At 39.6% G+C, this 72089-nt stretch overlaps 1 protein-coding gene across 2 annotated transcripts; it reads right to left on the bottom strand.

The window, feature by feature from the left end:
* Positions 1–46919: 46919 nt before the first annotated feature.
* Positions 46920–61003, bottom strand: LOC124789959 (peflin). Of its 2 annotated transcripts, none has more exons than XM_047257491.1 (5): positions 60843–61003; positions 60312–60690; positions 50039–50182; positions 47601–47735; positions 46920–47513 (listed from the first exon to the last, which is right to left on the bottom strand). In XM_047257491.1, exons 1-5 carry the CDS (start codon positions 60852–60854, stop codon positions 47422–47424), a joined length of 762 nt encoding a protein of 253 aa, XP_047113447.1. In that variant the 5' UTR covers positions 60855–61003; the 3' UTR covers positions 46920–47421. The 2 variants fall into 2 exon arrangements, with proteins under 2 accessions (XP_047113447.1, XP_047113446.1); XM_047257490.1 differs by having other exon boundaries at positions 60312–60693; positions 60843–61001.
* Between the last annotated feature and the right edge of the window lie 11086 nt (positions 61004–72089).

Genomic DNA, 72089 nt, shown 5'->3' with positions numbered 1-72089 from the left:
TTCCACACAAAGACAGCCCAAACCATTATGGAGTCACCACCAAAATTACACATTACCTTGTTGACAACTTGGGGCTATGGCTTCGTGAGGTCTGTACTATACTTGAACCCTACCATCAGCTCCTACCAACTAAAATTGGGACTCATCTGACCAGGCCATGGTTGTCCAGTCATCTAGGGTCCAAACGATACAGTCGTGAGTCCAGGAGAGGTGCTGCAGGCAATGTTTGCGCTGTTAGCACACGCACTTACGTCCGTCATCTGCTGCCATAGTCCATTAACGCCAAATTTCGCCACACAGTCCTAACAGATATAGTCATCATACGGTGCCGTGTTGCTTGTCTGTTGACACAGACAACTCTCCGTAAATGCTGCTGCTCTCGGTCGTGAAAGCCATCAGCTACTGCGTTGTTCATAGGGAGAGGTAATGCCTCAAATTTGATAATTTTAGCATGCACCTGACACTGTGAATCTCGTAATATTGATTTCCCTAACGATTTCTGAAATGGAATGTCCCATGCGTCCAGCTCCAACTACCATTCCGCTTTCATAGCCTGTTAATTCCCATTGTGCGGCCATAACCATGTCGGAAACCTTTTCACATAAATCATGCGAGTAAATACAAATGACAGCTCCGCCAATGCACTGTCGTTTTGTACTTTGTGTACGCGATTCTGCCACCATCTGTATATGTGCATATCGCTGTCCCATGACTCCTCACCTGTGTGTACATTTCTTTGTTTATCAACAAATATTTCTTGTTTGATTAAAGTTTTTCCGTATTTAGCGACCTTCTCTCCTTTCCTTACTGACTTATTTGCTGTTCAAAGATATTTACTCTATATTTAACGACTACTCTTGCTTCAGTTTTACAATTTCCTTCACATTCTTTTAGTGCACAATTTACCTGTGTACAGGAACTCTTCACCTTCTTTCATATTTTGACGATCTTTTTTATTTCTTCAGTGGTTTTTTCGTGTTCAGTGGCTTTTTTGCCATACTTATGAAAAAGCATCACATCTTTTTTTAAAAGAGAGATGGGGCCCCTCCATGCCCGCACCAACGTGGTGACCAAACCAAAAGTTCTACTGTCACCTCCGTAAACATGTTAGTTGTCTAGTAAGTGGATCACAGGATGCTGGGCTGTGATGTTGTCCGTGCGTCTGGGTAAGGCTACGCGTTAACACGGTCCATCAGGTGATAGATAGTGGACGAAACGCGAGTGAGGGTAGCGATTTGAAGAGCAGAGGGAAAAAAGCATCACATCTGAGATATCTAACTTCTGTTGCTCCATTTCATTATTGGATTACAAATAAAAGCATTGTAAGGCACACAAACATATTGTAATACTGATTATGTACCATGGCTTTTGATATGTATGCACAAAAATGACGGACCATTGAAACTGCAATCACAACTAATGCATATACTGTCTGTTCGGATTTTCCCACTGTAATAAATGGCATTCACGGGTGACATGTTGGATAATGTTGTGAAAACTGCACAGTATTTCAGCAAGTCAGCTGCTTATCATCTTCAGGTGCTTACTGATGCACTGCTGCAGTTACTAGTCAATATATGTGCTGGCTCACTAGAAAAGTGCTAGCGCCAAAATGGTGGGGCTATAATGTCATCGTAGATGAATCATAGATCACAGCGACACCCAATTGAGTCTTCATGGATGGGGAAATGGAATCCACACACTTAAACTAGGTGCCATCACTCTGCCAACTCATATGAACTGAGCAGCAATGTCGACGTACACTATGATACGCCTATGACGACTTTATAATCTGACCACTTTCTAGCGAGCCAGCGCCTGTCTTGGCAAACTGCTTCACCAACACACCAGTAAGCACCTGAAGATGATGAGCAGCTGTCTCATTGAAATATTGTCCAGCTTTCACAACACTATCCGATGCAATACCCATGAGCCTGTGAAGCAATACATATACTGCCTGTCATAAGTGGTATGTGAATACAGCACAGTGTGTTACCATTGCATCACCCCACTCAGCAAAACGACAAATCCCATTTTCTTTCCCGATTCGAGCTTGTGCTCCCTCTCTAATGACCTTGATGCTGGCAGAATGTTAAACCATAATCTTCTTACCTTCTTCCTTGTATTAGTTCAGTAGGAATTCAAATGGGATGTGGATGTGAGTAATTTATCAAAGGAAGTCTCTAAGGATGCTTTAGCTGGGGGATTATAAAATCTGAAATAAATATGCAAATAGGACTGTAGGCATACTGTACAGTTCCATCCACTACTTTCCTATAGAATCATTTTCTGCGTTAATGCTATTCAGGTCATAGATATATTTACAGTTTTAAAAAAATGCAGTGGAAGTAATTTGTGACCTAAGAAAAGTAGTTTTGTAAACCTCACTTTACTGAGTTTGGTGGCCTGAATGTTCCACACTTGTTTATTAATGAAACTTTCTTAGTCACTAGACTACCCCATGAAAACTGAGAAAAGTAATAAAGAACAAGGATATGCACAATTACTGTAAATAGGAGTACCAGGTTTGTCTAGAGGATGTAGTTGACAGGGATGAGTCATGGGCAGCTTAAATACAGTTGAAACCTTTATTACCAAGGATTCGTGCCCATGTCAATTGGGCACTGAATAATTGGTGTCAAACTCACAGACTGATGAGAGGAAGAGACATAGCTAGTAGTCACTACATCCAGGTCAACACAGCAGTTAAGTGAACTTGCTGTGCCTTGCCAAATAGTATGGTCAATTTTCCCCACCTTCTGAGACTCTTTTCAATCACATGTCATGCACACTCTGCATGAGGGTGGATGCAGTGGGTCATGTTATGGCTACAAGCACCACTGCAGCCAAGTGGGGTCAGGTGGATTGTGGAGAGAGAGTGTTGCAGCAATCGGAATTTGCAATACTTCCCAGAAGCTACCGCTGTGCCCGTGGTCAGCGCATGTGGTGCATCATTGGCACCAGCACATGGCACGGCCAAGGCTGACACCTTCGGCTGTGCTTGGAGATGGGCAGCAAGGAAGTCGGGGGGCTGTACAGTATACGAGCAGAAGAGATGACAGCATCAGTGGCTTGAGTGACTCGAAGCAGCAAGTCTTATAGCACAACCAAGTCTGAGGAGCCTCAAGAAATGGCATGTCCAGACAGTTGCCAGACAAAAATACAGGCAGTGTGTGCAGAGCTGCCTTATGAACAACTTAGTGGAGCGATTGCTGTCCTCCTCCTGTAAAAACACACTGCACTTCCAGAGGAGGTAAAGGAACAGCTTCTGTTGCTCTGTTGGTCATAGGAGCACCACCTAAGTGCTTCTGCAACTGATCGTGGTGGTCTGGTGACTGACATAGTGCACCATGTTGTGTGTGAATGTGCTTTGAGTGTAGCCACTTGTAAAACAAATTCCTGAATGGAAATCTGCAAGTATTCAGTAATGGCCTGTTTGTATTTATAGTAAGTGGAAGGGTGTTGTGATACAGTGCGAGCGTAGTTGTGTCAATACATGCAGAGGTCATGATGAAGCAAATTAAACACAAGTTGACTGTTTTTCACTATAAGCACAAATAAGTCATTTATTCAATGATTTTAAGAGTGGATTGTGTACTGAATTCTTGTTGCTGAACCATTGGTTCACCCTCGCGCAGTAAGATTTTGTTTTACAAGAAATACGCTTGAAATTGCAAATATGATCGGACTCCAGCTGCACAATGTATTGGCGACAATGAAATTCTGTGCCAAAGCAGGACTCAAACCTGGATTTCTCGCTTTATGTGAGCTGGCACCTTAACCACCTTGGCCATCCAAGTACATCGTTAGGACTGATCTGAATTTCTGTGTTACCATGTGTATACGTCTTGTACTCACACACTTGTTGTGCCGGCTGAAGTGGCCGCGCGGTTCTGGCGCTGCAGTCTGGAACCGCGAGACCGCTACGGTCGCAGGTTCGAATCCTGCCTCGGGCATGGATGTGTGTGATGTCCTTAGGTTAGTTAGGTTTAAGTAGTTCTAAGTTCTAGGGGACTGATGACCACAGATGTTAAGTCCCATAGTACTCAGAGCCATTTGAACACTTGTTGTGATTCCTGCCCAGGGAGACACTTATGATTATTGTTGCGGCTTTGTCTTGGCATGAAATACTGTATTGCAATGCCTGTGTTTTTATGATGTACTCTGCAATGTCCTCCAGACATACATGCCAAATAGTGAACTTCCTTCAGTATGCAATGACACACTCCGAGCTAAGTGTCAATTATGCAACTTGTAATTGACTACAGGTGTCCTGTAAACATATCATGTGTTCTTGGTTGTCCTTAGAAAATATTGTAATATCATTTGAGTACACAATATATTGCTTCAGTTTCAGGCCTTGTAGTACCCCTTCTAATACAAATAGGAGGCACAATTTTGAATTCAAATAGCATTCAGCGGTGTTGGTAATGACCAGATGGAACTGTAAATGTGTCTTGGGCCAATCTTTTGATGCTATCTCCAACTGCTGGGAACCACTTCGCAAATCCATGGCTGCAACATAATGGCATTGTCCGAGGTTATCTAAAGTTTCTGTGATGTTTGGCTTTAGGTACTCGTCCTTGACTGTAGTTGATTTAAATATTGATAGTCATAATATGATCTATCCCATCCTGGAGCTGTTGATTTATAAATTCCTTAATCACTGATTGAGGTGATTCGGGACTTGGTATGACTTCCTGCACACTGGTTGTTCATTTTTGGAGTGTTCTGTATGCTCCATTATTGGTGTAGCTGGTGAAGCTACATGAGAGTTAAAAATGCTGCATTTTCCTCTAACAATTTTCCCATCTCCTCCCTATCAGTTCCTTACAAATGTATCACTTTTTTACACAGTGTGGTTAAATCAGCAGGCTGACCTGGCTTAGAGCATTTTATACTGAAATCCCTATCCAAATCATCTTCCTCCAACATTTCTAGGTTGGCAACTCAGTTACTCTTCCACTGAACTAAAATTATTTGTGCTTACAGGCATTACTAGGCTTCCATCAACATCTTGCAGATATGACGAGTATGAAAAACAAAACACTCTGCCTTTCCAGTACCTCATATACTGCCAAAGGTTCAACTACACATGTAGTATTTACTAGAAAATCTGCTTCTCAGTCTACCCAGACTATCATCCCCATACATTTTGATATTCTATCCTGCAAGTCGATTCTGAGGGACTGTGTACACAGTTTAGGTGGCTTGCCCGACATCGGGAATGAGTCTTGCAGTATTTTTTTCCAGTAGCAAAACCCAAACACAACGATGTCCCATCCAGCGCTACTATGCGCCATTCCATATCGACTTCGGCGTGATGTTTACTCAGCAAATCCAGTCCGAGTACGACCTAGTATACGGTACTAATTTGAGGAAGTACTTCCACACAAGACCAGAAGTCTTTCCCTTCCACTCAGTTCATCAATAATGGACCAAGAAAATGAATACTACCCCTACCTATTACAAAGTCTTCAATGAGTTGGGCTCAAAATCATACATCAACCAGACCCTGACTTCCTTTGTATACCTACAATCACATATCGAGTGAAACCTTCCTCGTACATGGCCGTTGAAACAATAACCTGGCAATGATTCCACATGCAGGTAACCCGCGTTAACATTTTCTGGGAACAAGGCAGTGGCCACACTATTCCATTTTCTGTTTAATGCTGGAGTATGGACTCTAGCCAGTGACCCCTTCCTGTGCCTGGGGAAACATGTGCTGACACACCCATTCTGAGCGCCAGTTTGCTTACACCTCCCACACTGAGGTTTTCTACAATTTTGTCGAATGTGGCTACACTGACCACAGTGATAGAACATGATCTCTGCATTAAAAACAACCCTCTTTTCCCTTGCACTCTGTGAGTTAACGAGCATTGCGCTCTCATTTAAGCATATGGCCAAAAAGTCAGCCTTCAGGAATCGACATTTCATATAGAAGCACATCATTAAAATGACACATGGTGTAAATATCGACTCTGTAACTTTATTTGTTTAAAAGATATAGTAAATTTAAATTATCAGTATTTTCAGTTAAGCATCAGATCATCATTTTCTCCACACAAAAAACATTGAATGATGACAGCATGACACCTTATTGAATCACTAGGTAATAGAATATTTGTTGTAAAGTTTAGTGCATAATAGTTACTTTTGTTCTTTATTTATTTATCAGAAAGCACATTGGTGCAAGGCTACTGGCCGTGGCATTCAAAGTTAAGAAAAGAAATTATATTGGTTTTATGTAAAAGAATTTAACGTCTATTATGTAATGGATAATATTGATACTTTATTTAGAATGTGAAAGCGGTCAAGCTTTGATTATTTAAATGTGTTAAAATGTAATTAATGAAGAATAAGCAGTAGCCAATCAGATGGACAGCTTCAGGAAAGGGAACTGCGCTAGTCAGTTGAGCAAAGATGTTCGGCGCATGGGAAATGGGGCCAGAGACTGGCAGAGAGGGTCAGTGCGACTGGAGACAGCAAAGAGTACAGTTCGGATGCAGACGCGAAAGCGGACAGTCGTTCTTTAGGCAGCTGGGAAATGAAATGACTTAGAAAACTTCGAGTTGTGTGGTATCGCAAGACTTCGTCTCTGAGCAGTGAGCAGCCGCACGCCTGGTGTGAACTAACTTTTCGCATTCGTGATGAGATTGTGAATGATTAAACTGTGTCAAATGGATATGCACTCTAGTGTAACAGTAACGCTAAGTACGACCACTTTTGCTATTAGTTTGCTTTCTGAATAAACATTATTCCAACCAAATCGCAACTGTGTGGCCTACATCATGTATGGGTCGTTAATTTAGTTCCCAGTATTATTATTACTGTTATTATATGTTATGTTAACTTTGTATTTTGCAAAATTGCCATCAGCCAGACAATTTAACCAAAGGGTCACAAGTGTCAATTTAGGGTGTGTAATGCAACACATGTGGGTCAACACCTAGACGAGTTTGAGCCAATACATTTCAACAAAGAGGAACCACATGTGAGCTCGAATATCTTTGGGGTGTTAGCTCACAACTGGGGGCTCATCTGGTATAGGAATTTGGAAAGTGTTAATTAAGGGATAAGAATCTTGCAAAAGTGTTGGACCAGGATTGGATTTGGAAAGTGTTAGATGCGGAATATGAACTCTGGAAATTTTTAGAATTGGATCTGAATTCTGCAAAGTTTTACCAAAAGTTACCTGAACTTCGCAGAACCTCTCGCAAAAGTTAAATGTGAGATCGGTTCACGACTGAATTTCAGGTTTCTTTAATGGTTGTGAAATTACAGTTGTAATTCTCACAGTTAACGACATTCTGTAATCTAGGTCCCAAGTCTGTGGCAGTTTAGGCCGTTAGTGTGGGGGTCTCTCAGCTACGGATTTTGCAACAGCAGTGTGCACCAAGTTTTAGAGTGGTTAGGAGTGATAAAAAAGTAACACAGAAGAAGAGGCAACATCGAAAGCACTTGGTTCCAGCCAGCAGCAGCATCTTCAATGGCAGTTGCAATACCACAGCAAGGCCTATGAGATCTTCAGCATCAGTTTCAACTGCAACATCGGCAGCAATACCATGGTAGAAGGATCCACCACGACAAAGCTGATAGCAAGATCTACATCTACATCTACATCCATACTCCACAAGCCACCTGACGGTGTGTGGCGGAGGGTACCTTGAGTACCTCTATCGGTTCGCTCTTCTATTCCAGTCTCGTATTGTTCGTGGAAAGAAGGATTGTCGGTATACCTCTGTGTGGGCTCTAATCTCTCTGATTTTATCTTCATGGTCTCTTCGCGAGATATACGTAGGAGGGAGCAATATACTGCTTGACTCTTCGGTGAAGGTATGTTCTCGAAACTTTGACAAAAGCCCGTACCGAGCTACTGAGCGTCTCTCCTGCAGAGTCTTCCACTGGAGTTTATCTATCACCTCCGTAACGCTTTCGCGATTACTAAACGATCCTGTAACGAAGCGCGCTGATCTCCGTTGGATCTTCTCTATATCTTCTATCAACCCTAATGCGTACACCCAGTTAATTTATGGTATTAACTGCTTCCAGTTGCTGACCTGCTATTTTGTAACTAAATGATAAAGGATCTATCTTTCTGTGTATTCACAGCACATTACACTTGTCTACATTGAGATTCAATTGCCATTCCCTGCACCATGCGTCAATTCGCTGCAGATCCTCCTGCATTCTAATATGTTATCGCCACGAGTCGGTTCTCTGTTTAACTGCTCAAGGTAGTTTTCAGATAAAGCACTTAAAAAAATTTCACTGGATTCTTTGTCCCTGCCACCCGTTATGGACGTCTGAGTCTCCCAGTCTATATCCGGCAAATTAAAATCTCCACCCAGAACTATAACATGGTGGGGAAATCTACTCGAAATATTTTCCAAATTATTCTTCAGGTGCTCAGCCACAACAGCTGTTGAGCCAGGGGGCCTATGGAGACATCCAATTACCATGTCTGAGCCTGCTTTAACCATGACCTTCACCCAAATCATTTCACATTTCGGATCTACGTCAATTTCCTTCGATACTATTGCACTTCTTATCGCTATAAACACGCCTCCCCCTTACTGTCCAGCCTGTCTCTGCGGTATACATTCCAATCTGAGTTTAGGATTTCATTACTGTTTACGTCTGGTTTCAGCCAACTTTCTGTCCCTAGTACTATATGAGCGTTGTGACCGTTTATTAATGAGAGCAGTTCTGGGACCTTTCTGTAGACGCTCCTGCAGTTTACTATTAGCACATTAATATTGTTATTCCCTGTTGCATTTTGCCTACTCCTACCTTGCTGCGTCTCAGGAGGCATCTTGTCGGGCCTAGGGAGGGGATTCTCTAACCTAAAAAACCCCCATGTGCACTCCACACGTACTCCGCTACCCTTGTAGCCGCTTCCGGCGTGTAGTGCACGCCTGACCTATTCAGGGGGACCCTACATTTCTCCACCCGATAGCGGAGGTCAAGAAATTTGCACCCCAGATCTCCGCAGAATCGTCTGAGCCTTTGGTTTAAGCCTTCCACTCGGCTCCAAACCAGAGGACCGTGATCGGTTCTGGGAACGATACTACAAATAGTTAGCTCTGATTTCACCCCGCGAGCGAGGCTTTCCGCCTTCACCAATTCCGCCAACCGCCTGTACAAACTGAGGATGACCTCTGAACCCAGACGGCAGGAGTCATTGGTGCAGACATGAGCAACAATTTGCAGTCGGGTGCACCCAGTGCTCTCTATCGCCGCCGGTAGGGCCTCCTCCACATCTCGGATGAGACACCCCGGCAAGCAGACAGAGTGAACACTGGCCTTCTTCCCCGACCTTCCCGCTATTTCCCTAAGGGGCTCCATCACCCGCCTAACGTTGGAGCTCCCAATAACTAATAAACCCCTCCCCCCATGTGCCTGCTCGGACCTTGCTGAAGGAGCAGCCACATGTCCACTCACAGGCAGAGCGGGCGATGCCACACGGCCAGCCTCCACATTGAACCTCCGCCTCGTGCGCCGCGAACGCCGCTGAACCCGCCACTCCCCTTGGGGAGAGGGTGGCCCAACCGCACCCAGTACACGCGAAGATGTCTCGACAGCAGGGACAGTGGGTGAAGCATGTAACACCTGGGGTGTACCTTGCGACGCACCAGACTCCCCACTGCTGCTACACTCTGAGGCAGCAGCTTGAAGACGGCTGATCGCGGCCATCAACACACTCAGCTGTTCGCGAACAGTGGCCAGCTCCTCCTGCGTCCGTACACAGCAGTCACACATCCTATCCATCCTAAGGAATCAATTTACTGAAGAGAGTTAATCAACCTTTAACTAGACTGCTAATTCACTAATGGCGGCTGTTTATTCACTAAACTGTGGTTGCTAGCCACTTCTTGTAGAAAACAATGAAAATAGCACTACCTGTCTCTGGACTGTATTGAAAACAAACACTAGCACTACTGGCACTATGGTTGACTAAAGGGACTCTCTCTGACTGTATTCAAAACAAACACGAAATCTATGGAACTATTAATAGCACTCAACAATTAAAGCTTCCTAAAAGCAAATACACACGGAAGAAGTGACAAGTAAGAAAAATACAGTTAATACTTAAATTAAGGTAGCTCGCTGCACAGCAGATGTGAAGCAGACGGCAGTTACGACGACACTGATAATGTATGATTCTGTAGTTCAATCACCAATAATAGATGTCGGTAATATTAAGCAGTCAGCCAGTTTGTGTGGGTCCAAAAATACCAGCGAGCCGCTTAGCCCGAAGTCGGAACAGGAGAGAGTGATTGGCGGTGAATTTCAAAATGACTCTGAGCACTATGAGACTCAACTGCTAAGGTCATTAGTCCCCTAGAACTTAGAACTAGTTAAACCTAACTAACCTAAGGACATCACAAACATCCATGCCCGAGGCAGGATTCGAACCTGCGACCGTAGCGGTCTTGCGGTTCCAGACTGCAGCGCCTTTAACCGCACGGCCACTTCGGCCAGCAGGCGGTGAATTTAATAGGGCAAATAGTCTGAAATCAGGCAATGGAGATGAATTTGAGGGAGACATGATGTCACAATTAATGCAGATGATAAGAGGATTGGGATCCAAAACTGATTTTGTTAAAACCGATATGGGTTATGCAAATTTAAAAATTGATTCGGTTCAATCTGAAACAGCTTTGGGTGTGAAAGACAAAGTAGGTAAAATTGCTAGTGGAATCGAGGAATTGATATACGGAAAATTAAAAACTATTCAGGATGTAATGGGCAAAATTTCTGATGAATTTGGGATACTTGGCTTCAAGGTAGATCAAGCAGAGAAAAATTTCAGCGATAAGGTGGAGAAGTTGCAGGCACATCTGGGAGGCAACATAAGAAATTGTATGAGTAGGCAAGATGCTCTAATGGCTGAGACGACAGAGGCTATTAGCAACTTATCTATTCGAAGGGGAAAAAGAAGTAGATGAAATAAAGGAACAAGTAGAATCTGGCATTAAAATTGAAAATAGTGAAGTTAAAAAAGAAATCAATGAAATAAAAAGCGAATTGAATTCTTTAGCTGCACATCAAACCTCTACATTGGTCAGTGTTCCTTGGATGAACTCAGGATCGATCAAATGTTTTGGAGACGACGGGATGTATCACCCAGTAAATTTTCTAGCAGCACGCAGGGATGGTTTCGTAAGGGGAAGTCCGACGAGACGAAGATAAAATTCGTGAAAAGACATTTGGAATGTGAGCTGCTGTCGTGGGAAAAATATACACAGTGATGCCTTCACAACCTACGAAATATTTGAAAGCAGTTCCCTGAACAAGTTCTGGAGCGAAGCGAAGCAAACACGACTCCAAAATGAGTTTCTGAACAGGCCAACATTTAAATACGGGAACGGGCCAATCCGAGAATTTTGTTAGCGTGAACTTGCGAGATTAATGCATGGAAATGTCTATTGGGATTGCTTACTGAAATTACGACGTTGAAAAGACAGTTACCGGAAAATTTGCAGCGGGATCTAGTGCACAGTCCTAGCAACTCAACAGACGAATTTTTGGACTTGTAGAAAAATCAGAACGGGCGGTGACATTTAAACCGCCAAGTAAGCAGACAAATAGTTTCAGAGTGAAAATTATAACTACAGTCCGAGTAATTACTATAAAAGATATCCGGGAAGTTATCAACGGTACGCAAACATCAGTTTTGATAATGCAAACGGTAACAGGAACACATCCAATGATAAATTTCAAAAGTGTAAAGGGAACGGATACTTTCATGACAAGGACCGACACCAAGAATGTAGATTGAGGGACCAGCACCTGGCGAAATGAACCAACGTAATGGGAGATCAGGAAACTAAGTTTCGCCGCAACTCAGGTCTGGAGATGGCAAAATAAACCGGCGATGAATAGGACGCGAGTAAATCGGCAGAAAGGCGTCAGAATATTGAAATGAAATTAAAATTAGTAAGAGGTGAGAATCAAATAGGTAGATTTTCAAATCAGATCGTATGTAAAATGCATTATCCTAAGATAATGAAAGGTAACGATAAAGGTGATGACGACGATTTAGGGCTAAGTGATTTGTTTTATGAATGTGAGACGAAAGAGTGTGTGAATGTCAATACAATGAAAAATTCTATGAGCCAAAAGAAGGCTGAGATGGAGCTGAATTTGGTGGAGTTAGATGGTATAGAAAATTCTAAAGAGATGCTAACCAGCGGTAACGAATATAGTGATGATGTTTCAGGTGATATTGTGATGGCGAAAGTTGTTAAGGAGGTTAATAAGGGTGGCGTAGCACCAGTCTCGTCAGCTGTTGATGAATTTGTGTGTGTATTGGCACATATTGGTGAATTATTTTTGAAGGAAGGTAGTAATGATGTTTTATGTGCTGAAGTTACGAAAGTTGAAGCTGCTGGTATTGATGCTTCAGAGGAAGGAATCTGTGCATATCTTTCTACTAATGAAGGTGAATCCGAAAGTCTGGATTGATCTGTGGATCTTGAATGTTTCTTTGAGAATGAATGAAGATCTGAATTTGATGCGCGTTCTGAAATTAATGTGGCACAGGAGCATGTAGGAGAGGAAAAGGTATTATGTTCAGGTTTAAATCAAAATGCAGCAGAATTTAATGGTACTATTGACTCTGAAATCACACGACGCTGTAGCTACAATTTATGTGATGTAACGGCAGAGGATGGTGACACTATGACAGTTCTTATATTGGTGATTTGTCGACTAAGATAAATGAGGTTTTATGTAGCGAGTGGTGGTGGTTGTTGGGATGTTTAAGGGGGACTAAACAGCTAAGGTCATCAGTCCCCCATTCCAAAAACAGGCGAGACATAAATGCACGAAGCAAGTAAAACCCCAAGGGGAAGGAGACACCCCCCCAGGCCATAAAAGAACACAAATGCGGTAACGAACACTAAAGACACGAAGAGTACAGATGAACACCAGACAAAAGGAAACAGAAGAAAAGAAGATGGCTGGTGACTGGTTGACTGACCACGACAACAAAAAAGGGAAAGAGTCAACCAACCGACTACACACTAAAATCTGCAACCAAATATGAGAGACTCGAGGACAAGAGACACACAAAGGGAAAGGAGCAGGACCTCCCTAAATGGAACCATAAAAAGGACTACCACGGATAAAATTTAAAATGTAGCAAGTTGTATGATGTATCAGCTGTTGTTGAAAGTGCTGTTTGTGAAGGTGTTTTTAATGACATGAAAGTAAAAAGTAATGCTTTATTACATGATAATGATGTTGTAGCTACTAATGTTTATAGTTTTAAGGGGGAATACAGGTAGTTTGATTCTAATAAAGAAGGTGATATTTGGACAGAATGGTATCTTAAGGAGGAATGTGATTTTACTGTAACTGATTGGCACTGGTACAGTAGAACATTGTGATTGCCTCAATTGTAGACTTGAAAAAAGTGTAAGATATCGAGAGCTCTGGAAGGGAGAAAAAAAATGAAAGTGGGGCGAAAGAAGCATTTAATGAATTATTTTGGGACGAGTACAAAATTGAGGGGTAATTAGCGATGTTTTATTTCAGGATTTATTGTAGCTTGTTTGTTGTTTCATCGCATAAGGTTTTTTTTTTTTTTTGTACAAGACCTGTACAATTATAAACAGATAGTTTAGATGCACATTTGGGTGCGAGGAGGTTGGAGAACTCGATTATTTGGTGAATGGTATCAAGTTAAAAACCAATGCACAGTATGTGTATACATTAGGTTTTTGGAGGTATATAAGGGATTTATTTACGTTTATGTATGTCTTAGGCTTAAGTTTTTAGATGATTTTATGTTTGTTGTAATTTCCAAATTATAAGTTATGGTCACGCCAATTTGGGTGCATGGAGGTTGGAGAAATTTGTAAAATGAAAATTAATAACGCTTACCTAGGAAGACAGATGCATGTTTATCTACTTATCTAAAAATATTTTGGTGGAATAATTTATTGCGTATGGAGTATCGATTTGTGTACGCAGCTTCACTGCACGGAATTAAATGAGGAGTGAGGTTTGGTCATATTTGTTGTTAGTTTTGAGTCCAAGGGAGTTATTTTCATTAAAAGAAAAAATTAATTTGCCGATGAGGTCGATTGGGAATTTGTCACGAGATGCATGTCTCTAATGGGACTTGAATAACGTGTTATAATCAGTGAAGAATTACGAGCATCTTGCAAACGCTGTAAATCAATTGTTTTCTGTTTAATTTAGATCTGTTTGTATAGATTCCAATGGGGGAAACTTTCAGTGCAGATCCTAAGTGGTTTCAGAAGGTGTTTGTCTTCTGGTATCTACATTCGATTCGAGTTTCAACAAATTTGTTCCCGAAAAACATTGGTGATGGAATACAGAGCCATACAGAATTTCGGCGGGGTACTGGGCTCCGAATCTGTGGAGCGCCACAGGAGATATCGTTGTGACAAAAAGGTTCTGTGAAAGTGAGCTCATTGGCACTGATATTTCTGCGGCATTTCAACAGACAGTCGATTTTGATAAACATATAGTTTTATTTGGCATTTTATTAATATGCCGCAATTCATAATTTCTTTAAATTTAAAGCATGCTGCATCAGCACCACTGCAAATAATTACACTGTTGATCAGGCGCTTATGATATTTATGTTGTTGTATTATGAATTTGTATCTTGTAAATTTGGGTGCTACTTCATTACATGTGGGGCATGCCACCAAGTTATGGAGTGGAGGTGTGAGAGTTAACGAGCATTGCGCTCTCTTTTAAACATGTGGCCGAAAGAGCCAGCCTACAGGAATTGTGAAACAAATCCTGTCATCCAGGACGCGTGCCTCAAAGGGTGCAGATTCACCACGAGATGGGGAAACTCACAGGTGTCCACTGTCTACTGAGGTATAAGCACTGTAGAGTGCAAGTGAGACAGATGAGAACCTACGTAATAGGAAAACGCAGTAGAAGACATTAGTGGCCAAGGAGACGTAGCAGTGTTAAATATGGCAGACCTAAGATCGGCCATAAAGGCAAACATCTATGAAAACCATTTAATTCTGTAGTTATTCTGGGAACTAAGCCACAGTTAATTTATTCCACCATCCTTCATAAATTTTCATGGTGATCCCAATAAAACCTAAATATTGATCATATTTTTAATAGTTTAGGGTTTATTGTTAAAGCGAAATTCACAAGTTTTGTAACAACGACATGAATGCTAAAATCTGAACGCTTTGGTCGATCTTAATGAGAGACATTACATATAGAAGCGCATAATTAAAATGTCAAATGGTGTACATATTGACTCTGTAACTTTATTTGTTTAACAGATACAGTAAATTTAAATTATCAGTATTTTCAGTTCAGCACCAGATCATCATTTCCTCCACACAAAACACATTGAACGGTGACAGCACGACACCTTATTGAATCATTAGGTAATAGACTATTTGTTATAAAATTTAGTGTGTAATAGTTACTTTTGTTCTTTATTTATTTATCAAAAAGCACACTGGTGCAAGGCTACTGGCCGTGACATTCAAAGTTAAGAAAGAAATTGTATTGGTTTTATGTAAAAGAATTTAACATTTATTATGTAATGGATATTATTGTTACTTTATTTAGAACGTGAAAGTGGTCAAGCTTTGGTTATTTAAATGTGTTAAGATGTAAGTAATGAAGAATAAGCTGTAGCCAATAAGATGGATGGCTTCAGGAAAGGGAACTGCTCTAGTCAGTTGAGCAAAGATGTTCGGCACCTGGGAAATGTGGCCACAGACAGGCAGAGAGGGTCAGTTCACCTGGAGACACCAAAGGGTACAGTTCGGATGCAAACGCGAAAGCGAACGGTCGGTCTTTAGGCAGCTAGGAAATGAAACGATTTAGAAAAATTCGCGTTTTGTGGTATCTCAACACTTAGTCTCTGGGTAGTGAGCAGCCGCGCACCTGGTGTGAACTCTAACTTTTCGCATAGTTAATGAGGTGCGGTATCGAACTTGTAATTTGTGGTGAGATTGTGAATGGTCGAACTGTGTCAAGTGGATATGCGCTCGAGTGTAAAAGTAACTCTAAATACAACCACATTCCCTGTTAGTTTGCTTTCTGAATAAACATTATTTTAACCAAATTGCAACTGTGTGGCTTACATCATTTATGGATCGTTAATTTAGTTCCCGGTATTATTATTACTGTTATTATATGTTATGTTAATTATGTATTTCACAAACTTGCAATCATCCAGACAACCAAAGTGTCACAAGTGTCTAATTTAGGGTGTGTAATGCAACACATGCGATTCAACCCCCAGATGAGTTTGAGCCAAGACATTTCGACGAAGAGGAACTGCATGCGAGCCCGAACATCTTTGAGATGTTAGCTCGCATCTCGTCACTACATCTATTTCTGCTAAAGCTGTTGCAGACACCCCGCTTCATTTAATGAGTCTGGAAATTCTACTGACACTTAAGAGGAAATTTTAGCTGACAAACCCCACAAGAATATGTCTAGCACCCTCTGCTGTGTGTGTTTAAGAATGGCTTTGTTGGTTCTGTCATAATCCGTTAGCTCATATGCATTAAAATTCAACTTTCTAATTCAGCCAACAAAAATTTCCACAGCCTCTCCTTGCTTTGAGTTATATTTTGAGCTATTCACAATAATACCTACAGCTATTTTCATCTTATACCATTCCAGCAGTCCTTCCTGTAGGCCCTGGAAAGAATGATCCTTTCACAGTTTCTCATGGCACATAATGTTTGCCCTAGCAGCCCCAGTCAACTATAACCAAGCCATATTTAATAACTGTTCATTACTTCATCCCTTCAACTTTTTAGCAGTAAGTAAGTTATCAACAAAAATCGGCACACCCTCTCCAGACTTGCCTGAAGCAGCACTTATTCAATGACAGGGTGTTGGTCTCTAGGACAGGTAGGTATGTACTATGAGGTGACTGTGCCCTCCTCCCCACCCCACCCCCAGCCTTCCTAGTCACTCAAGCAAATCCACGTTATCAGCTTGCATTTGAGCAATCTGATTCAACACAGGACACTTTTCAGTTGCTTGAATGTGAGCCTGCCCACGTGGAGGGGCTTTCAGCCTGACTGGTAACATGTCAGCCATGTAAGGCACATATTCACAGACTGACCTTACTTGCTGGTAACAAAACAATCTGAGCTGTCACAAGTCCAGAGATAGAACTGGCAAAGCACAGGAAGATGAGTAACAGAAAAACAAAAAATCCTTTACTAACAAAAAAGTAACAGTGGGACTGGCTTTCCAACTGTAGGCAGAAACAACTGGAGAGGGTTGGGGGTGGAAAAATGCCATTAAACTCATTTATACAACTGCACAGGATACGTCTGCAGACTTGGGTTCACAATGCTAGTCCTTTAGTGAAATACTGTGAGTCCACACTCCAATTTTATATTGTGTAAATTATAACCGTTGCCAAAGTTGTGAGAGTTTGTTGCTACTATAGTTTTTTAATGAACTGCAGGACAGGTGTACTTCAAATTTTCAAAGAATGCCTTTCAAATGCTATATTTTCTAAATTACAATTTCTTCAACCTGATGTACTAAGCACAGATGTAAAAAATGATATATAGCAAAACCTGTAATATATTTTATTGCTATTATTATTAAAATTATGGGTACCCCTCTGATACTGAAAGTGTGTGCGACATGTTATATTTGTGATCAAAGGGAAAGATACAGCAACAGTGACCCACCCCGGACCTGAACCCTGGATCTGTTGTTACATTCAATTGTCATTCATCAACTGTACGAACATTCACTCTGTATGCAGTCTTCCATAACAACAGTGCAGTCAATGCACGAAACACAGCTGTCTTAAAGTATTCCTACAGCTTCCTTATTTTCATTAGTTCTCTTGACTCTTATCACCTCTCTGCAGAAGAAACAAAGCGACGTTTCAGACCACAGGTGACGGAGCTAATTATTGACAATGTAAGTATAGCTGACTGTACCCTAAGCTCTTAACCACTCACATATTGCTTCTCCCAGCTAACAAACAATTTCACTTGGTATGCACATTAAGCTAAGACCTGTATCCCTTTCATTTCTTACAATCATTTCCATAAGCGCCGGCTGAAGTGGCCGTGCGGTTAAAGGCGCTGCAGTCTGGAACCGCAAGACCGCTACGGTCGCAAGTTCGAATCCTGCCTCGGGCATGGATGTTTGTGATGTCCTTAGGTTAGTTAGGTTTAACTAGTTCTAAGTTCTAGGGGACTAATGACCTCAGCCATTGAGTCCCATAGTGCTCAGAGCCATTTGAACCATTTCCATAAGCAAATTCATTTAACACATGTCAAACAATTTTTGTCTGGTCTAAATGTAGTTTCTCTCTTACTGTCTCATTTATACTCCTTTCTCTTCTTGTTCTGTGCCAACACTTCTGCATTTACCAGCAATGGGCAAGAGTCAAATGGGAAATGTTTACTTCTATGTGCATTACAGAAATAAAAAATATGTTCTGAAAACAAAGCAAATAAACTGAGTGTGCTTAAATTGCCCTGCTGGTTGAAAGCAATTAGCATCACTTGATTACAGTCAAAAAGCATGAAATGCACCCCAATTCCAGGGCAGTAATTAGGAGTTAAGTACTGACTGATTTAAATTAAAACTAGTGTGATCATTCTTTACTTCTCTTTTTATCACTATCTTAATTTCACCCATGTATTACATACATTCTAAATGATCTGTCTGCAAGTTTTTTGACTTTTTTGTTACATTTTCTTCGCCACCGCCGCCGCCGCCGCCGCCGCCGCCGCCGCCGCCGCCGCCGCCGCCACCACCACCACCACCGGTTTTCATAAACCATAAAAATTAGCAATCTATGATAAAAGTTCCAAATGGAGAATTTATGTTGAAACTTAGACCATATTTAAAAGGCACAAAACTAACAGATCAGTTGATCGTAGGAATAACATACATGTTTATACACCCACTGCAAATGCATTTTTGATGAGTGATGGGTGACACTTATGAAGCCTTCTGCTGACAGTACTCAGTGTTATCCTTCAGCTGCCTGCATTACTGGTAGCCAGTAGTTCTGATCCTTTTATTTCAAGTGTGTAAAATCATATGTCATTGCTTGAAGCATGTTTTAAATGGTGATATATACCACGTGGCTATTTCTGCCTGAACTTAACATGTCTACCACCTGTCATTGCATTTCTTCTTTGTATCAAGTATTTGACAATACTATACATCCTATTACAATAGCCATTTGTTGCAGTCTGCCAGATCTCCTTTTGCCTGTGTATTTAAAATATTATTTTTCCTTTCCAGGGTAATCTTTCACTGTCTTTCCATTCCAGATGCTTATTCCACTTCAAACAATTTTGGTCTGGTCTAAATCTAGTTTCTCTCTTACTGTTTCATTTATACACCTTTCTGTTCTTGTACAGACTTTCACTGTGCTGAGGAGTCTCATTTATTAACTCTGTATTTGGTTTGTGAATAATTTCATTTCACAAGAAACAATTTCAAAATAAATGACATGTCAAAAATCCTATCATCACAAATGAACTTTGCCTTCCTGATTACGATTAGGAAACTGCTCTCATCACCAGACAAAACACTGCTCTGCAATTTAAAAAAATGAAAATGTGACTGCTCAGAATGCTTTATCACCAACCGGCTATCATAACTGTCTACTCCCAAATGCGCAGTATTCAGCATTGTGCAAATTATGTGAATAGATTGCAATGGCTAGCAGGTGGCAGAACTGAGCAGCACTACTGTGTTTTCATATCAACTACTAAAGGACGATGTGCTCAGAAGCATTATCTGTTCACTATATACAAATAAATGCTGTAAATGAGCTACTTATTATAGCACCTTATATTTATCTATCATTGCTACCACTGCTTTGCCATACTTACGTAAGCGCATGAGGAAAAAAGAATCCAAAGGCAAGAACAAAACGATTATAGGTAAGTGGACCTTATTTCATAATAATATACATTAGTTTAAATCTTACAAGAAAAAGATGTCTGTAATCTGTATAATTTACAGATTGAGTGCCTAATTAAGTAAATTAACTGTGTTTCTTAGGTAACAGTGCAAAATCTGATGAGAGTTTTTGTATCTATTGTTGTGATAGTAATGTCTTATCAAACATAAAATTCATTATAGAACAAATGAACCATCGACCTTGCCACTGGCGGGGTGGCTTGCGTGCCTAGAGATACAGATAGCTGTACCGTAGGTGCAACCACAACGGAGGGGTCTCTGTTGAGAGGCCAGACAATCGTGTGGTTCCTGAGAGTGGCAGCAGCCTTTTCAGTAGTTGCAGGGGCAACAGTCTGGATGATTGACTGATTTGCCCTTGTAACACTAACCAAAACGGCCTTGCTGTGCTGGTACTGCGAACGGCTGAAAGCAAGGGGAAACTACAGCCATAATTTTTCTGGGGGCATGCAGCTTTACTGTATGGTTAAATGATGATGGCGTCCTCTTGGGTAAAATATTCCAGAAGTAAAATAGTCCCCCATTTGGATCTCCGGGCGGGGACTACTCAGGAGGGCGCTGTTATCATGAGAAAGAAAACTGGTGTTCTACGGATCGGAGCGTGGAATGTCAGATCCCTTAATCAGACAGGTAGGTTAGAAAATTTAAAAAGGGAAATGGATAGGTTAAAATTAGATATAGTGGGAATTAGTGACATTCCATGGCAGGAGGAGCAGGACTTCTGGTCAGGTGAATACAGGGTTGTAAATACAAAATCAAATAGGGGTAATGCAGGAGTAGGTTTAATAATGAACAGGAAAATAGGAATGCGGGTAAGCTACTACGAACAGCATAATGAATGCATTATTGTGGCTAAGATAGATACCAAGCCCACGTCTACACAGTAGTACAAGTTTATATTCCAACTAGCTCCGCAGATGACGAAGAGATTGATGAAATGTATGATGAGATAAAAGAAATTATTCAGATAGTGAAGGGAGACGAAAATTTAATAGTCATGAGTGACTGGAATTCGATAGTAGGAAAAGGGAGATAAGCAAATGTAGCAGGTGAATATGGATTGGGGGGAAGAAATGAAAGAGGAAGCCACATGGTAGAATTTTGCACAGAGCATAACTTGATCACTGCTAACACTTGGTTCAAGAATCGAAAAGAAGGTTGTATACATGGAAGAAGCCTGGAGATACTGGAAGGTTTCAGATAGATTATATAATGGTAAGACGGAGATTCAGGAACCAGGTTTTAAATTGTAAGACTTTTCCAGGGGCAGATGTGGACTCTGACCACAATCCATTGGTTATGAATTGTAGATTCAAACTGAAGAAACTGCAAGAAGGTAGGAAATTGAGGAGATGGACCTGGACAAACTGAAAGAACCAGAGGTTGTAGACAGCTTCAAGTAGAGCATTAGGGAACAATTGACAAGAATGGGAGAAAGAAATACAGTAGAAGAAGAATGGGTAGCTTTGAGGAATGAAATAGTGAAGGCAGCAGAGCATCAAGTAGGTAGAAAGATGAGGGCTAGTAGAAATTCTTGGGTAACAGAAGAGATATTGAATTTAATTGATGAAAGGAGAAAACATAAAAATGCAGTAAATGAAGCAGGCAAAAAGGAGTACAAACGTCTCAAAAATGAGATCGACAGAAAGTGCAAAATGGCTAAGCAGGGATGGCTAGAGGACAAATATAAGGATGTACAGGCCTATCTCACTAGGGGTAAGATAGATACTGCCTACAGGAAAATTAAAGAGACCTTTGGAGAAAAGAGAACCACTTGCATGAATATCAAGAGCTCAGATGGAAACCCAATTCTAAGCAAAGAAGGGACAGCAGAAAGGTGGAAGGAGTACATACAAGGTCTATACAAGGGTGATGTTCTTAAGGACAATATTATAGAAATGGAAGAGAATGTAGATGAAGATGATATGGGAGCTATGATACTGCATGAAGAGTTTGACAGAGCACTGAAAGACCTAAGTCGAAACAAGGCCCTGGGAGTAGGCAACATTCCATTGGAACTACTGACAGCCTTGGGAGAGCCAGTCCTGACAAATCTCTACCATCTGGTGAGCAGTTTAATAAGCCACTGCTGCAAAATACTAACACGAATTCTTTACAGGCAAAAGGAAAAACTGGTAGAAGCTGACCTCGGGGAAGATCAGTTTGGATTCCGTGGAAATGTTGGAACACGTGAGACAATACTGACCCTACGACTTATCTTAGAAAATAGATTAAGGAAAGGCAAACCTAAGTTTCTAGCATTTGTAGACTTAGAGAAAGCTTTTGACAATGTTGACTGGAATACTCTCTTTGAAATTCTGAAAGTGGCAGGGATAAAATACAGGGAGCAAAAGGCTATTTACAATTTGTACAGAACCCAGATGGCAGTTATAAGAGTCGAGGAGCATGAAAGGAAAGCAGTGGTTGGGAAGGGAGCAAGAAAGGGTTGTAACCTCTCCCCGATGTTATTCAATCTGTATATTGAGCAAGCAGTAAAGGAAACAAAAGAAAAATTTGAAGTAGGAATTAAAATCCATGGAGAAGAAATAAAAACTTTGAGGTTTGCTGATGACACTGTAATTGTGTCAGAGACAGCAAAGGACCTGGAAGAGCAGCTGAACAGAATGGACATGGTCTTGAAAGAAGGATATAAGATGAACATCAACAAAAGCAAAATGAGAATAATGGAATGTAGTCAAATTAAATCGGGTGATGCTGCCGGAATTAGATTAGGAAATGAGACGCTTAGAGTAGTAAATGTGTATTGCTATTTGGGGAGCAAAATAACTGATGATGGCCGAAGTAGAGAGGATATAAAATGTAGACTGGCAATGGCAAGGAAAGCGTTTCTGAAGAAGAGAAATGTGTTAACATCGAGTATAGATTTAAGTGTCAGGATATTGTTTCTGAAAGTATTTGTATGGAGTGTAGCCATGTATGGAAGTGAAACATGGACAATAAATAGTTTAGACAAGAAGAGAATAGGAGCTTTTGAAATGTGGTGCTACAGAAGAATGCTGAACATTAGATGGGTAGATCACATAACTAATGGCGAAGTATTGAATAGAATTGGAGAGAAGAGAAATTTGTGGCACAACTTGACTAGAAGAACAGATCAGTTGGTAGGGCATATTCTGAGGCATCAAGGGATCACCAATTTAGTATTGGAGGGCAGCGTGGAGGGTAAAAATTGCAGAGCGAGACCAAGAGATGAATACACTAAGTAGATTCAGAAGGATGTAGGTTGCAGTAGGTACTGGGAGATGAAGAATGCTGCACAGGATAGAGTAGCATGGAGAGCTGCATCAAACCAGTCTCTGGATTGAAGACCACAACAACAGAGCAAATGTACAGGCGTGTAAGAGTTGGAGTTTGCATCATCATCATCATCATCATCATCATCATCATCATCATCATCAATATTTATTTTAATTATGTAGATAAAGTTAGCCCGTGTAAATATAAAGGAAGTGCAGTGAAATTACAGAAACAAAAGAGCTTAAGTGTACTTATTTACATACAATGAAAAATACACTTACAGAAGATGCTGAAAGAGATCCCTTGTAGCAGCACCTATATACAGCTCTGCACGTCTAACAATATTGAGATAAACCTGGCGTAAAGTTTGGATACTGACGGCAGCAACTTCAAGGCTGCTGAAGTCTTTCGATTCCTAGGTTGTGGAAGTATTTGTTTCATAGACTGCTTTTCAACTGTCCCCACAGGAAAAAAATCACATGATGTTAGATCTGGCAAACATCATGGGCATTAATGTTTGTTGACAGTTCATTCCTCAGTGAAGACACCATGGATTCGTTCCATGTGAAATATGCTCACTATTTTTATTTACTTAAATTTGGCATATTTCGTGACAGTACCTTTTCTGTGAAATGGTTACAAGATGATACTTGTCTTGGCTTCAGTTGTCTAGTGGAAGTATGATTCCACAATGCAGTTTCGTCGGCTGCAGAAATGACCTGGTTCAATACGTTTGCCTCATTTTTGGTGCTTCAAATACCATTTCTTCGAATGTGGTTTCTTCTTAAAGTTTATATTAAAAGAAAAGTAACATAATTCATTTTTTCCTGTTCACTACAAATATTTATGACGGCGACCTGCACATTGTTTTACCGTCAACACACACCAAGAGTTAACTGCCGAGATATTACAGTCAAAGACGACTCCAGCGTCAAAGACATTTTGCACAACACACAAGCTTCCACTTGTAATCAGTCTCTTTGATATTCTTCGTCACATCTACTAATAGTAATCAATATGCTGTCACTCTCAAAAATATAAGTAAATTAGCATATAATAAGGCAAATTACAATAAAAAAATTCTGACAAAAATATAAGAAAACATTTACAATTTGGTATCAACAAATCCGGTAGAAAATAACACATCTCCCAGCTCCATTACACATGAATACATTAGATGTGTGACATTTTGCCCCATCTTGCTGGAAGAAGCAGTATTGCTTTCATATTCAGTGAGCTGCATACAAAATTACCAAAAATTTCCACATATGCAACCATGTTGAGGGTAGTATCAAAAAATGTTGGTCCTGTGATGCACATTCCTGTTACACTGCACCAGATACTGGTGTTTTCAACATGGAGTGGTTGGTGACACGCAATATTAGGGTTCTCTGTTGCCCAGTACCTTGTGTTCTGTGAATTCACATGACAAGAAAGATGAAACATTGCTTCATCACTCAGAATGTAATGGAAAGGATCTAACAAACCATCGCCGATGTCATATAACAGCCAAGTGCAGTAATCTACACATTTCCAATTATCATCCTCCTGTAATTGCTGCACCACTGTAACACAATATGGCTTCATATTAAGACTTTTCAATATCTGCTGGCATCTTCTCCTATCTACATGAGCCTGTTGGGCCAATTTACAAGAAGACTTCTTCAAGGTTTGAATAATTCTTCAGCAGATGTCTGCAGTAACTTCTGGTGAGCAAACTGAATGAATTCTTGTTGTTTTACATTTTGTCCAGATCTATAGATGCGCCAATTTTTATAGACTCTGTATTGCTCTCTTTGCTGGTAGAACTCTATCCAGTAGCAAATTTCCTTAGTCGAACCTTCTTTCACATAAGCTTCCACAATTTCAATTGTTTCTTCTATCAAGAAAGTCATTTTGCAGACCACAAAAAGGAACAGACCACAAAAAGCAACATCTAACTTCACTGACAACGTAAACTGAAATACTTACAGAAGAATGTTACCAATTGATTATTGCATAAAACTGTCCATTGTTGTTCATAAGTCGAAATATTGCATTCGCATTCACAGGGGAGGTAGGCTACTTTTAACTACACCAACCCATTTATAATCTATTTTACACAAAAAATTCAGTAATATTCTTCAAATAATTAATTATGTGTTTCACAGTGTGGGCCAGTGAAAAGTTAGTATCTACATGTGATGAACAAGATACCATGGCTGCATAAAATGAAGTTCGTTGCATCTTGGACATTATTAAACATTTTTATGGAGTCTGTAGAAGCATCAGACACAATACGCAGAGTGAAGTGTAGTGCTGACACTATAACATGACAGTCAGCCATAAGCGTAAACAAACAAGAACTTAGATGGCTTGAGGGAAGAGGAGTGGGGGCCTGCAGGGAGAAAAGCCCCACCTCCTCCTCACAGGGCTGGCAGTCTACATCCATGTCCTACACACATTATCATATTGGTGGTCTATTCCTTCTGGTGTCATGAGAGTCTTTAGGTACCCATGATGGATCAGGATTAGTCTCTTCACTCACTTCAAAATAAAAAATGAAAACAATGAGCTACACTCATCCCAAAGTAAAGCAGAGTACACAAAGTATTGTCCCATGGCTACAATGCACTTGCTTAGTGAGGTTGGCAGTGTCAAAAACTAGGTGGGTCAGAGCTGATCTCTATCAGTCTCTTATGGGACCATAGTTCAAAACACCATCCATTTAAAACTGCCAAGTTAAAAGTGTCCACATAATAACTAATTTTCAACCAAACAAATAAAACACCTGAGAAAAAGTAATTTAAACAATGCAAAATCCAGCACTAGCATATGGGATCTGAGAGTAACTAAAATAAGGGCTTTATTAACAAATGACACACGTATGTAACAGAATGAGAAGAATTTAAAATTTACGTAAGAAATGCAGGTGTTAATAAGACAATCTTACAAAAGTTTTCAAGACATTAAGAAAAAAGTAATAGAAACCAAAATATAGAAAATTAACTGCAGAAACAAATACAAGTATAGGATTTATGTTTATGGAAAAATATCTGATGGTTTGTATTTTGGTTCACATTAGAAGCGGGCAGAGATTAAGCAAACTGAAGAAGAGGCAAAAGACAGGCAATCTCTGAGGACTCAAATTTAGTGTCGAAGAAACTGGTGTAGGCATGCATATTCAAATACAGAGATATGTAAACAGGCAGAACACGGCGCTGCAATCGGCAACACCTGTATAACGCAAGTGTCTGGTGCAGTAGTTGGATCGGTTACTGCTGCTACAATGACAGGTTATCAAGATTTATACGAGTTTGAATGTGGTGTTATAGTTGGTGCACGAGTGATGGGACACAGTATCTCTGAGGTAGCTATGACGCGGGGATTTTCCCGTACGACCATTTCACAAGTGTACCGTGAATATTAGGTATCCAGTAGAACATAAAATCTCCCACTTCGCTGCAGCTGGAAAAAGATCCTGCAAGAACAGGACCAACAATGACTGTGTCAGAAGTGCAACCCACAAATTGATGCAGACTTCAGTGCTGGGCCATCAGCATGTGTCAGCGTGTGAACCATTCAATGAAACATCATCAGTATGGGCTTTTGGAGATGAAGACCCAATCTCGTGCCCTTGATGACAACACGACACAGAGGTTTACGCCTCGCATGAGCTCATTGGACTGTTGGTCACTGGAAACATGTTGCCTGGTCGCACGAGTCTCATTTCAAATTGTATCAAGTTCACTGATGTGTATGGGTGTGGTGACAATCTCATGACTCCGTGGACCCTGCACATCAGCAGGGGACTGTTCAATCTGGTGGAGGCTCTGTAATGGCATGGGGCATGTGAGCTGAAGTGATATGGGACCCATGATATGTTTTATATAACTGACAAGTGACACATATGTAAACATCCTGTAAGATCACCTGCATGCATTCATGTCCACTGTGCATTCCGACAGACTTGGGCAATTCCAGAAGGTCAATGCCCCAGGAACACTTCTGAGTTTAAACATTTCCGCAGGCCATGACTCCCCAAACGTGAACATATTGAGCATATTTGGGATGCCTTGCAAAGTACTGCTCAAGGGATCTCCACCCCTTTTACTCTTACGGATTTATGGACAGCCCTGCAGGATTCATGGTGTCAATTCCCTCTAGCACTACTTCAGACATTAGTTGAGTCCATGCCACATCGTGTTGTGGCACTTCTACATGTTCTTGGGGGGGCCCTACACGATATGAGGCAGATGTACCTGTTTCTTTGGCTCTTCAATGTAATATTGACACAGGTGCTAAGAAAACTTGTTCCATTACTATTGAGGTTTGACACAAGAGTGTAGCTCTTCGGCCACACTTTTCAATACCTACATTGATGAAATTGTTGGATGATGGAGAACCAATGTCAACTGGAGTATTAAAAGAGGATGATATAACTGGATAAACACCATAATGTTTGGTGACAAGCAAATAGCTGTAGAAGCATGTCAGGTCAATTTGCAAAGGGTCTGGAACAGATAAGCAAGTTCAGTATTTCTGAAAGAATTAATATTATCAATAATAAAGGAAAAGCCCTGCGAGTTACAAAATAGTTCTAAATAATCACGTTTTAGAGCATGATTCACAACTAAATCTCTTAGATCAGGGTGTAAGTAACAGATTGAAAATGACAAACAGAACAAGTATCATATGGTGGGTGAAATTACACACAACACTAGGCAACAAAATACAGGAAGAAACAAAAATATCATTAAGACACAAAGAAATCACAGACAGAATGGGTAGAATGATCACTGATTTTTATCAATGGAGAAAGTTGAAAATTTGGGCCAGAGCGGAATTCGAACCTGGATGTCCTGCTTACTAAGCAGATGCTCTGACCACTAAACCATATGGACACAGTGGTCATCACAGCTGCACAGACTACTCTAGCATGTCTCCCATCAGTACCAACTATTAATATAAACACACACACACACACACAAACACAAACACACACACACACACACACACACACACACACACACACACACACATATATATATATATATATAAAAACAAAGATGATGTGACTTACCGAACGAAAGTGCTGGCAGGTCGATAGACACACAAACAAACACAAACATACAAACAAAATTCTAGCTTTCGCAACAAACGGTTGCTTCGTCAGGAAAGAGGGAAGGAGAGGGAAAGACGAAAGGAAGAGGGTTTTAAGGGAGACGGTAAGGAGTCATTCCAATCCCGGGAGCGGAAAGACATACCTTAGGGGGAAAAAAGGACGGGTATACACTCGCACACACACACATATCCATCCACAAATATACAGACACAAGCAGATGTGTGTGTATATATATATATATATATATGTCTGCTTGTGTGTGTGTGTGTGTGTGTGTGTGTGTGTGTGTGTGTGTGTGTGGGGGCGCGCGCGAGTGTATACCCGTCCTTTTTTCCCCCCTAAGGTATGTCTTTCCGCTCCCGGGATTGGAATGACTCCTTACCCTCTCCCTTAAAACCCACTTCCTTTCGTCTTTCCCTCTCCTTCCCTCTTTCCTGACGAAGCAACCGTTTGTTGCGAAAGCTAGAATTTTGTGTGTATGTTTGTGTGTCTATCAACCTGCCCGCGCTTTCGTTCGGTAAGTCACATCATCTTTGTTTTTAGATATATTTTTCCCATGTGGAATGTTTCCCTCTATTTTTTATATATATATATATATATATATATATATATATATATATATATATATATATATATATATATATATATATATATATATATATATATATATATATATATATATATATATCATTTTTGTAACCTAAGCGCTACACCTGTTTCGAAAAACACTCAAGACTTTTCATAGCAAAAACAGCACTTTCATTTGTCTCAACAATGTTATCAAGCAATTGCTTACATATCAACAACGTAGGAATACCCAAGTGGCAACTGGCGCTGCACACCAGCATCACTTTTATTCCAACTCTCTTCTATGAACTTTCCCCATTGTTGAACTGGCCTGGCAGGATATTCATTTAATTTAGGATCTCACTCTATAGCATGCTTCTTGTAAATATATGTAGGAATATTGCTTTTCTCTTAAGCAATTGTTTAGTGGCACACAACATTCAACCAGTAAGTTCTCAAAATTGAAGTGGTATATACAAGACATGATTCTGTGGCAGCTTTTCAAAATGATCTACATATGTGGAAGGAGAAAAGATAGTTACAACATGCACATGTACCTGGATCGTGATATCATCCAGTCCTCAGATGTGACCGATCTATAAAATCAACGAATGGTAAGTGTGTGAAAAGCTGTAGGAAGTAGGATGACATTGTTTAAATGCAAAATAGAAAAAGTGATCAGGACAGCGATTTTTTTCCCCGTTAACAATATTTCTGTGAATAACAGAAATTGACAGTGTAATGGCATGGCAGAGCTGACAGTCAGTGAAGTTGGAATAGTTAGCAAGATGGAAGACAACTGAGAAGTACAAGTAACAAGTAAATGGAAACATTTTAATAAACTCTGAGTTTGCTGGATGGGAAAGTGACTTAGGCATAGGAAATGACAGCGTAATTAGTGAATATTTGACAATGACACTCATGACTCATAGTGAACCAACAATGCATAACAATGGTAATCAACTTCTAATGCAAAATGGGCTATTAATTATGGTAACCATGGCTTGGGCCAGAAATTTGAAAATTGTCATCACTGATTGATTTAAAGTCATTGTGAATTAAGATATTTAATTGCAACAAGTGAGAAAAATGTCAGAGATTCAATCATGGAAATTCTTAAGAATAATAACAAAGAATTTTAAAAAGAATTTAGCAGAAATCCCAAAAATCTGATAGGGTTCCAGGAATAAAAAAGGAATTTGTATAACATCAAGTCTGTTGCGAATGAATAATGACAAATTTGTGAATGTAGAGCATGAAAAAAGGCACTGAAATCTTAAAAACAAATGTTTGGGCTTCATGAGGTATCTTCCAATTATCTTAAAATTTTCCTTTTACGACTTTTTAAAAAGAAGCATAAAATGGCTTTTGCTGGATTGCAGCAAGTGTCAAAGCGGATAATCCACATAGGATTTGATGCATGCTTCAATCCAGCACACAGCCATTTCATGTTTTTTAAAAATCTTGTAGAAGGAAAATTTTAAGATTATCTGAAGATATGCTTTAAGTCAAAAAGTGTTGTTAGTAAAATAATAAATTGCATCAAAGACTGTTTTTAATTCAAATATTCTATGTATAGTTCCTGTAACACAGTCTAATGGAGTGGAAGATATGTTATTTGAAGTAAGTTATAGCAGTGAATTAGTCAAATCCATACATCCTCTGAGAAAACTGTAACTATCAGTTTTAAAAGGGACAAACAGAAAATGCATAAAGAAACTGCTGCAATGTTTGAAGCTCAACAGAAGTAACTTATTGTTACCATCATCAGAATTGTGAGTGATATGTAACTATACAAGTATGCATCAATTTCAGTCATTCCAGCAAACGAGCTAGAAACACCCAGTCGCTTTCATGAAACAGTTTAGACATCAATTTCCTATATACTGGGATGAACAGTAGGAAATGAATTAGTGTGTTGGCTTTAAGCAAGGAGAAACATATGCCTGGGGAAGCAGAGCAGTTGATTAATAAAAGAGCTGTGAACGACTGGAAGACGTGTTCCTGAAAAGGTACTGGTTGCAGAACAAACAGTGATTGGTGAAACTGACTCTCTTGAGACTCACCAATTACCCATCTTGAGATGGAATGATGAAGGAATTTATCAAAAAAGTATTTGGAGAAGAATGATGGACTTTTTGGTTCAAAGTTTCAGCATTGCTGCACTGTGTAAGACAAAAGCAATGGCAGGAAAGGAGAGCCGAAGGAAGGAAGGAGGCAGACCAGAGAACGGTGGTCTTGAATAGAGAAACATTGGGCAAAGCATTTCTGTAACTGTGAGACACACAGGAACACTGGTTATTAGGGACAGTATATGTGTCATAATTTTTATGACTGCCTGATGCACACTGTTTATGATAATGACATGAATGATGAAGAAGCAAGAGATTCAGATGATCAACTTGCACAGTAAGGATATCAGCAAGATGATCATCACAAATTTATGAATAGTAGGAAGAGCTCATCGATCCAACTGCCAGAAGCGAATAATTATGGGAAATGCACATAAGTACACCAAGAATAGGAAAACTGAAATAAATTTCTAATGGGACACATTTGGGAACGAACACTGTAAATGCATCAGTACCAATAATGACCATACAACTCAAAGACCAGGGGGATGCAAGGCAAGATGTATTACCTGAAAACAAAATCATACATAGTGAAATGCTAATGTCTATATGAGAGACATAAACATGCAAATTAAAGATAGTCGAATCAACATGGCCAAAAATGCCTGCTACAATCACCAAGGTCGTTTCGACTACACAGTAGTAGTTTCGCTGCCAAGCCCTTGCACATCCTCCTTACAGCCTCAATACCTCCTAATGTGATTTCCAGATTTTTGGTGCCATTTTTTTGCTTCCATAGGTAATCGTAAACATTTTTCCATGAAGGCGTTAACTGTCTTGTCTTTCAATGGGATAAATGTATTACCAATTATGGTTGTTATTTTTGAAATAATAAAGAGTTTACAAACAGTTTACTTACTTTTTTCCATGTGTCTCATTTTCATTTAACTACACCTTAGGGGAAGAAGTGAAAAATTGATGCACATACAGATATGAAATCAATGCGTGTGAGGTGGGAGAGAAAAAACTGTCATACATAATAAGGAAAGAATAGAAGATAATCATGGTCCACTAGTGAAGGTAACACACTCAATCTAAATTAGCAGAAGGTGGAACAGCTTATTGGATTATATGAGGTGCAAATTGACACAAGTTTTGAAAACAAATCAGTCTGTGTTCTCCAAGAAAATCAGCAAAATGTGCGGGTGCACATGAAAATTCCACATAAGAGAACATGAATTATTTCATACAAAGCTGTACTCAATATCAACAGGAAATAGAGCAGCTGTATAAGCAACAATTCAAAGAATGCTGAAAGAAGACATAATTGAGAGACCAGATAGGGGTACTATAGCTATAATCCATTACATGTAGTGCCGAAAAAGAATGACACTGTACTGATTGTCATCTATGCTTTACAAATAAAATTATTGTACCACAACATGATCAGCCTGAGAATAATGAACTATTGCAACATTTCAACAGTGTGCTACTTAACTAGTCTGGACTTAACAATCAGCTACTGGCTCCTGGAACTTGATCCTAGCAGTCACAAATACATGGGATTTATCTTTAGCAGCTGGTGCTACCAATTTAAAATGGTACCATATGGATTAAATGTGTCAGCTTTGGCATTTATACATGAATTAGATCAAATACTGGGAATAATAGTATTAAGAGAGCTGATGAATTATACTGACAATTTCTTTGTGTTGCTAGTGATGTGGAAAGAAAATTTTTCCATCACAGAAGACATCTTACAAACATTCAGAAATGCAGAAGTGACACTGACCTTAGATAAATCAGAGCTTGCAAACAAAGATTTTAGGGCATACAATATCATCAACAGAAATAGAACTGGATCCATCGAAGTTGTCTGCTGTAAACAAATAAGTCCTTCATCTTTATGCAAGAAACTAAAAGCTTTTCCTAGGCTATGTAGTATTACAGAAAATTCTTGGAAGACCATAGCTTAACATATCCAGCTTTGACGAATTATTATGAAAGGATACCTTATGGCTGTGGAAAAAGGAACAAGAAGGGGCTTCTCAAAGAATTAAACACACGCTGTGTAGAGCTCCCGTACTGCTGCATCCAGATTTAAAGAAAGATGACATCATGGAAAGAACAGATGAGGATGCTGAAGAGACTAGTGAGATATGAACAAATTTGCAGAAGATCAGTTATCTGAAACTCTTTGTATTATACAGGTTGCAAGAGACTACCAGTATTCAGTTGCAGTGAGTTGCATTGTAATAGACAGTGTGCTACAGCTGCAGTGATAGTGTCAGTGTTATTTTGCATATTGCACATTTATAAGGGGCATTACTTTTTGGATAGTGTACACGAATGACTGTGCCAAGAGAAACTGCACTCATGAGAAATATTAGTTACTATGTCACAGACTAGGCAAAGACCAGAGAATTTTTTATATTCTATGAGCATGATATGGTGCTACTATGACATACGTTCTGACGCAGGCATTTTAATTTCTTCACACTACATCAAAGTGTGGCGCAGTTACAAGCTGTGGTGGTATCTGATACATTTCGCTGCCAGGTGCTTGGAGGGAAATGAGTCTGCAACATTTTGCAAGCAATAAAAAGTACAAGAAATCTTTGCAAACTTGGTCATCTGGTCCCCCTAATGCCCTTTAATTTGAAGTTCCCATAGCTTACCTCAGCATCCCTGGCATTGAAAAATTTACTTTTGAAGTGATAGTAAGAAGAATTACTACCAAAAACAAAGTGCACAGCAAAATATTTGTTATTTTTTTAAGTGAAGCAACAGGTGTCTTTAACAGTAAGTCTAACAAAACTAAAAACAAACCCACACTGATATGATACTGTATCATGTGTGTAATATTTATTTCTCTTTCAACACATTTCTTGCCAGCAGCCTCGCCATACAGGGCCACAATGCTTGTCAATGTACTTGTGTCTCATGTCAGAGGACCCAAGTGCCACCACACACAGAAGTGGGGAAAGTTACAAACATTTCTACGTGTATCCAAACATCATAGAAATGATTGAGGCCCCCATTTCACAACGCTGCAGTACAATTTATAAATATTTTACCATACAAATGGATGAAACAAAATAGGCCAAATGCACAAGCATACAACAAAAATTTCAGGATCAATAACCCCCAACAGTCAAGAAAACCATGACATTACATCCCTGAAAGGCAGTCAAAGTTGGATAGTACAAGGGTATTTTTTAAAGTAATAACCGATTTGTAATGGAGTAGCAGGTACTTTATTTAAGAACATATTGTATCACAAAACGCAATACGCACATTTTTTCACTTTTCAACGTAGTCACCATGAACATTGTGAACATGTTTGGATCGCAGCATTAAAAACCTCTGCTGCCTGACTGTTAAACCAATTAGTAACAGTTTCTTTCAACATGTCATCATTTTCCAAATGCTTTCCACCAAGAAATTTCTTCAGTTTTGAAAACAGATGAAAGTCTGATGGTGCTAAGTCAGGGTTCTATGGTGGATGATCCAGTAATTCCCAATGAAACTTGTCCAGCTGCGTCTGTTCTTGCTGCACTGTGAGGTCGAGCATTGTTGTGAAGCTAAATGATGCCACAAGAGAGCAGTCCCTGCCAGTAATTTTGAGTGGCACACCTAACCTTTAATAATGTTTCACAGTACCTCCCAGCATTCATTATCATTCCTCTTGGCAAAAAGCTTAACACGAGAATGCAATTCTGGACCCAAAAAACCATGGCCATGATTTTCCATGTTGAAGGTTATTGTTTGAATTTGTGTGTTTTTGTCAGAGAGGTTGAATGACGCCACTCACTGGATTGAAGTTCATTCTCTGGAATGTAGTGTGCAATCCATGTTTCAGCACTGGTCACAATGTGACTCAAGAACTCATCACCACCCTTGTGATAGCACTCCAAAACGGACAAAGAATGTGCCATTTTCTTTGTTTTGTGTTGCTCTGTCAACATTTTTGGCTCCCATCTCATGCACGTTCTTCTGTAGTGACGTGTGTCAGTGTGAAAAACTGCAGATCTTGAAACTTGTGGAAATTTCTGATGCAGGTCTTGAACAGTGAAGTGCCTATTTTGGCAAACTGCCTGATCAACTTCTTGTATCAAGTTTTCACTCATAAGAACAGGATGTCCAGATCGTTCATCATGAATATTTGTCCTTAATTCATTAAACAACCTACACCATTTATGGATATTTCCATTATTCATTACACCGGCACCATAAACTTCAATAAACTACTGGTGAATTTTAGCAGGACGAACTTGTTTTGCATTTAAGAACTGAATAATCGAGTGCACTTCACAACTGGAGTGATTACTGAATGAGATGATGACAAACGAAACAGTATAACCATACGACCAACTCTGGCAGAGATGTGAAGGGTAATGACGGCATAGTGAGACATTGGTCAAGAGCGATTGACCATGAACAGACGCTACATGACAGAAAGCGCGGACACGATGTGTTATCAGTTCTTACTTTAAAAATTACACTCATATATTGTAATGCTTAACTCCACCTGATCATTAAGGGTATGTTTGTGGTGTACTTTAAGACTCTGCATAATTTCAATCTGTCCCTTACCCTCTCTGTGCAAAGCTTGTAAATTATTAGCTACACCTATCTTTGTTATAGAGTGGCCTAAGTCACATCAGTGGTTACTTACCGCAGACTTTGAATTCCTCATACTTTGTTGTCCCCTCAACCTAATGGCAAACACTCTGCGCCACATACCTTGTGGACACAGCTGAGGCTATACGCACAAGTTGCAATTTGCTTTCCACAAGTGACACTAAGTCTTCGGCCAAGATTCTGAGGAATAAAGAAAGCTAGCTTTACCTTCTCTGTTCTAAGCTTCTTGCCTACTTTTTGTAAAATTGTGTCAAGGTATGATATCCTATGGTCACCGATGAACTCGTCTTCCCCCTCGTTCAACCTCTGTAGTGTGATTATATCTCCATTTGACCTCTGGCTAGTACTAGCAAGTTGTTGATTTTTTTTTAATATCCACATTAATGTTCACTACATAATTAAGTTGTATCCACTGATACATGTGATGTGCAGAAAACACCAAAATTCTTGATAAGGGTACACATGAAGGCAATATGACATTCGTTCTAGAAGCTACCATCTTATACACAAGTGAGTGATTAGCACTTTGGCGTATAACAGTATCCATCACTGCAGATTTTCTAAAAATATCATACTCAATCCCTGTACCCACAAGAAATTTTTTATGTCTACATAAGGAAGGTAGGCAGTCATCCTCCCTCATTGTGTTCTGTACCTTTTCATTTCATCAACAAAATCACAGCAGTGTTCCTTGTACAGTAAAAATACGTCATTGAATATCAAGCACCATAGTACAATACTGTCACATAGAAGAAGGTGTAAGTAGATGAATGACGAACACTAACTTCGTGTAATGAAGGTTTACTCAGCACTTGCACATACAAGAGCGCGGAGTGAACTGCCTCCGGCCAGAACACATGCGGTATATATACAGCTACAATACATTCCAGTACAATGATTCTTGCCATTTTAGGATACTTCTAGAATATACTCTAACTAATTACAGAAATTAAAATTTTTCAGTTCAGGTGAGTTTTGAACTCACGACCCTCCATGCAACAGTCTAGTGTCACAAACACTACACTACGGCGACTGTGCTACTCAGCTTCTTCTGCGACATTGGTCCCTCCTTAAGAGAACAGCGTCTCAGTGTTACGTCCTCCTAGTCCAGGAATGAGTCATTGGTCCTGCATACTCTGACTCTCGATGACTGATGTTCGCCCTGGCAGTGATCATCTTAGAACTTCCCTTGCCGCTATGTTATTCGTCACCTTTCCGCTTGTTGCCTGTTGCTGGAACTTCGAATTTACCCTGGGTTGCAGGATCCTTATAGGGCTTCATTTGAAGGACATGGACCATATCTCTGATCTTTCGTCGTCTTGTGTCTGGGTCGAAATCTTTAACTTAATAAGTAACATCAGACAACTGTCTTACAACCTTATAAGGTCCAAAGTAGCACCTGAGGAGCTTCTCAAGAGAGACCAACCTTCCGAACAGGAGTGAAGATCCAGACGCGGTCACCAGGCTGGTAGACAACAGGACAGTGGTTAGCGCCATACCTTCGGCGATCGTTTTCTTGAGCATGCAGCGTGCGGAGTCAAGCTAACTGCCAAGTTTCCTCAGCTCTGGTTAACACCTGACCGATGTAGTCGTCGTCCACGTCATCAGGATGTAATGGAAACACAACGTCCATCGTCGTCGTCGCCTCACGCCCATGCACCAGGAAAAATGGCGTAAAGCCTGTGGTGTCTTGTTTGGCGGTGTTGTAGGCAAACGTCACGGAAGGTAGCACCGCATCCCAGTTGCTCTGCTCAACATTGATAGCATGTCAGCCAAGGTCTTATTAAGGCGTTCAGTAAGCCCGTTAGTTTGTGGATGTTACGCAGTCATCATGTGATAAGTAATGTTGCATTGACGGTTTATTCCTGTCACAAGATTTTATTGAGAAACTTTCCCTCGATCCGTAATTAATGACCTTGGGACATCGTGTTTTAATACAATGTCTTCTACGATGAATTTGGCTACCTCGAATGCTTCGGCTGTTTTCACGGCTTTTGTAATGGCATAGCGTGTCAGATGATCAGTGCAAACAATAATCCACCGATTGCCAATAGCAGATGTTGGAAATCATCCGAGGAGGTCAATCCCAACACGCTGGAAAGGCGTTTTGGCTGGTGGAATTGGTGTGAGACGGCCAGGTGGTTTCTGACGAACTGCCTTTCTCCTCTGGCACTCTTGAGAGTGCCACACAGTGACGGACACTCCTAAATAAACCTGGTCAGAAAAATTTCTTGCGGATCCTATCGTATGTCTTAATAAATCCTAAATATCTGGCCACAGGTGAGTCATGGAATTTCTGTATAACATCTAAGCGCATGTGATTAGGAATCACTGGTAGCCACCTCTTCCCAAACAGATCAAAGTTTTTTCTTGCAAAGTAATCCATTAACTACCTCAAATTGTCCTTTCACGTCCTCCGACGGATTTAAGGCAAGCATAATTTGAGATATCTTGGCGTCGTCCTCCTGCTCGGCAGAGAGACCCTGGAGTGCAGTGAGACAGTCACTATCTTCATCAAAGTCTTTATGGTCTTGTACAGGGTTTCTTGAGAGACAGTAGAGTCCACCTGGCGAGTCGTCCTGTTGGATACTTAACACCTGTCAACCAACAAAGTGAATGATGGTCTGTTAACAACTGTGAATGGTCTTCCTTAGAGATACTGTTGAAATTTGCACTTCGCTCAGAGCACAGCAAGACATTCTCTTTCTGTAGTTGAAGGTTTCTCTCGGCTTTTGTAAGTGTCCTAGAAGCATAAGCTATAACTGTCTCGTTTCCATCCAAAATCTGCACCAGAACAGCACCAATCCCATACCCGCTGTCATCTCATCATACAGACCAAGTATAGGGTCAGTCATTCAGATAAGTTTAGCATCGGCTTTTGACAAATCTTAGAGTGGCCTGGCTTTCATACAAAAGTCTTTGATAAAACAACGGTAATAAGAACATAATCCAGGGAAGATTCTCACATCTCTAATACTTTTAGGAATAGGAAATTCCGTTATAGATCTCACCTTTTTTGGGTCTGGCCGAACACCTTTATTTAACACAAGGTGTCCAAGTATTTTGATTTCTTTTGCTACAAAGAGACACTTTCTTGGACTAAGTTTCAGTCTGCCTTGTTGGAGATACTTAAGGATGGCCCTCAATCTTTTTGTGTGTTCATCATATGTCTCTGAGAATACTATAATGTCATCTAAATAACAAAGACACATTGTCCTCTCCAGGTGACTTGAAGATTATCCATCATCCATTCAAAAGTTGCTGGTGCATTACACAAACCAAACGGCATTACCTTAAACTCATACAGGCCCTCACGGGTGATGAATGCAGTTTTCTCACAATCAGCCTCATCTACTTCGATTTGCCAGTATCCCGAGTACATGTTCATGGCTGAGAAAAACTTAGCCCCCTTCAGACAATCTAGTGTATCGTCAATTTGTGGAAGAGGGTAAACGTTCTTTTTAGTTATCTTATTAAGCTTCCTGTAATCAACACGAAAGCACCAACTGCCATCCTTCTTCCTGACGGGGACCACTGGTGATGACCATGGGCTTTACAAAGGCTGAATGATGTCATTCTTCATTTTCTCTGCCTCGTCGCGAATTATTAGACATTCCGTTGCTGACACACAGTATGCTCTCTGGCTTATTGGTTGATGGCCTCCAGTGTTAATCTGGTGCTTCACTGTCAATTTGTCTAATTTGCTCTTCACCTGTGCATTGAAGCATTCAGAGAACTCTTAAAGCATGGAAAGTAGCTGCTTCTGTTGTTCCTTAGTGAGACCTGGTGATAGTCTAGACAGAAGATCTTGTCTCGTAGTGGTAGCACTAATTTTGCCCACAGACTCAGCATGGGAGGTTTCTATGACGCTCAGCTGTTCAATTAGCAGCTCAGCATTTGCTACGCACATGCGTCTTGGGAAAATCTGCGGCTCTAGGAGACAGTGAACTATCCACAATTCACCAAATCTGTTCTTAAATGAGATGACAGAGACTGGGATGACCAAGTTATTCTTCAGTGGTATGCTTCTCTTACATTCCACCACAACATCCATGGGTTGATGCATGGTATGACACATGACGGCTACCTTTCTCGCACTGATTGCAGGAACAATCACTTTATCCAGCACACATACTCTCCACACACTTGGATGCGCATCTTCCCGTCCACAGTATCTCATCTTGTCTAGCATAATCTTCGAGTGACCACAACCTATAACTACCTGAGGAGGTTTCAAACAGTCCCATCCACGAATGACATCATGACTACAGTCTTGTAAGACAATGAATTCTAAGGGCTGTGTATGGCCACTTATACCCACACGAATGCCACATCTCCCTGTAGGTTTTACATATTTCCCATTAGCCACCTTCAGCAGAGATGTTTTGTTGTCGACGGATACGGTTTTCTGCAACTGGTGATGGTACTTCTCCGAAATGACTGAATATGATGCTCAAGAGTCCACAAGAGCTTGGGCTGGTCGGCCATCCATGAGGATATCGATGTGGTTTCCTACCATTTTTGTAGTGATCGACATCTGAAGATTTTTCTTTTCAGCGGCCTCGCATCCAAGGAAGATCGCACCCTTTAGTTTTCCAGGTTGCGGGTGCTAAGTGATAGGCTGGAGCTTCTGAACGATGATGGACACCTTGATTGGCATGTTGGGGACCGTCCTCTCCAGCGGCTAGCTTGCGGCGATGGTGACTTATGTCGTCCTGCACCCACATCATCTTGTTAATCTTTGTCGTCCCAGAGTTGGCGTCAGCTAAGATCGGACTGCCGTCTTCTGGCATGGGTGTTATCAAATATCCACCGTCTTTCTCGACAATAGTGCACCATATGTCCCAGTCGTCCACAGTGGAAACATACTGATTTATAATATCCTGGGTCCTCCAGACGTCAGTCTTCCTTGGTGCCTAAACAGGTTCCTTAAGTGGCATTGCAGGAACGTAACTTCACCTAGGTCTCAACTTTTTCACCATTATAAAGGGAAATGAAGGACGAGAGACTGGGTTCAATGTCTGTTCCACTTCCTCCCTTATGACCTCTTGAAGTGTCTGTTTTTTGCTCACCATGCAATCCAAGTGCCTTCTGAGCTTCCTCTCTCACTATCTGACCAAGAACACTTGTGAAATCAGTTTCTTCCTCCATCATAGACATCGATACGATGTTTGGAAGCTGTTCAAACTTCTTGCATGTAATTCTTTTTTAATGTATTGTCTCGATATACTGGCAGCATTTTATGAAGTCGCCTGCTGTCAAAACCTTCAGGAGTAGGGCTTGATACCTGTCCTCAGTAACACCCTTCATGAGATGTGCAACCTTATCTTCCTACTTTATTCTAGGATTCACTTTGTAAAAAATATGTTAGCCAAACACACAGTTTCATCCCATTTGTTAAATCTGTCTATACACTCATATCTTCAGCCACTTGTTTGGATCTTTGTCATCGTCACAAGAGAACTCTGAAGGATGTCTCATGTGGTGGCACACAGTTGCTGTCATCTTAACGTCCTCTTCTTCTTCTTCTGTCTCCGATAGATTGCGATCTGTTGAATAGGGCTCGAACTTGGGTCTCTTGCCACGTAAATGGCGGCTGTCATGGCCTGATGGGAGCCACTGTGTCGTCGATAATGTGTGCTATCACAAGTTCCAATACCCAGTGCCTCCACCAGAGTAATATCATGTAGAAGAAGGTGTCAGTAGGTGAATGACGAACACTAACTTCACTTAACGAAGGTTTATTTAGCACTTGCACATACAAGAGCGCGGAGCGAACTGCCTCCGTCTGCAACACATACTGTACAATACAGCTACAGAACATTCCAGTACAGTAAGTCTTGCCATTTGTGGATGCTTCTAGAATGTACTCAAACCGAATATAGAAATTAAAATTTTTCAGTTCAGGTGACTTTTGAACTGACGACCCTCCATGCAACAGTCTAGTCTAATAACCACTGCACCACAGCGACTGTACTACTCGGCTTCTTCTGTGACAGTATTACTAGCATTGGTGGGAAGCAGAATACTAATGTCACTTTCAAATTTAGTCATAAATAATTGGCAGCGTAGTAAGATAATGAGTCCAAAATAGTTATAACAAACTACTGTACTGAGAAACAGTAGGACATTGTCAATCTCATCTACAGGCCGTCCATTGTAACACCTTAAGTTACGACCAATTGTGTCCTGTACAGTGTTGATCAGAATGTTGGTATACACATTTTTTGATGTGAAAATTACAGAACTATCAGATTAATAAGCCACGGTTGCAAAATACTAACACGAATTCTTTCCAGACGAATGGAAAAACTGGTAGAAGCCGACCTTGGTGAAGATCAGTTTGGATTCCATAGAAATGTTGGAACACGTGAGGCAATACTAACCCTATGACCTTAGAAAATGGATTAAGGAAAGGCAAACCTACGTGTCTAGCATTTGTAGACTTAGAGAAAGCTTTTGACAATGCTGACTGGAACACTCACAAATTCTGAAGGTGGTAGGGGTCAAATACAGGGAGCGAAAGGCTATTTACAATTTGTACAGAAACCGGGTGGCAGTTATAAGAGTCGAGGGACATGAAAGGGAAGCAGTGGTTGGGAAGGGAGAGAGGCAGGGTTGTAGCCTATCCCCGATGTCATTCTATCTGTGTATTGAGCAAGCAGTAAAGGAAACAAAAGAAAAATTCAGAGTAGGAATTAAAATCCATGGAGAAGAAATAAAAACTGAGATTTGCCGATGACATTGTAATTCTGTCACACACAGCAAAGGATCTGGAAGAGCAGCTGAACGGAATGGACAGTGTCTTCAAAGAAGGATGTAAGATGAACATTGACAAAAGCAAAATGAGGATAATGGAGTGTAGTCGAATTAAATCGGGTGATGCTGCCGGAATTAGATTAGGAAATGAGACACTTACAAGTAGTAAATGAGTTTTGCTATTTGGGGAGCAAAATAACTGATGATGGTCGAAGTAGAGAGGATATAAAATGTAGATTGGCAATGGCAAGGAGATCATTTTTGAAGAAGAGAAATTTGTTGACATCGAGTAGAGATTTAAGTGTCAGGAAGTCATTTCTGAAAGTATTTGTATGAAGTGCAGCCATGTATGGAAGTGAAATATGGACGATAAATAGTTTAGACCAGAAGAGAATAGAAGCTTTTCAAATGTGGAGCTACAGAAGAATGCTGAAGTTTAGATGGTTATATCACATAACTAATGAGGAGGTACTGGGTAGAATTGGGGAGAAGAGAAAGTTGTGGCACAACTTGACTAGAAGAAGGGATCGGTTGGTAGGACATGTTCTGGGGCATCAAGGGATCACCAATTTAGTATTGGAGGGTAAAAATCGTAGAGGGAGACCAAGAGATGAATACACTAAACAGTTTCAGAAGGATTTAGGTTGCAGTAGGTACTGGAGATGAAGAAGCTTGCACAGGATAGAGTAGCACAGAGAGCTGCATCAAACCAGTCTCTGACTGAAGACCACAACAACAACAATGATGCTGTATGTGAGCTCTTTGGAATATTCACCCTGACAGGTTTTTAGTTAACTATTCTCTATTCTGAATATTCAAATTACTTGGGTATAAGTAATGCTCATTAAGTATTTTGCTGAAGCTTCCTCAGTCTGATAACCAACAGCCTCCAACCCCCCTTGCATTAACCATAGGTCTAATTAGAGCTCCATTCTTACGTAACTTGTGGCCTTCAGCCTAGGGGATATAGGATTTCTGGGAACTAAATTGTTAACTTTAAACTATCCACAGAATACCTTAGTACCCTTAAGGTCTTTTTTGACACATTAATATATTTAGAAGTAAGGTCCATAATGAATTCCTCAATCTGATTATCTGTGAAGAACTGACGGACTTTCTCCACATTGTGACATTGCTCTAAAATACCCATGGTTTTGCCTTTTGTGGCTGTGAGAATTAATGATAGATTTTCCACTAACTTCTTGTTACTATTTTTGAGAGTTAGCACCTTAGCCTACCCAACCCATGATCATTCCTACACATGCCTTCGGTAACATCATCAACACCGGAAGCAACCTCATTGCATTCAGCAGGGATGAGTTTAACATCATCCAATGCAGTGACTGTGTGCGATGAACATCATTACATGCTGTTGCATACTATTTGAAAAAAAAAACTGTACAGCAAGGCAGTTGGAAGGATGCTGTCTGCCGCTTTCCAATATGATGCGAGTTTTTAACTGCCTGGCTATCAATGCTACTAGCTGGCACTTTTACTAATTTTTTTCCTTTTTATTGTAGGTTAATATGGTTGTAACATGTAAGTTTTTTCATCTGGTGAATTTGATTAGCGGTGCCCTGCTTGTTGTGGTGCCCACAAAAGAGAAAATTAATACTCTCATCTGTTTACAATATGTATATACTGAATTAGTATTTTGTATGACGTACATTAGATACTTTGCTTTGTTTATTGAGTGTTAATAAGAATCTCTCCTACGATTTTGAGATTAATTTAACAATACTCATCATTATTAACAAATACTGTAATTTACTAGTCCTTAATTTTTGTAGAATTTTTTTACTTTCTATTTTTTGGACTATGTTTCATACCAAAACACTATTTTAAACAATTTAACAATTACAAAAAGGGAAGTTGCTACTCACCATATAGCAGAGATGCTGAATCGCAGATAGGCACGACAAAAAGACAAACACACAAAAAAACACACACACACACACACACACACACACACACACACACACAGAGAGAGAGAGAGAGAGAGAGAGAGAGAGAGAGAGAGAGAGAGAGGTGTGCATGGTGGTGTGAGTAGAGAAACAATAACAGCAGAAGGGGTCTTTCAGGAGAACTCAGTGACTTAGAATGTTGACTAGTCATTGGATGTCACCCAAATAACGCATCCATCATGCACATTTCAACTCTATCCAAGTTAACTTTGGCAATGTCACTATGAAGTAGAAGCATGGCGGAAGAAACACAGCTAAACCAAGAACAGGCAGACATCGTGCCCTGATGTACAGAGAACGCCAAGAACTGCGGAGGACGATTGTAAAAAATTCCACGAAATCAGTGGAAGGAATCACTCTTGCATTCTAAAGTGCTACCAACTCCAATTATCACAGTTACTATGCAATGGGGGCTTAAAAATAATTGGTTGAGCAGTTCCTCATGAGCCACACATTTCTGTAGTAAATGCTAAGCAATGCTTGAGATGGTGTAAAGAGCAATGCCACTGGACAGCGGACGACTGGAAACAATGAATTTGGAGTGATGAATCACACTACATCCTGTGACAATCCGATGGAAGACTTGGGGTTTGGTGAATGCCTGGAAAACATTACCTGTCATAATATGTAGTGCCAGCGACTTACAGAGGAGATCGTGTCACAGTATGGGGGTGATTTTTGAGGTTACGGTGTGGTCCCCTTATTGTGCTTAAGAAAATACTAAATGCAGAAGCAGTCTGGACAGGGTAGAACATACTAAGTTTTTGGGTGTACACATAGATGAGAATCTTAACTGGAAAATTCATATTTTGGATCTTCTAAAGCAACTAGATTCAGCAACTTTTGCAATGAGAATAATTGCTAATTTTGAGGATACAGAAATTAGTAAGCTAATATACTTTGCATACTTTCACTCCCTGATGTCATACGGAATAATATTTTGCGGTAACTGAACATTTAGACAAAAAGTATTCACTGCTCAAAAGAAAGTGGTTAGAATAATGTGTGGGATTCATAGTCTCACTTCTTGTAGGCATCTTTTTAAAAGATCGGGAATTCTTACAACAGCCTCACAGTACATTTACTCACTAATGAAATTTGTTCTCAACAACATGGACCAGTTTAAAAACAATAGTGACATTCATGATTACAATAGCAGAAAAAAGAAAGACTTGCACTATCCTTTACTCAACCTATCTTTGGCACAGAAAGGGGTAAAATATTCTGCTATAAAAATTTTCGACAAATTACCAGATGAATTAAAATGTCTGAAAGACAGCATTAATAGCGTCAAAAATAAATTGAAATCATATCTCCTTGACAACTCCTTCTATACCATAGACGAATTCTTGATTAGGAATAACTAAATCTATAAATATAATATAACTAAACATGACTGACTGCATGAGCATGACAATACACACTACCACAAAGCAGCACCTGTGAGGCAATGGTTTGTGAGAAATGCACTGGCCTGCATGGAATCCCACCCAGAACCCAATGGGACACCTCTGGAATGAGTCAGAATGTCAACTTTACTCTAGATCTCAGGACACACTACCTTCTCTTGACAAAGAATGAGCTACCACTCATGCACAGACGTTCAAACATCTCATTGAAAGTGTCCCTCGCAAAGTTAATACGAGATTTGCTCAAGGTGAACAGATCTCATATTAATGTCCACTAACAGGTGTCCAGATACCTTTGATCAGATAGTGTATAAGGGAAGGTTGCAATGAGTGAACTAGGGTGGAGCAGAAAAATAACAAGGTAGTGAGGGGGCGGGGAGTGAGGCTGTGGTTGCAAATCCGTAAGTTAAGATGGAGAGGAAATTCCACTTGCTTAATTCTGGAACTCTGGTGCTGAGGAGAAGATTCCTAAGAACAGCCACCATTTCACACACTAGGAAGTGTTTCAAATGTAGCATGGTCACTTGAAGATGTTGCATATGTAGCGACACCCAGTCTCTTTCGAAGTATGTGAAGGTCTTCCAGAAGAATTAAACAGACCAAAATCTCCCTCCAAACCTCACCCAGAAACATGTTTATTGTGCTCTACTTCCACTCAGACTTAATACACCTCTTACAATTGCTGCTCAGCTGCAAAGAAACACTACCTTTGTGGCTTAATATTACCTGTGACAAACAACTAAATATTTTCTGTCAAGGGTTTGACTATTCAGCATCCTGAAATTGGGGACACTGTCCCCACACCTCATGAAACCCCTCTCACTACCCTTTGCCTGATGAAGATAAACTCTGAACGATTAAAAAATTAAACATATGCAATGTACCACAGATCAGACAAAAAGGTCAAACTGATGACACACCTTTGTGTTGTAGTTCGATAAAATCAGGAATATTAATATTCCAAGAAGTATAGTCACCAATGTTGATACCTAGATTATAATATAAGTTGTTAGAATGTATAAGATGTTTTGGTATAATTATGCAGCAGTTTAAGTGAGAGAGAAGGGGAAAAGAGAGAGAGAGTGTGTGAGTGTGTTTCAAAGAGAAGCTGCTGTATATAGCACATACAGGAACAATGGTAGTCAAATCGGAAAACAAAAGAAAATGGAGAGTGTTCTTAGTTGTAATAAACAACTTTTAATACAAAATTAACATGATAACTTTAGCAGACAAAAATTACTTTGACAAAAGTGAACTGATTACATCCTGAAATAATCAAGTATGTGGTAAATCCACAGATACATATTGGCCATGCTCTTACATAAAAAGTACAGCAAAATCTATGCAAATTTATTGGAAGATTCTGATGTGCATTAAGCATAAGCAAAAATTGATAATTGCATTCAAAAGATTAAAAAAAAAATAATCATAATAAGATAAAAAAATAATACACTACCTTCTGTGAGATAATACAGAAATGTGTGTAATTTCCTTGAGAATTCTGTACCCTATGATAAAAAGGTAATAATACTATGTACTTCTAAAAAACCACTCTGGTAATGAATGCAGTATCACAGCTTAGAAGAAATGTATTAAAAATAGCTTCTGGCAATAACTATTGATGTTTATTGAAAGAATATAGCCATCTGGTATAAAGCTTCCATAATACGGAAGTGACTTCATACAGAACAGCTCAATGCCAAGCCTAAAAAGTCCTCAAATCCAATAGTAATTACACCCCTCATTTCCTTGTCGCGGGCTCGAAATGCCTCTGTAATAAAGGAAGATATTCTGTTAACAACAGTACCTTATAGGATGTATCATACTAAAAAGAAAACTTAACACATTTAGTATCTACCTGTAAACCTCTGAATCTGCACACATATAACAATGAACTGATCAACAGTTATACGTTTATGTTCTCTTGGATCACTCCTTTGTACTAGAAACTTCACAAAATCCGGAGAGAAACGGAATCCCATCTGCTGAAGAGCTGAAAAAGGCATTTGTTTCTATTTCAACAGTTCACAACTTCATGAACAATTGCTAACTGGTTTAAAACTAATAATGCAAACCAATTAATGGAAAATGAGGTTACAATATTCACTGAGGAGAAGAACAGTGAAGCATTGGTTTCTCTGTTGCTTTTACAGTAAGAGGAAGATAGTACGGAGAGTAAGGGGAGGGAGGGAACGGCTATAACAGATAGTACATTCCTTCATCAAACATCTTACTGGAGTGGCTGTCATCTAGAAAAGCTACAACTAAAAATCCACAATTTGTAGCACTGTTTTGAAGAAACCATTAATTTTCTTCAGTCTTGATAGGCAGTGTTCACTATATAACAAAAACATTTTTTTTCATTCTTTTACCATTATTCTGTACAATCTACAACATTTCCAACATAATCTAGATTGTATTTATCGTAACACTAAATATGTTACATCTACTGATTTGTCTACACCCTCCTTTGTAATTATTTTTCTAAATTACACTTTACTTTCTCTATTACAAAATGTGCAATCTGCTGCACTCCAAATAATATTCCAGTTAATAACCTGAGAAACCTGTAACATCATCTTACAGTAAATAGTACTTAACAATCAGCTTTGTTACCAACACTTACAATTTAAGTCAATCCTACCACACTCGCAGCACAGGTAAAAGAGGCAGAAAAGAAAGTCAAACTTACAAACATTGATAACTTTTTATCATCACTTTGCTTCCTCATCTACTTTCACAAACCCCTCTACTTTTATAAGTTTACAAGTTCATCCTGCAGCTCTTCTCTCCATTTAATAAAATACCTTGCCCAACAATGCATGTCTTATTGCACATATCATTCAAATCCATCACACAGCATTTGTGTAACTGCTTAAGCTGTTGCAAATTTATGTCCTTTACATCACACTCTGCATTACCAACTTCACAGAAGTGTTCCCTTATTTGTGACTACAGTTATTACAGTCTGAAGCACTGTAGTCTAACTAAACAGTGTGTAGCCCAAGGATCAGGACACACAATGACCAGATGAAAGAGATTGTCTTGGATTAAAAATTATTTCAAGAACAAATATCTCTCTCTCTCTCTCTCTCTCTCTCTCTCTCTCTCTCTCTGTGTGTGTGTGTGTGTGTGTGTGTGTGTGTGTGTGTGTGTGTGTGAGAGAGAGAGAGAGAGAGAGAGAGAGAGAGAGAGAGAGTTTTGCCTTCTGGTAAATTGAATCAGGGTATGTACATCACTTGCAACAGAATTACTTCAATGTTTTAAAATCCAAAACTTTAAATTAAAAAGGAAATTGTTCAAGACAGGAGGCATGGCTGCCCAAGACAAGCTAGTTTTTTCAACAGTTTCAAACATGAAAAGATCAGTAATGCTTTAACAATCATCTGTGCAACATTTAGGACTGTAAATTATAATTATCATGTGCCAACGAAACATTAATATGAAGAAGACTGTGGCTGTTTTCACTTTTTTCAAGAGAAATGAATTTCCTTGAGGACCAAAAAGGTGCAATGCTCTTACAGCTTAACAACATAGGACAGTAAAACATTTGTCAAGGACTTGGCCATGAGATAGCTAAAGTCATAAAAAACAAATCGGTTTTAAAGAACTGTCATTTGATGACACAAACTAAAAATGTTAACCTGTAAGTTATTGAAAGTGTCACCATTTTAAGAACACTGGAATTAAAATGGGCTGGGGGCACTGGGCTGTAGATATTGCACCAAGACATTGTTAAGGAAAAGGGTAAAATTTACATTGTTAAGGAAAAGGGTAAAATTTAAGGTGACATCAAAGTCTGTATCATACACAAAAAATGATAAATTTTTAAAAACTTAGTAAAAATGAGATAAGCAAGCATGAGTATTATCCCACTCAGTGAAAACCGACAATTAGGAGAAGTTGGCATTAATATGTTTATGCCATTAAACATTAAGAAGTTTATCTATGGACTGGACTGCAAGTGAAAGAATTAAGCAAGTACATAAATAACAAAAGAAACACAAAGAAAGCATTGAAAAATAGTAAATTGTCAAAAGACAAAATAATCAGTATAGGAGTTGGTTATTAAGTCAGCCCAATGTTTTCACACTTAGACAAAGGTCAGAGGGTGATGAAGAAAGAAGATAGAACAAACAATATGTAGAAAATCCAATGTTCCATGTATTTACCACTGACAAATGACTAATACGCTTTTATGAGACATCTTTCATCTTATAGCCTGACACATACAGGAGGGGCATGCTACACTGTTATCAATGAATGCTGATTTAATAATTTGCAAATGGAACTCACCTTGATTCAACTCGTGTTCTTCAATGCTTCCAGAACCATCTTTGTCATAACTTCTGAATGTTGCAAGCCACTGATTTATGTAATTGTATAAAAGCTGAAATTCTTTGACATCAATTGTTCCACTTTTGTCTTGGTCAAACATGCCTGTGACAAAACAACAATTATACATTTAACTCTCTCTCCTTCAAGCGTAATTAGACTGATAAGACATACAACTATCTTCAAATAAGTGATAAAGGTATCTTCTGCCTCAGTCACAGGTTCACATGAATGGTATTAATCTTTCAAGGGTGGGTAGTATTAAACGCTTCAATGGTGCTTTCAGTTAATGCCACGTTGTAAACGACGGCTGTAAGAACAGGGAGACAGATGAATGTAAAAAAAGTATTTATTTCAACTGTGCAATGTAACCTAACCATTCAAGAAAAGAATTACTGGATGAGAATGATTACGTAAACGGTGTCTTCACAAAAGAAAAAGATTGTATGTTAACAGAGGAATTACGTCCCCATGCAGCAGGTGAATATATAAACCATTTGCACTAACACAATCTGCACACAACATGCAAACAAACCCAACATATCAAACATTATTGATAACCTGATAACTTCCAGGAGTAACAAACTGTTATACATGAAGATATATCTGTCTCTTTGAAAACTTAATAAAACATTAGGTCTATGGAACTTGAGAGAGAGAGAGAGAGAGAGAGAGAGAGAGAGAGAGAGAGAGAGAGAGAGAGAGTTCAAAGCTACCGTATTATTTACTGTTAGGCATTCATTTGGTTTATCTTGGTTCTGATAACACTTCTGATTTCAATCTCCATCTTGCTTTCGAACTTTATAAGGATGCTATTATTTTTCCTTAGTAGAAGGATTGGTACAGGATACACTCAGCCACCTCAGCCCAACTGAAGAGCTATTCAATTGATTAGTAATGCTTCCAAGGTCAAGAAACCCAACAATGTCTGGGAGCACTGTGTGCTGACCACATGCCTCTCCATACCGCATCCAATGATGTCACTGAGGAAGGATGACATAGCAGTCGATTGCGCCGAACTTTCCTACCTATTGCCAGAATATGAACTGAACTCTGATAATTAATACCCTCTAATCCATTGGGTGATCTAAATTTTACAGACAGACTCAATCGAGAATTTGTGGATATTCCACATAAATCCATTACATACCTACAATTTCAAATCTCTAGAGTTCTACTGACCTGAGTGGCAAATGCCATAATTTAAGATTTTTCTGATTCAAAATAAACTAATAACAATTTTATCTGTCAACATTTAGGAATAAAATATGAAAGGTGGATCACTAAGACACAGCATGTAATGTAAGAGGATCACACATTGGTCTATACTTTCAGAGTAGCAACTGATATCATTTTACATAAGAAAAAGAAAAGCTATAAAATATTGGTTCACATGGTGCACACTTCCATCAGACAAGAAAGCCATGTGTCTAGATCACAGAATTTGCAAGAGGTTGTTTTCAATGCATAAACCAACAGCCAAACTGGATTGTCATTTTATGAAGTGGCAAAACAAGAAAAACCATTCATTAAATCAGGAAGTTACAATGGTGGGAATCCCATCTATCATTTTCACATGTTCATGGGTGGCACAGAAGGCATAGAAGACTTGGTACAGCAGCACAGTCACTAACCAACAAAGTTACTGTGGCAGATAAAAATCTGTTGCTCTAGAAATGAGCTTAGCCATGGATCACACTGTATTATTTACAACGCATGAGTGTGATGATTACATCACTGCTCACGGTGATTTTGCCTGACTGGCATACCAATTCTAGATTACACAGCCTTCAAACAAACTTTTTGATCATCCCTTGTAATAAACCTGGCACAAAAAATTAGGTGTTTGAGGTCCTAAAAAACACACAATGTTCTGAATCACCAACCACCCACATGGTTCTCTGACAGTTTCAAGAGATGAATATGGCTGATGAAGTAGCAACTTAATTCAAAGCCACATAAATATTCCATAAACCACCATACTGTTTCTGTAAAGGAATGTGTGTACCTATTGAGTATCTTCCATTTTTAGTACTCATGAAGCATATTTTTGGGATAGTCTGCTGGTTGTTGAAATTTAATACATGTCAGTGTATTTTTTTGTAGAAACAAGTTGGTTCATGAGAGTTCCTGATATTTACTTTTCAACCACTGTGATATGTATAAAATCAAACCAGTTTATAATCTGAGTCACATTTTTTTCATATAACATCAATTTTCAATAAAACAAGACACATTTGTTGAAAAGTCAAACATCATCCGCAGAAGGTTCTGACCAGTACGGACAATGTCACACAGCTAATCACTGCACATCAATTTCTGTGCTAATGAAATGCTATCTACAGCTTGCTCCCATGTTACAAAACAATTTTGTACACTTATCTATACATTAAAATAAAACCACACAGAAATTGTCACCATACATAAATCAACGGAGAACAGAAGTTAAGCAAGACACCAAGAATAAGACAAAGACAAAACTCAATTGCACTTTGAGATGCAAAAATTATTGCAAAATATAATTTTTATCAAAGGGCACTAATCTGCTATGAGTTATTGCACTCATTTTTCCAAGTCTAGCAAACTTCCATTACCAGAGAGTTAAATAGTTTTCCATCTCAAGAGTTGATTTATTTGTATTCAAGATATATCATGCAATGAACATCAAAAAGTTAAAAACCTGCTGAACCTAAGGGGCTAGAGTGTAATAGTGGACATCCACCCACCTTTTTAAACTCTTTGTTGGGGCAACAAACTGTAGCATAGCCAGATGTCTAAGTTAGGTTGGAACGTGAAAACCTGGTGAAGCCAATGAATGCAAGCACGACGTAAAGGTTAATGATCTGTAATGTAGCATGTCATCTACATCCATGCCACATTTAAAACATTTTTAATTATAGAAACTAAATCTCCAATGTACATTCAGAAAACCTACAATATACAATGGACAAGTCTCCAATTGGTATGCTGGTGCTTGTTATGTATAAATAATGCATATAAATTATGAAAAATATAAAGGGAGTCCACTATGTAACTTTTACTGGTATGGGCAGTAATGTGGAAAACTGAAGCTTTAGTAAAGTGGGTCTGAATAGAAAAAGTGGTAGGCATACTTCACTGACCACAATTTGTGTTTGAATTCTAGGCTGGCACACATTGTCAAAAATGTTTTGTTCAAATCAAGTTGCTGCAGTTTACAATGTCAGAAAACAATAACATCATTTGCAGGATGGCTGCAGATACTGTGATGAAGTACACTCAATTACAAAATTACCAAGAGGAAAAACAACTTCTAGCATAAAAGAGAGGTCTCAATATACCTGTAACAAAGTATACAGAGAAAGACAGCATGAAGGGTCACAGGTTCTTTTGAGCCATGAAAGAATGTCACAGAGAAGATTAAGAACCTTAACCGGCAGACTCTTGAAGATAGATGTAAACTTTACCGAGAAAGCCTACTTACAAAATTTCAAGAACCTGTTTTAAATGATGACTCTAGGAATATACTACAATACCCTGTGTATTGCTCCCATATGGATTGTGAGGATAAGATTAGATTCATTACAGCAGAAACAGAGGCATTTAAACACTCATTCTTCCTGCACTCCATACATGAATGGACCAGAAAGACACCCTAATAACTGGTACAATGGGTCATATCCTCTGCCACGCACTTCACAGTGGTTTGCAGAGTATAGATGGGGCAGTGAATATGGGGATACAAAGACATGACATTTCAGTACTATGGTATTCTTTCTATAATTTAAAGTGAAGATGTAGTTTTACAAAATATATTTGTTTGGTCCTTTAATGTAGAGTAATAATGATTTCACAATTTAATTAGTAGCTAATTATATAGTTTTAATCTAAACATCAATCTCTATGGTGGAAATTGTAATGCTTGCCTTCATATACAATTGTCTGATAAGATGAACATTTTGTCTCATATATCTGTTGCCACTCTGAGCTCAGACTGTGTGACTTAATACTTACAAGGCAAGCCTACAAATGTCGTGGGAGATTTATTACCATGATACATTGCACAAAACTGTTAGAGTAGGATACTCTCAAAAGGTTATGTAATTTACAATTTTAATAACTTTACTTATGTCTTGACCATACTTTTATTTCTCATCAACATTACACGTTTTGACTTTCCATCATTTTCAATAGATACAAAAGTACAACACAAAACTGGTATCAGACAATTATGCACTTGCATTATTTTACTTAAAGTTAACATCTTACAAAATTTTTAGTCACAGCACTACAAACAGTTTTATAGGATTTTTAATATGCCAAGATTAATATCGTGCATTTCTTCCTCCATTCTTTAATTTGTGTCATGGCATTCTACAATGCTTGTTGTTTACCGGAAAATAATTTTATGGTCATACAAACATAGAACATCTTATGTACGTTATCTTAAGCATGCCGATAGAGTATTTATAAGCACCTAACACTGCATGGCAAACGTTGAAAACTGTTGACAACAGCACTACTATAACTGCTTTATAACACTTCCGCATTATTTTATTTCAGATGTCATTTTATAAAAATTTGTAGTCACAGTATTACAAACAGTTTACAGCAATCAAACAATGAAAAATCCAGGATGGAATGTAACAATATTATGAAAAGGAAAGTTGCAATTCACCAAACTGTTTCACACCATATAGCGGAGATGCTGAGTTGCAGATATGCACAACAAAAAGACTGTCACAAATAAATGAAGCTTTTGGCCATTAAGGTCTTCGTCAACAATAGATGCGCTAGTGGGCGCACGCACACACACACACACACACACACACACACACACACACACACACACACACACACCTGTGTTGTGTGTGTCTACGCCTATTGCTGATTAAGACCTTAATGGTCGAAAGCTTCATTTATTTGTGACAGTCTTTTTGTTGTGCATATCTGCAACTCAGCATCTCCGCTATATGGTGTGAACCAGTTTTACAGGATTCTTTAATATTTTAAGATTAATATTCTGTTCCCCTTGACCCTTCCCCCTTTCCATAATTGCAACATGGCAATCTACAATGTTTTTTAGTTGCAGAAAACAATTTAACGGTTGTACAACCATAGATGATTTTATGTACGGTATCTTAAGTGTGTCAACTTTAATCAATTCCCTTACAACCCTCTAGCAATCTATGTAACTTCATCTCTTATTAAATATTTATGAACTTTCACTAATGGTAGTAATTTCTGTGCTATAAGTTGTAAATAAAACAATAAGATTTGTCTGTTAACAGACAGTTGGCCCCAGCGCCAATCAACGGATTCTTCCTATGTATTAGATAAAAGAATCTGTAGCACACTGATTGTAAACAGATACTGTACCACATACTGACCACTGCCTAGCAGCTTAGTCCACTTTGCTTCCAAAATTTTCGTTTGGTAGCAGTTTGTATTTGTATCGTGCTCGAGAATGTCGACATGATACAATGTATCTAAGCTACGAAGCCATGTTCTCGTCGTGGTAATATGTCTTATCCATGGTGAAATGTATCATATTTTTGTAGCCTTTGAAAATGACAAAGTCAAAACACTTGATGAAAAAGAAATGTGTGGTCACGACATAAGCTAAGCTACGAAAATTGTATCCAGATGGCCACAGCATTTTCTTGCAAATTGCAACTTATGTATTTTAATTGCATTCTTCATATTAGCATGCTCTGATCATCTAGTTTTAAACTTTACACTTAGATTTCACACTCATACAAAACAATGGTAAGGTGCACTTGAGTTTTGGTAGCTCCTCTGCTACGTGGTGTGGTTAGCAAATCATTTCTGTTGGCCATAGTCAATTACACGATAGTATACAGTAGCCACTGAGAATTGGTGAATCTAATGATTTGTTTTAGCTGAAGATGCAAACTTATTACTCCTTTTTTTGATACAGAAATCACGAGATTGACAATTACTAATATGTCCATTGTGGATTATAAAGTTGGTTAGTGGTTTTCATATGTATTTATCATATTGTATGTTTCTCAACATGTACAGGACTTTTAGGAATACTGGTTTGTATTCCCTAATGTTACAGTTTGGCAAAGCGAACAAAAATATAACTGGAGGGAAACTGGCTGTGGTGATAGACTGATGTTTAGTGTAGCCCAATCATCATTTCAAAAACTCTGTGGGCTATTTTGAAGTGTCCTGGTTTCTAAGATAGTGGTTACACAGGAACCTAAGACTACAGTTTAAATTTTATTGAATATTCTATTTTACACGACAATATTCTGCACAGTATATTCTATTGTGCCACCGCATAATTTCATACACTCCACACCATGACGGAAGTTTACTGAACACCATTTTCTCACTGTTTCTGCCACCATATCTAACCATCAGACTATTCATTCATCATGTTCACTTCCCATAATTCACACACAGTCACCAACTGCAACATTAAATGGAAAAACCATGTAAGATGTAAGTGCACGTTTATCCAAATGAGTACTAATGATTATGTCCCCCCCCCCCCCCCCCCACTGCCACTTCTCAGCACACTACTATTTTTGTTATTTGTTCAGTATCTTGTTTTCACATTTGCCACTAGCTTGCCCCTTTCCGCAGAATTTGATTCTTATCACGATTCTTTGCAAATTGTGATGTACACAAAAATAAATACAGGAAACACTAATCTCTAATTTATATTTAGAGGTGAGAAAGAAAGAAGACATGGAGACACGGAATACGTAAAATTCACAGTTAGAATAATAAACAAGCTGACCTTTCCTCTCTTTGTAAGCAGAGTTCAAAATTTAAACTGCAGTAAAGTTTATACTGTGGATCAACCCAGCACTCCCTTTCACAAATGAGGCATATTTATTTATCGGCCCGGCTTTTGACTGGCTAATATATTCATCTATTCACGTGCACCGATTTGACTTGTGTTGATCCCAGAAATACTGTTGGGTGTTGTTAGATTATGGATGTGGGGCAAATCACAGTTACAAAATAAAACAGTGAATCAGAGACACAAAATCAAACAGTGTGAACTCCAGGAAGAAATATCAACAACGTAAGAAAAAACAGATGGCTACTTACCGTAAAGACGACATGTTAAATTGCAGACAGACACAATTAAAAGACACTTACATAAAGCTTTCGGTCACAGCCTTCATCAATAAAAGAGAGAGAAACACACACACACACACACACACACACACACACACTGTTCATTCACACAAACAAGCACCCCTCATACGCAGCTGACCAACTCCTCTGGCCCCAGATGCTGGATTTGGCACCCAAGCCTGCATGAGGTGTGCTTGCTTGTGTCTATGAATGATGTGAATCTCTTTTACTGATGACGGCTGCAGCCGCAAGCTTTAAGTAAGTGTCTTTTACTTGTGCCTGTCTGCTACTTAATGTGTCTTCTTTACCGTACAAAGCAATCTGTCTTTTTCTACATATTGTTTCCAATTTGTATAAATATTACGGGGTCGACAGAAGTGTCCGATCCCACGTGTCAGCTTTGACCCATGACGTAAGGATGTTATCGTGTGTGACGTCATGACGGCGTGGAGTTTGGTTTGTGAGTGTGGCGTGTTTGTAGATGTTGTCTTGTTGTGCTCTCTGGTGGTACGTTCAGGGTTTTCGTTTGTGTGGTGTAATGGGCTCAGTTTGCTTTTGCTCATTATTCAGAATTGTTCGAGTGTTGGCTGTGTTTGTTGTGGAATTCGTTTCAGTGAGTTAATGATTTTGTGTCAAGGTTAATTTAGTGTTGTTCGCTGTACATGGTGTGGTAATTTCAGTAAAATTAATCGGATAAAATTAAGTGAGCAGGTCAATTGAAGTGTTCAATCCCAACGTGTGGCTGTTTATGTTGATATTGGTATCGGGAGATGTTTTTGAGCTATATAGGCCAAGGGAAGTGTTTGATCCTAATTTATGGGATTGGGAGCTGCTGTTGAGCTATAGAGGTCAAGGGAAGTGTCCGATTCCAGACGATACTGTGTTTAGTGGTATTTGAGGTGCTTTGTGATGTCGATTTTTCGTCGTTTTGTGTGGGGGTGGGTGTCTAAATTTGTTTGTATTTAGTTTGCCCCCACCTAAAAAACACCCCATTTCCCGCACTTGTCCCGTTAGTGTCATTAGGCTTTTCGTGGAAAGTGGGTGTGTTTGTTTTTCAATGTATTTTCGTCCTCATAATGTGTACAAACAGACTTTATATGCGCCATATTGGAATCTTGGTTTATGGTTGTATCTGCAATATTTGTGACGTCATGGGTCAAAGCAGACGGGCAGGATCGGACGCTTCTGTATTTCCATATTATGAACAATTGACAATAAGAAGAAAAATATGAGACAAGTCACAGTTACACTTAAAATAAATTCATATTAAGAAAAAGCAACATTTGAACAATGAAATAAATCATCTACCCCTAATAGTATTTAAGGAAACATTTAATTTTATTATTTTAGATTCGTAATAAGAATATGTAACACCTGCAGAGTGAATTAATCATCTACAAACTTACAGTAAGAGAATACTCTGCTCTGTTAGTTTAGGCTGGCAAACTAAACTATTCTATTTTATAGATACAGTTCTTCTTAAGTAACATTTCAACTTTTTTTTCTGAATCTTTCTCCATTAAGGTTTCAGCTAACTTGTATAGCAACTCCCATATGATGATAAAATCTTCTCGGGTTGACAGCTGAGTCAATGCGTTGTTCTCTGGTAACATTTCAACAAGTTTCTTACTTGCCATCTTCAGGTGACTGTCAACCCAAGACGATTTTATCACCGAGATTCGCTGAGAACACCTGCATTCTCGTAACTCCCATGGGCCTTACACTGCTGTGTCCTTTATAAAGCCACTGAATACACGTACATTCTGTATTCTTTACGAAGTCATTGACTATTTATAGATGCATCATTGAAAAAGGCTGGTCTTATAACCGATTTGTGGTAAATTTTCATGAATAAAGCACACTGTTTTGTAAATATAAATAAATGGCAAGATACTGAACTCCAGAGAAAGATAGTGATGGAGGAGAGAGGCACTTGACTAAGTATTCATATCTATGTAATAATTATATCCCTGTGTGCAACACATCAAAATGGAAGGCAGTGTACAAGTGCAAGGACATTTTAGTGTCTCAGCGCCATGGGACGCCAACAATTTTGCCACACCATAAACACTGGTTCTCCCCTTGTCACTGAAGTTTAGCAATGTCATTACTTTTGTAGCTGGATGGGTAACCATCTGGCTACACCAAGTACTGTCAGCTCAGGATATGCACGTGAGTGAAGTGCCGACCACTCTAAACACTTACTCAGGATATGAAAAGCGTAAAGCAAATTCCTTATTCTATTTACCAACCTTTTTTATGTATCCCCCCAGAGAGTATCATATTTACATTCCAAGGAATTTAGAGGTTCTCTCTTTGTTTACAGGTAGGTTTTCAAATCTGACATTGTTTATCCTGACAAAACTACACGTGATGGGCGAAAATTCATACACAGTTTTGTACTCATTCAATAACAGTTTGTCTGTGTTTAACAACCAGATTAGTGTTTGTAACAAAAATAGTGCTACACAGTTCATTAACACAGTGATTCAAAGAAAGTATATCGATGTCACCAGCCAACATAACTGGTAGACACTTTAGAATGCTTTGGGATAGAAAACTGATAAATACAATACACTGAAGTGGATGAAGTGAGGAACCTTGTCTTACATCAAACTACTTTGTATGCTTCCCACTTTTTTCCAGGTGATTATGACTTTTTTCGCTGTTGTATCATTGTCAGGACACTACTACCAATACATCGCCAACTGATACAAAATCATGAGAAACATTGTTGTCTTAACACATTTACATGAGAAAGAAGTAAGCTACTAGTGGACCATGCAACATTTAACGATCCCACAGACTAAATTAGGATCCTACCAACTAAATCTTACAATAAATAATAGTGGGTTCGACATTAATATTGGACCCCGTTGAAATCTTGGATACGGTGAGGTACAGTGAAAGACTGATCTGTAGCCCACCCCGAGATCTACGTTAGATTAGAAGGTGACAATTTCGTTTTGAGTCTACAAAGACACACACAACTCTGTTACATCATAAGGCAGTTAATGAGAAGTAATTTGTCACTGTGCAAGCTGTAACAAAATGAAAATACAAATTTTTACGACAACTAATCGAACACACAATTGTAAATATTTACACCTTAGAGACATTGACTATAACTCACCTATCATTAGCGCACACGCTGTCTCACTAAAATTCTTTCCCTGGCCATTTACAAGTGCCGCCTGTAATTCCTTTGCTGATATTTTTCCTGAGCGGTCAACATCGACGGCATTGAACCACTGTTGTACTTCAGGACTTACTCCGTCGTATCCTCCTGGGTAAGAGCCATAATTCGATGGTTGGCCACCAAATCCGGCCTGTGGCTGTCCTCCAGCATAGGGCTGCTGAGCGTTTGGATAACCTGCACCGCCAGAGTATGAACCTGGAGCTTGCTGTCCAGGATAACCAGCTGAACTTGGAGCTTGCTGTCCTGGGTAACCAGTGTTACCGGGATAGCCACTATTGGGTTGAGCGCCTCCATAACCAGCATAGCTCAGATTCTGTTTTGACAGCAAATCACACGTAACTGAATCTTTCTGTCAGTACCCACTACCAATATTTATACGCAACAAATTGTCACTGACAGATGTAGCGGTTTCAATATATATGATCCTTATTAACGACTTTATCATACAACGGCTATTATACTCACCGGGTATGACATTGCGGCTTTCAAACTTTAGTAAACCCGAATCAATTGCATACATCCAGCAAGCAACAACTCTATGATAATACTGTCGCAGAAGTTTAACCATAGAGTCAGGTACGACTAATATCTATGGTGGCGGCAAAGTGCCTTGTACAAAGTGATTCGGCATTCTACTCCTTCATCTTTAGAGATTACGTCATCTGGCTCGTGAACGGGAGAAGCTAAATAGAGTCACCCAATGACTTCCCTGTTAAGTAATGACCTCTCTGGATTCACCTCTGTAACACTTGTCCTTGATGTCACCATGACGTGTTAATGCTCACTGCTCACTTACGCTTTCGCCCGTCGGGGTCTGGGATGTTTATCGACTTTTGCGGTCGTATCGAGTATGAGCGCGGGGAGCAACATTTCCAACTTCCTGTTTTTCGTGTTCCGTCGGAAATACGGATTTCCTCCGAAATCTTACGATTTTTAATTTTAATTTTTTATGATGTAATACATGGTATTGCTCGAACCGTATAATACCATAAATATAAATCCCCAGCTTGTAACTGGTAATCGCCGATGATGGGAATAAACCAGAGCCGATTGCAGTTGCACATAATTTCGTTTGAGCTGAAAGTATCTCAGTTTAGATGGCTATGTAGGTTCAGCATTAAATAGTTAAATACGGATACAAGTAGTGATTCCGAAGTCTCATAGAGAAAGATACGAAATAGAAAGACAAAATACAACACGAAATATAATTAAAGAAGGGGGGAAAAAAACCTCTTTTTCGTGGGTTAATCACACAGAGGTTCCGTTTGTGCTTATTGTTCAACGTGTGATCATCACTTGAGTCTCAAGTCCGGGAAGAGTGATCTGAAGAAACATATAACAGTGAAAATTGTAGTACTGTCGCCATATAGCTTAAATTAACTGAAATGACCTTCTGTGAACGTTAGAACCAAATTAAGTGAAAGTGCCCATGAAGGTGAAATACGTCTCGCTAGTTTTGTTTGTGGACACGATCTACCAATGGAGCACTTGCCCTATCTGATAAAAGAAGTGTGTCCAGAATCTGAAATTGCAAGGTATGTCGAGTGCGAGACAACAAAATTAACAGAAATTATACACTGAAACGCTAAAGAAACTGCCAAAGGTATGCGTATTCAAAGACTGAGATACTGTATGTAAATAGGTGGGATGCGGCGCTGCGGTAGGCAACGCCCATATATGACAACAAATGTCTGGCGCTGTAGTTAGATCGATTACTGCTGCTACAATGGCAGCTTATCAAGATTTAAATGAGTTTGGAAGTGGTGTTATAACCGGCGCACGAGCGGTGGACACAACACTCCGAGGTAGCGATGAAATGGGGATTTTCCCTTACGACCATTTCACGAGTGTACCATTAATATCGGGAATCTGGTGAAACATCGGATCTCCCACATCGCTGCGACCGAAAAAGATCCAGCAACAGTGGGATCAACGAGGACTGAAGAGAATCGTTCAACGTGGCAGAAGTGTAACTCTTACGAAACTTTCAATGCTGGGCCATCAACATGTGTCAGCGTTCGAACCATTCAATGAAACATCATCAATATGGGCTTTTGGAGCTGAAGACCCACTTGTGCACCCCTAATGATTGCACTACACACAGCTTTATGCCTCGGCTGGGCCCCCTGGGACTGTTGATGACTGGAAACATGTTGCCTGGTCTGAGGAGTCTCGTTTCAAATTGTATCGAGTGTAAGGGCGTGTACAGGTACAGAGACAACCTCATGAATCCATGGACCCTGCATGTCACCAGGGGACTCTTCAAACTGGTGGAGGCTGCATAATGGTGTGGGGCATGTGCAAGTGGAGTGATATGGGAACACTGGTATGTCTAGAAACGACTCTGACAGGTTGAACGGACATAAGCATCCTGTCTGATCACCTGCATCCATTCATGTCCATTGTGCATTCCAACAGACTTGGGTAATTCCAGCAGGACAATGCGACCTCCCACACGTCCAAAATTGCTACAGAGTGGTTCCAGGAACACTCATCTGAGTTTAAACACTTTCGCTGGCCACCAAACTCCTCAGACACAAACATTATTGAGCATATTTGGGATGTCTTGCAACATGCTGTTTAGAAGAGATCTCCATTCCCTCGTACTCTTACGGATTTATGGACAGCCCTGCAGGATTCATGATGTCAGTTCTCTCCGCCACTACTTCTGACATTAGTCGAGTTCATGTAACATCTTGCTGAGGCACTTCTGCATTCTCTCAGAGGCCGTACATGATATTAGAGAGATGTACCAATTTCACTGGCTCTTCTGTGTAAGTAATGTGACTGGGAAGGAAAGTTTTATTCAACTCACTAAACTTCTCAAAAGAGACACATTTCCCCTTATTGTACGCGAGTCCATTGACAAGGGATGAACAAATCATATATGTATGGTAGCTCGTGTAATGACAAATGGTAAAATCAATGGCGAGTTTCTTGGGCCTATTCCTCTGAATGACGCTAACAGCAGTTCTCTGAATGAAAGTATTGTCACAATTTTGAATCACCATGAGATACCATACAAAGGAAACAGGTTTTGCTACAGGAGGTGGAAATGTAATAATAGGGGCCTAACATTCCTTAAAGACATTGCTGAGAGAAGGACATAACACATCTTTCCACAATGAAATGCATGTGTCATTCATTTGCATCTTGTGCTTCCTATGTATGTCTCAAACTGCCTAGATGAATTGAAGACATTGCAAGAAATGTTTACAGCTGTTTTCAATCAAGTCCTAAGCACATGGCTGAGCTGAGGGAATTTCAAGATTTCGTAAACTTGAAACCTTACAAGATACTACATCCAGGTCAAACATGCTGGCTTTCTTTAAAGTTGGTTGTTGGTCGACTTCTGGAGCAATACGAGGCCTTTAATCTGTATTTTACCGATGTCGTCTTGAGTGAATAGTTTCTTTCCTGTGAAACTGTATTGCTGATGTCGAACAGTCTAACTACAAAACTGTTTCTTCAGTTTCTGGATTTCATATTACCTTTATTCTACAATTTGAATTTAAAAACTCAGTGTGAATCACCACAAATTCATGTTATTTACTGCATAGTAGATAGTACACTGAGGATAATTTTGCACTGTTTTATAAAAGATGAATACCTTCCCTAAACAATGCTGGAGGACATGCAGTGTAAATACCATTAGATGATATTGTTTTGGTGCTACAGTTCCTTTGACAGTAGCCAAAACCCGAAACCCAAGCATCAAGGAAGTGAAAGATTTCAAGTTTCTATTCTTAGATATATACATCGAAGGTGTTGGACAAATATACAAGAGTTTTCATTTTGATGACAATTAGTTCAAGGACTTAGAAGCTCTTGACCCTGAAAATGTGAACAACAAATCTATTTCATCAAGATTTTGGCTTCCATCGCCTTTTCTGAATTTAATTGGAGACAATGAGGAGCAACAGCTAGATAAAGAGTGGAGAAAGCTGCGAAATAATGTTATTACTATTGTCACCACAGATTCAACCGTGTTCTCTATTGCAGTTCGAGATATAAAGAATGTGGACAGAGAACTATTGTTTCCAAAATCACCTAAATTAATGATCGCACTCTTGTGCTTGCCTCATTCATCGGCTAGCACTGAAAGAGCGTTTTCTGCAGTGAATAGAGCGAAAACCATGGTAAGGAATCAATTGACCAGTGGAACAATTTCAGGACTTCTCCATTCCAAGGGGTTAGCAGAAACAGATGCTTGTTATGACTTCAACATAAGTGCTGAATTTATCATACTAATTAGCCTAACAATGAAGTGTACAAGAAGAGGATGATAAATAAGCTCAAAATTGTGGAGAAAAATCAAAGTGGTACAAAGTCATACCTCCTACTGACTCCTGGTGAGTTGGCGCTTCAGAGATATTGGATAAGTTTACTACAGTAATTTCACAAGTTTTATTTCTCTCCTCTTAACACAGCAGACTAAAGGCGGGGGTGCAGGGTTTGGTCCACCCCAGGCATCTTGTCTTGGGGGGTCCTTCAAATCTCGAGGGCCAACTTCGAAATAATGCCAAAATACGTTCATTAATTATGAGGCAGTCTGGACGTCATGGCACTGATGTGGGAAGGGGGAGTCCAAGACTAGGTCCTCATTCTGTTTTGCTGCCCCAGGCTTCTGGGGTGGGGGATGCATGACTGGGAACTTCCTTTTTTGTTTTGCCTCAGACAGCCCGCCTCTACCTCTTTCTAAATATTTGCTATAGTATTACTGAAGCATTTCTACGTCACAATTATAAAATACCGTTTTTTCCTGCAATATTCTGACTTTTTATTATTAAATTTTCGATTTTTTTACATTTGGTAACACTGGCAGTGATCCCCCAGTAGCACGAAGCTCACATCTGCTATACTTGCTGCCATAACTACATCACTCTTAGAAATAATGTGACTTGTTGCTGTTTCCAGTACCTAATTACTCCAAGCATGCAAGTGCTTGCGACATGTTCATTTCGGAAATGCTGTCGACAAATGCAAGGTCACTGTGTGTGCGTCATAAGAATTAGAAATGGAAACGTATTTATAAGTTGCACACCAGTGGGTAAATCACATCTTGCCCCATCTTATTTGATTTGACCCATTATTGACCCCACTGTAATTGATCTGTTTATTCATTGAGGACCATATACATAACATTATGTCGTATAGTTACATGTTAAAAACTAAATGTGCTTTGCATAGCAGAACAACAAATGTAGTATTACCATAAGACTGTTCCAAAACCGTAAAAAGATTGTAAATACAGAGTATTATTGTGACTGGTAGCCTCTCTTGTAAAGCATTAACTCTTTTAAAGCATTAACTCTTGTAAACTCATTATACCAATTTTGGAATCTATTGCTGCCTTTTCTTTCATTGAAAATGAGGACCTACCTACTTCACACTAGTTATTTTCATATGTATTATGAAAATTACTTAGCAATAAGCTCCCCCAACGGTAAAAATGTGCTAGTTGTGTGAAGTATGTTCTAGTTTGTGCGAAAAATTATAATTCATTGCAGGAAAATGAAGTTCTTCCTCTGAACTACAAAGTAACTAAAACAACAAGGGGAAAATAGCAGCAGCAGTTGTATTCCTTACAAATACCAGTACTAGAATATATTTCGTCTGTATACATACTTTAACCAAAGATATTGTTGTTTGGAAAAGAAGTTTTCTAAAATAACTAGGTTGTACATTTTCTTTCATACTTTATAGACGATAGGGATTAAGTTAGCTCCTAATTCTTTTTCAAATGTATCAGTCGTTGCTATGCTTTTTATTCTGAGTGGTACATACTTGTTGTTTTACCAGAAGATCGATGTGTTTCGAATTTGCTGGCATTTGCATGTTCCATGCTTCATTTATATATTATTGACGATGACAACTTACTCATGGAAGAGAGAGCTCTTACATGTAAAAACACCGAGGATTACAGAACATACTTTTCTCAAATTGATAAGACGGTCCCACAATCTTCTAGAAAAGCGATTTTTTTTTTTTTTTTTTTTTTTTGCAGAAGCAGGATTCTAGCTCCCATTCAATCTACATTCTCCACACAAACACACCATGTCTATCTACTGTGCACACTGTTGACTTTTTTTATTTTTTATTCAGCAATAGGTATCACAAAACTCTTACATTGACTTTAAAGACAACATTTAAATTATATTGAAATAAAATTGGCTAAATAAACACCAAGAATATAATGTGCATGAATGCGAAAGTGTTTCCAGCGTCCTAGACAAGATGTGTGGTTCATATATTGTTTTATAAACTACATCGTCAGCAAGGGAGGAGGGACTATAGATGACATCTTTGGATGGTAAGATACCATGTGCTGTTTCCACCTTGATCCTCATTAGCTTCACTCCCCCTGCAATGCTTGATGTTATTTCTCCCGGTTTGATTAACCCTGTAGGCGACATCTGTAAATAATTTCCGAATACTGAGTTTTTACGAGGTTCTCCCACCACCTAATCACATTATGGATGAAGCGTTTCCAGTGAACCCTCGATCTGTAATTAGCAGTGGACTCCACACATATCCTTGGCATGTTGAGAAGGTTACAATGTAATTTCCATTATCCTCTGCCAGTTATTTTGGGATGAAGTAGACCTTTTGCTTTAACGATTATAGCATGATGGCCAGAAAAGCTGACAGGGATTATATCGAATCTTGAACAGTTACTCTCATTGTGATGTAGATTCTGTCAAGGCTTGCTGCTGCTACTGCCAAGACAAATATGTAGTGAGTACATGTAGAGGCAGTCGCTCAACTATGTCTTTCATGTTCAATCACATTTTGCAGGCTACCACAAAAATTTGTTGTGCACTTTGAATCCATCTCCCTTAAAATGCAAAAATCATCTGTGATGACGATGTTGCTTTTTGCCTGTCTCAGAAAATGTGGGACTTCATTGTTGAAAAACTTTTCCCTTGCAACTCTGTTGTTTGATTCAGAGAAAGTGCAGAGCTGTCACTGCATATCCATCTGCTCTCACAACAAGAACAATAGCAGTAGAACACACTGAAGCACCGCCAGCAGAAGAAGAGGAAACAATTGTCTGCACTCACAGCAGCAACAGCAGTAGAATACACAAAAACACCACCAGATGAAGAAGAGGAAACAACTGCAAGTGAAATGTGTAGTGTAACAAGGAGGTGAAAAATAGTGCCACCATCTCATCTGAAGGTTTTTTTAATGTCAGCCATGAAGAGGAGAAAAACCACTATAAGTAGAATTAAATGTTTAACAGTATTTCATCAAAATATAGAATCTATAAAGAATAAAGTTCAGCAACTAGAATTAGAATTGCAAACAATGGACAGTACCCTTGTATGTATCACTGAACATTGGTGTAAGGAAGACAGAATTGTATACATTGCAGTAATATCAAATGATTTGACCTGTTCTCATAGCAGAAATTTCATGAAAGGTGGGGGTTCATGTATTTATGTGAAAAAAGCTACTGCATTTAAAATCAGAAGGGACCTTGTAGCATTAAGTGAAGACAAACATTTTGAATTATCAGCAGTTGAAATAAGAGAAAAAATGTGTCAAAAAATTAATTGTACTTTGTTTGTCTAGATCCCCTGATGGTAATATGGACATTTTTTTCTCAAAACTCAGTCAGATCTTGGACAAGGTATCTAGTCCAAAAATTAACGTTTTCATATGTGATGACTTAAATATCTACACAACGAAATCATACGATATTAGCAGTACATATTATGGCAAAACGTCACTTGTAAACTGTCCAATTACAGTGACTAAACAATCTTCCTCAATAACAGACTATGTGGTAACAGACACAGAAGGAAAGCACTGCATGTTTACTTGTTCAAAATCTAGGCCCATCAGATCATCTCTGTCAGACATTAAAAGCAAATGTTTATGTAGAAAAGACTGCTAAATTGAATGCATGCAAAAGAGTCTCCTCAGAAGCAAACCTTTGTCAGTTCTCATTCCAGCTACAGCACAAAAGATATGAAGAAGTGTATGCAGAAACAAATGTGAACAAAATGTTTAATAAGTTCACGAGAATATTTCAAATAACGTTTGATGAAGCATTCTCTAAAACACTGCTTTCCATTGGAACATCAAAAAAAGTATATAGGCGATAGAGGTGGCCAACTCTCTGCTCATGTACACCCTGTCTAGTCTGCTTTTCCCCTGTTGTAGTGGAATGTGAACTCTGTGTTTTCTTCTCTGAGGAGACGTGACGAGTCGTCAAGTTTGATACGCCTTGTCAGCTCTTGCAGCTCCACATTGAGTGCTCGCCATCCTAGTCAGAGCTGAGCTGACGTTTCTTCCCATGCTGGTCATTGCCGTGGCGGCCGGCTGGGCCTCTGTCTGCATGGCTGGCGGTGCTGCCGCTGCGGCGACGGCTACGGCTACGACCGGCTCTTCGCTTGAACATAGCGCTTCGCCTGTTAACGCTCCAGCGTAGCTGCCACTACTGTTCTGTTGCTTGGCATTCGTGTTTTCTGTGCGTGGCAATTCTGCCAGTCGTTTGCTTCTGCGGCAGTTTGCTCCAATGCGCTCTGAGGAGTTGCATATGGAGCACGTCTGGGGTTGGCCGTTATACTGTCCCCCCCCCCCCCCCCCCCCCGTGTCCTTCAATCATTACGAAAGACGACACGTGTTTCTTTAGTACTATCGCCACAGATCTGACTCCCGAGTCGACCTTCTACCTGTGTCCCGCCCCCCAGAACTAGCGGTTCACAGTTAGCACATCCCTATATAATCTGAAGCATTGTGCCACTTCGTCGTCGGCACTTCGAAGGGCAGATTGCATAACTTCATGTGCCTCACACCGTAGCCGACGAATGAGTTTTTTACGTTGCTCATGACGCCGTCCCTGTCCTTAAATTTCCGTAATCCAACATGGGTGGTGACTAAGGTTTCACACCGTACGAGTGTTTTTAACTTAATGAAAAGGATGTATGCTATGAAGTCCAGCATTAGTCCTTCATTTTCATCCTTCTCTATCTTCAGTTCGTGAAACATCCACTCCTTAAATTTCAGTTGCAGCGTCGTATTAGATCGGTTGTACGTAGTCATGTTGACTCACCAAATCGTTGATACAGACGTTAACGGCGAACAGTTACGGCTGGCGCAACGATGGGGCTGGCAGGCGGCGGGCGTGGGCGCAACGCGTTGGAATGTCGGGTGGCGACGGCTCGGATGCTGGTAATCCTCGGCTACCTACGACTCACGAAGGGCAGCGGCACACGTGTTTACAGGTGAGCAGTTTACCAGTTGGCGGGTTTCGAACCCAGGACCGAGGGCGTTTTGATTACTAATCAAAGACACAACCTCTAGACCACAGGTGTTGGATATGTGACACACAAGGTGAATTTCACACACTATGCAAGGAGCTCAGGGAAACGGAATTTGTATTTTTATAACTATATTAAAAAATCAAAGCACCAGCTTTTTCATTTGTCACGTCAAATTGCACCCAAATTTACTAAAAGTAACACATTGTCACAGGCTGCCATCACATCCTCTGAAATACTGATTTGTTTAAGGTTAATTGGCAGTTGAGAGCAAATATTTGTGCAATAGTCATAGTAAATAGAAATATTAAAAAGGTAGGAAGATTTTTCTGTTTAGCAAAAGTGACAAAAAGCAGATTTCAGAGTACCTGACAGCTGAACACAAAAGTTTTGTCTCGAGTACAGATAGTGTTGAGGATCAGTGGACAAAGTTCAAAACCATTGCACAATATGCGTTAGATGAGTATGTGCCAAGCAAGATCGTAAGAGATGGAAAAGAGCCACCGTGGTACAACAACCGAGTTAGACAACTGCTGCGGAAACAAAGGGAACTTCACAGCAAATATAAACATAGCCAAAGCCTTGTAGACAAATAAAAACTACACAAAGCGAAATGCAGTGTGAGTAGGGCTATGCGAGAGGCGTTCAATGAATTCGAAAGTAATGTTCTATGTACTGACTTGGCAGAAAATCCTAAGAAATTTTGGTCTTATGTCAAAGCGGTAGGTGGATCGAAACAAAATGTCCAGACATTCTGTGACCAAAATGGTACTGAAACAGAGGATGACAGACTAAAGGCCGAAATACTAATTGTCTTTTTCCAAAGCTGTTTCACAGAGGAAGACTGCGCTGTAGTTCCTTCTCTAGATTGTTGCACAGATGACAAAATGATAGATATCGAAATAGACGACAGAGGGATAAAGAAACAATTAAAATAGCTCAAAAGAGGAAAGGCCGCTGGACCTAATGGGATACCAGTTCGATTTTACACAGAGTACGCGAAGGAACTTGCCCCCCTTCTTGCAGCGGTGTACCGTAGGTCTGTAGAAGAGCGTAGTGTTCCAAAGGATTGGAAAAGGGCATAGGTCATCCCCGTTTTCAAGAAGGGACGTCGAACAGATTTGCAGAACTATAGACCTATATCTCTAACGTCGATCAGTTATAGAATTTTGGAACACGTATTATGTTCGAGTATAATGACTTTTCTGGAGACTAGAAATCTACTCTGTAGGAATCAGTATGGGTTTCGAAAAAGACGATCGTGTGAAACCCAGCTCGCGCTATTCGTCCACGAGACTCAGAGGGCCACAGACACGGGTTCCCAGGTAGATGCCGTGTTTCTTGACTTCCGCAAGGCGTTCGATACAGTTCCCCACAGTCGTTTAATGAACAAAGTAAGAGCATATGGACTATCAGACCAATTGTGTGATTGGATTGAAGAGTTCCTAGATAACAGAACGCAGCATGTCATTCTCAATGGAGAGAAGTCTTCCGTAGTAAGACTGATTTCAGGTGTGCCACAGGGGAGTGTCGTAGGACCGTTGCTATTCACAATATACATAAATGACCTTGTGGATGACATCTGAAGTTCACTGAGGCTTTTTGCGGATGATGCTGTGGTATATCGAGAGGTTGTAACAATGGAAAATTGTACTGAAATGCAGGAGGATCTGTAGCGAATTGACGCATGGTGCAGGGAATGGCAATTGAATCTCAATGTAGACAAGTGTAATGTGCTGCGAATACATAGAAAGATAGATCCCTTATCATTTAGCTACTATATAGCAGGTCAGCAACTGGAAGCAGTTAATTCCATAAATTATCTGGGAGTACGCATTAGGAGTGATTTAAAATGGAATGATCAAATAAAGTTGATCGTCGGTAAAGCAGATGCCAGACTGAGATTCATTGGAAGAGTCCTAAGGAAATGCAATCCGAAAACAAAGGAAGTAGGTTACAGTACGCTTGTTCGCCCACTGCTTGAAAACTGCTCAGCAGTGTGGGACCCGTAACAGATAGGGTTGATAGAAGAGATAGAGAAGATCCAACGGGGAGCAGCGCGCTTCATTACAGGATCATTTAGTAATAGCGTAAGCATTACGGAAGACTCTGCAGGATAGATGCTCAGTAGCTCGGTATGGGCTTTTGTTAAAGTTTCAAGAACATACATTCATCGAGGAGTCAAGCAGTATATTGCTTCCTCATACGTATATCTGGCGAAGAGACCATTAGGATAAAATCAGAGAGATTAGAGCCCACACATAGGCTTACCGACAGTCCTTCTTTCCATGAACAATACTAGACTGGAATAGAAGGGAGAACCGATAGAGGTACTCAAGGTACCCTCCGCCACACACCGTCAGGTGGCTTGCGGAGTATGGATGTAGATGTAGATGTAGACCTCCCTCAACAGCTTTCCCTTCAATATTTATTGGTTTTC

The sequence above is a fragment of the Schistocerca piceifrons genome, chromosome 3, assembly GCF_021461385.2.
Source record: "Schistocerca piceifrons isolate TAMUIC-IGC-003096 chromosome 3, iqSchPice1.1, whole genome shotgun sequence".
NCBI lineage: Eukaryota > Metazoa > Arthropoda > Insecta > Orthoptera > Acrididae > Schistocerca > Schistocerca piceifrons.
The sequence above is the reverse complement of the archived record's forward strand: the minus strand, read 5'-3'. Positions and strand labels throughout refer to the sequence as shown.

Bases quoted from the DNA above. Each gene is read 5' to 3' on its own strand.
- LOC124789959 (XM_047257490.1), bottom strand. The intron at 50,183-60,311 runs GTGAGTTATAGT...GTTTTGTCACAG, and splicing joins AGCGTGTGCGCTAATGATAG to GCATGTTTGACCAAGACAAA. The intron at 47,514-47,600 runs GTAGATACTAAA...CCTTTATTACAG, and splicing joins GCAGATTCAGAGGTTTACAG to AGGCATTTCGAGCCCGCGAC.